Here is a 72,089-nt window from a genome sequence, read left to right as displayed (position 1 = left end):
TAAGGATTTTTGTTATTTTACACAAGTATATGACCTAATTCAATGATCTCAACAATTGACCTTTAGATTCATATGCAAGAATGATGTCTACAAAAAAACAATCAAATCCATAATCATTTGGCCAGTTACCCAAAGCAGTCTGCCCTATTGGACTGGGCTAAGTGGGCTTTGGGCTCTGGGCCCAAACTCCTTTTATTTTATGTTTTACTACTTTTTCTTGTTATTAGTTAATTGTGGCTATATGCCGGAAATAAGTCCCTACCATTCTAGGGTAGGGCAACGTGGGCGTTGTCCCGGTATGCACACTTAGTGTGCCTTGTCTGGCCTAGCGAGGCGGCACGCTATTTGTTTGATCAAATGGACGCAACCTCCTAATGGCAAGATGAAATTAGTCATTCAAAACTGTTTAAATAAATGTAATCCGTTAGATAAAATTAAAATGAACATTGTGCTAATCAAATGGTTAAACATTTTTTGATTTGGCTATTTTTTTTGTAGGATTCATATATGTGTGGGTAACTAAAGAATGAGTGGTTGTGATTATTAAAATACATCCTAAAAATAAAAACATCCTCACTTTAAGAGTTTAAGGATGTCCTCTCTTGATTCTCCATCTACACACACACACACATATTATATATACACACATATATAATACATATTAGTTTACGGGCTTTTACTAGCCGGGCTTAGCTGGCTTTTGGCGAGCAAACCCCTAAACAAAGCCTAACCCTCTACCCACCAGGGCGGGCCTATTGAGGGCTTTTATGAGGGCCGGGGCGGGCTTTTACCCTGCGGAGCTCCATCGGGCCACTTGATTTGCGGGCCAAATGATGAGGCCTAGTGATATATGAATATGAGTACAGCTGAAGGGCATTAGACGAAACCCCTTTTGTGCAAGGTTTTAAATTTCGGTTTCGGTATTTCAAATTTAAGGAAGTTTAGGAGAAAGTTTCGATTTCAGTGGAAATTTCGGTTAAAAATAAAAAAATTATATTAATTGCATTTATAAAACGATATTTTTGAATGAAATTTTTACATAGACTAAACTAACCTATAATAAACCTACTTAAAATGTAGCCTTTCTAAAATTATACATTTATAATAGAATTGTGATATTTAAGGGGGTGTATTCAATTCAAATTTTAAAAGACTTTGTTTGAGTTTTTAGAATCCATGGATTTACTTAATCCACGGATTGTTTAAATTCTATATGGACTCTGATTGATTTTAATGGATTGATTTACTAGTATTTGTTTAGATTTTACAAATGCTTATGATGTTTTTGGTAGGTTATTTTTTTTTTCTTCTTCTTCAATTAAGCAATGGATGTATGGATCCAACTCTAATGCTATATCAATGACAAGAAAGTATGACAATCTCCCATTCTTTATGTTGTGTATAATGATATATGAACAATACGAGAAAACTAACGAGTCAAAATGTTACACAAAAAATAAAGTAGTAAACTAATGACATAATTTTTTTCATATCTAATTTACAAAAGAATCATGTGTGTATGTATCATCTTAATAATACCATTGAAAGTCATGAGCTTCATTAGCTAGAGCTATAGTGATAAAAATAAAATAAAAAATTATTAGATGAGAGCAGAGGCAGAGGAAGATAGTGGGAAAATATGTCTAAAAAACAAAATGGATGAGTGTCACCTATTGAGACCTGCTTTTTATTTATTTATTTATTTTGGTGAAGAGGTTCTTCATTTTTTGAGTGAGAAAGAATCCATCAAAATCTTTTGGGAAGTGGTTGGATTGTTTTTGGGTTATGATATGTATAAAAAGCACTATAAAATCCTCCAAAATCCAGCATTTAATGAAATCCTTAAAAATCCATATACTTTTGAATATCAGCAGATTTGAATGGATAATTTTAAATTTTAATTGAATACATCAAGATTTTAAAGGACTATTTAAAATCTCAGTTGAATATCCATAGACTTCTAAAATACAAAAAAATCTTGTAGACTTTTAATTGAATACACCCCCCTTAATATGTACGAGTAATAAACTAGTACAGTAGTAGGTTGCTAAACTAATGTTTTTATTTATATGTAATTATAATTGTGCTGTATATTGATAATGTGAATGTGAATGTGAATTTTGTTTTTTTTTTTTTATAGCTGGAACCTAGTGGGAGGTTTGGTTATCACGCCTATTCCACTAATGATTAGAAAAATACAACTGGGGAGACGTAATACCAAAATTCCGTGAATGAAAATGAACAAGTACAACAAAAGCAATATAAAGTATTAAGAATAAGTGTTACTACGATCTGGTTCGATCCATATGGTTGAACTGCTTCCATTTAGTATCATACAATACTGCTCTCAAGTACATAAATTTTGGAAATGATTTTTGTAGCATATAAAAGCAAAAAGTTTTTTGTTGCATTCAACTTGATTGGAAAAAAAATCAAAATTTCATATTTTCTCTATGAAAATATGAGTAAAAAACTTCGTTATTGGTACGTAGCATACAAATTTTACATAAATTTTGGAGAAATTTAGGGCAAAATTTATGTATGAATTTTTAAATATATTTTGTGTGTGTAGATATTTCAGAAATTAAGAATTTCGCGGAAATGTATGGAAAATTTTGAAAAATTTTAAGAAACTCATAACGGAAATGATATAGCATATTAATTTCGTTTCAGTATTTCTAAATTACGGAAATTTTGATAATTTCAGAGAAATTTGAAACCTTGCTTTTGTGAAGAGGATGAGGACGAAGGCATGCGTAGTTTTCTAATAGTATATTTGCTGTCGTGTATGATATAATATTTGAAAATGATAATGTAACATGTAGCCCGCCATTTTAGAATACTGAGTGATGCCAGACCGAGCCAGTCAGCCACCACAGTAGACCACTTAAAACTTTAAATTAATTAAACACCAAAGAACTCGGTCCTTAATTAATTCTACTGCTCGATCAGTAATTCATAGCTAAATATAACCTGGTCCGCATGCGCAAATGAAATCCGTCGAGGTTGACAAGCTATTTGGCCAGTTATTCAGTTGCGTAAGGTACACTCAAATATTCTGGATCGCCCAAAGGAGGCAAGTCTGAAAGGTACTGAAGGCCAAACTTTACCGACGAGCCGGGCGGCCAAACTCTAGCTCCAGATTCTCCTCGATCATATATCAGAATTATTCAAGTGAATCCAATGGGCGGAATAAGTGAATAGAGTGACGTTGGTGGAAACTAAGATGCCATCCTATATATGGACGGGGTGCAGTCTGTAAATATTAAAATAAGATTTCATTTAATTAGTCCATCAAATATATGCTGCTATGTTTGACTTGATCAGTACTCATTACACGACTTCCACGAGCGATATGCTAAGCATATATCTGATATCTCCTTGATTATTTCCCAGCACCTTCCCTTCAATATAGTGTCTCTCTTGCATCCAAACTCACTGAAATACATTATATTATGTTTATATGGGACCTATGGATTTGGTTTAAAGGCATTCGAAAAAGAAAAAGAAATTAAACTTTCCTAATAATTGCTGCCAAGAAACAAACATTTTTTAATCAATCGTTAAAAAATTATATAAAAAGAAACTGTCAGATGCAATTGTTTTGTAATTCTATTATAATCTCGTTCGTAGTTACCCAAGCATGATGACTTATTGTAACAAGAAATCTTATACGTTGATTCTTTTACTTGTTTTGTATGAAAAAAGAATAAATTAATAAAGAAAGAAAAAACATGTAAAATAGGAAAGTAATCAAGTGATACAATCGATCTTATATCCGAGAGTCCTGTAAAACATAATAACATGTATTATTGATTGCATTTAATTGTAGAGATCGCTGTACAATTGACGAAAGAAAGAAAAAAAAAAATTTAATAGTCGTTTCAGAAAAAATAAAACACTCAAATGCGCAATCGACGTGGGACACTTTGTTGGATTTTGATAAAATAATAATGGGCAGTAGTGTGAGTTCACATGTTATACAGAGAAAGAAAGGGCTCACCAAAACAAAATTCAACAACAAAAAACAACAATTCAACAAAAGTAAGAGCGAGCTTATTTTGACTTTGATATTGCCACCCACTCACTCTTCACTGTCGCACCAAAAAGTCACCCTATTCAACAAGTTCTCGCTAACACAGAGAAAAGGCCTATATAAACATCCTCGAATCCGTTCCAACCAACCATCCAGAAAGTACTCAAAGCAACATTTCTCCCCCGCAACAAATTACGGAAGGAAGCTCAAGAAAGCTCAATCATGGAGCTTAACTTCTACCTCACCCTCCTGTTGGGCTTTGTTTCCTTCGTCACCTTTTCTCTCTTCTTCCTCTTCTACAGGCACAGATCTCAGTTCACCGGCAACAACCTCCCTCCGGGGAAGGTCGGCTACCCGGTGATAGGAGAGAGCTACGAGTTCCTAGCCACGGGATGGAAAGGCCACCCCGAGAAATTCATCTTTGACCGCATGACCAAGTACTCCTCCGAAGTCTTCAAGACCTCCATCTTCGGCGAGAAGGCTTGCATCTTTGCCGGCGCCGCCTGCAACAAGTTCTTGTTCTCCAACGAGAACAAGCTCGTCACTGCCTGGTGGCCTAGCTCCGTCAACAAGGTCTTCCCTTCTTCCATGGAGACTTCCGCCAAAGAGGAGGCCAAGAAGATGAGGAAGATGCTCCCCAACTTCATGAACCCTCAGGCTCTTCAACGCTACATCGGAATCATGGACACCATCGCTCAACGACACTTTGCTGATGGCTGGGAAAACAAGAAGGAAGTCGAGGTCTTCCCCCTTGCCAAGAAGTAAGTCCTATATTTCTATGATCATCTTGAGATATAATATATATATATATATATATATATATATATATATCCGCATCTGTCGAACTGGAATCGTTCGTGTTTATAATGGTAAATTGGAGTTTTGGATGTCTTAAAGATCACCAAATTGGCTGAAAATTTGCATAAGTGATCTATACATTAAGACCTAAAAACTGAACGGTTAAGATCTGTACGGATCTAAATATATTCTCGCTTAATCCTCTGTACGTCAATCCCTAGATTTCCAGCTACAAGCTATTGGAGAAGATTTTGGTTTTTAACTCTTAATTAACGACTTGAGTGCCTGTATGTTGTGGTGATTTGCAGCTACACATTTTGGCTGGCTGCACGACTGTTCGTTAGCCTTGAGGACCCAAAGGACGTAGACAAATTCGGCGACCCCTTCCAACTGTTGGCCTCCGGAATCATCTCGATGCCAATTGACTTCCCCGGAACACCGTTCTATAAAGCCATCAAGGCCTCCAACTGGATCAGGGAGGAGCTGTACAAGATCATCAAGCAGAGGAAGATCGACTTGGCCGAGGGCAAGGCGTCACCCACCCAAGACATATTGTCCCACATGCTCTTGACTTGCGACGAGGAAGGAACCTACATGAAGGAGATGGACATCGCCGATAAGATTCTCGGATTGTTGATCGGAGGCCACGACACAGCCAGCGCCACCTGCACTTTCATTGTCAAGTACCTTGGAGAGCTCCCTCATATCTATGATGCAGTCTACAAGGGTAATTACTAAATTTCATTCAACTTCAATTCTGCCTAGCTAGCTCGTCAAACTATTAAGACCCAGGTGAAAAGTAAAACTAGAGAATTTGACAGAGCTTTCGGATCAATTAATTTTATCAATATCGACATAAATTCGACCTCGTTAACCAGTCATTTTCATATCTCATTGATTTATACATGCCAATGCCACTCACAAAAATGATTTCAGTGACATGCATCACACACCAACCACTTTCCTATATTTTTGGTTTTTGTTTTACTATCTATCATCCAGTACTTCAGTTCATTATTTTCACATGGGGAATATACATACAGTTGATTAGAGATATAGTAGTTTTGGTGGACGGAGTAATAATACATACAAGATATTTGTTGATCACTATGTCTTGGCCATTTGCATAACCTAGAGGTCCCATATATTCTATTTTTTGTAGTTTTCCTAAAGTTGGTAGCTGAGAATAATAGTCAAATAAAGACAGCTGCTACATAGCTTCCTTCGCAATATATAAGTGTTTTTTTTCTTCTTCCATTTGACCTGTAATTACTAATATTAATTATATCTTAATCTATTTAATTACAGAGCAAATGGAGATTGCGAACTCAAAAGCACCAGGGGAGTTGTTGAACTGGGATGATCTTCAGAAGATGAAGTACTCATGGAACGTGGCACAGGAAGTGTTGAGAGTGGCACCACCACTTCAAGGAGCTTTTAGGGAAGCGTTGCAAGACTTCGTCTTCAATGGCTTCACCATCCCTAAAGGCTGGAAGTTGTATTGGAGCGCAAACTCGACCCACAAGAGTGCGGCTTACTTCCCCGAACCCCAGAAATTCGACCCTACCAGATTCGAAGGAAACGGACCTGCCCCATACACGTTTGTTCCCTTTGGAGGAGGCCCGAGAATGTGCCCCGGAAAAGAGTACGCCCGATTGGAAATTCTTGTTTTCATGCATAACCTAGTCAAGAGGTTCAAGTGGGAGGCGATTATTCCCGATGAGAAGATCGTGGTCGACCCGTTGCCCATGCCCGCCAAGGGACTTCCCATCCGCCTTTTCCCTCACAAAAAGGCTTAATTAATTACCGACCTGCTAGTTTACTTATACACCACACGATCGAAGTACCAGTTCACGTCAAGGCTTTGTTAATCTTCTTCTTTTTCGTTTTGGGTTAATTATTGTATTTGTTGTTCATGTTTCGTTTTAAATTTATGGCGTCTGCGTACTCGTGTAGCCAATTCAATCTGAACTTGTGTTAGTACGTGCCATGCACTTGATGTTTTAAAGACATAAAAATGTATAATAGATCAGAAATTACGAATAAATAACGCACCTGTATCTGTCATGTGATGCCTGAGTAAAATATGGGAGGAAATCTGCTGTCCCTAAACTCCCTGTCCCAACCCTGTTTCACCAATTAGAAACTGAAACCTATTCACTAACATAGCCCCCCGAATTTGGACAGTCAAAAGTAAACGTTGGGTTGCCAGGTGGAAAAAGACCTCTCCGTTGGAGATGGTCTAACTCTGTCAATTGTAGAAAAAAAACTACAAAAAATTTGTATTCTCCTTTTTGTTTTGGATCCAAATCAGCTTTTGCTTCCCGATACCCGAAAGACAGGAAAAAAGTTTCAGATCTAAAATGGTCGATCCCAACTCCGGCATAAACGTTGCGAAAGATGGTGCGGATGGAGGTGTGGCGGTCCTTGATGAATTGGGCCTTGTGGGGGACGGTCCAGAGCTTTAAGAGGTTGAAGCGTTCTCGAGCTTTTGTTCCAAGGGGACAATGGGATTGGTCTGAGAACTGACCCCATTGTTGGGGGATTTTAAATCTGGGTTTCTTTGGAGAGGTTGTGATTTGTGAAGATGGGGTTTATAGGATTACGGAGTGGCAGAGACGGGATGACCAAAGTGGTAAACCAGATTCCAAATTCTAAATTATCCCCTATCATCTGAACGGACTGTGAAATAGGGAAATAGTGAACGGTAATTTTTTTCAGTTCCATTGGTCAATTTCTTTCTCCCTCGATTCCCTTTAAATTATTAAACTTGATATCTTTCGAAGCCTAATTTAGCTTTTATTTAAATTCAAACGTTGAATCTGGGTTGGGTGAAATGGTAAAGCTTGAGAGTAGCAATGACAAGACTTTTGAATAGAAGATGATAATGCTTTTAGTTTGATCGATAGGAGGAATTGAACAGCAGAAGAAAAGAAGAGAAGGCTGGGCTGTTTTCCTTTTTTTGTTTTTTTCTTTCTTATAGACAGTTAACAGAGTTAGAGAGGTTTATGTTAGTGAGGTATCTGATCATTGTTGGTGGGACAGGGTTTTTTTTGGGTTTTTTTTTATGACAAAATGAAATTACAACGAAAAAGAAAAACTACGCCAAACACCCCTCTCAGCTGGTCCAACTAGACCGCTGGTTACACTGAAAGGGGTAAAGAGAAAAACCAAATTCTCGGATTATGCAGGTTATATGCTAAAGAAGCTAGATGATCGGCTACAAAATTGGCTTCCCTGTAGACATGTCGAAAGATAATGTTTTGGAACTTCACAGCCAAATCTTTAATATCTCGGACTAATATCTATAAAGTCCAAGGAATCGTAGCCCTTCCAGAGATGCAATTTATGAGTAACTTGGAGTCACCTTCCACAATAATTCGATTGAAACTTTGAAGATAAGTTGTATGAAGACCTTCTCTTCATGCAGTTAATGTACATGTAGAACCCAACACCCTGCATGCTGCAAGTACCAAGATTTCAAATTTCAGTTTTGGTTTCGATTTCGGTACTTCAAATTTAAGGAAATTTCGGAGAAAGTAAATTTTGGTTAAAAATAAGAGAAAATGTTATAAATAGAACCCGAACTGAGGCTCATTCTTAACTTCAGTACCCGACTATGAAAAACTATCACTTTGGTACCCCAAGTTTGAAGTCCGACCCAAGAATGGTACACACCGTCCATCATGGCGCTAACTAGCTAATCACGTGGCATATTTTGAGGGCCCTCATGGTTTGCCACGTAGCAAAAACTTAACGTTCTGATGGACGGAGTGTACCATTCTTGGGTCGAGCTTCAAACTTGGGGTACCAAAGTGATAGTTTTGCACAGTCGGGTACTGAAGTTAGGAGTCAGCCTTAGTTCGGGTACTGTTTGAAATATTTTCTCTAAAAATAAAGAAATCAAATTAATTGCATTTATAAAATGATATTTTTGAATGAAACTTTTACATAGACTAAACTAACATATAATAAACCTATTTATAATGTAACATCTCTAAAATTATACATTTATAATAGAATTATGATATTTTATATGGACGAGTAATTAACTAATACTATAGTAGGTTGCTAAACTAGTGTTTTTATTTATGTGTATTGATAATGTGTTGTATATTAATAATGTAAATATGATTTACTTTTTTTAATAATTAGAAAATTACAAGGGGGCGGGGCGGGGCACGTAAAATCAAAACCCTGTGAATGAAAATAAACAAGTACAACAAAAGGAATATAAAAACTACTATGATGTGGTTCGATATAGCTGGTTGAACTGCTTTCATTTAGTATCATACAATACTGCTCCCAAGTACATGAATTTTGAAAATGATTTTCATACTTTATCACATGGTTATTGTATATGTACGTGTTGTACCCTTTCCACATGCAATCCATATATTGGATATTGTGGGATTACCTAATATGATGTTACAGTGTATGAAGCATACAATATTTGAGACGAAGCAAAAAGGAAATCATGTTATGGTTGGAGCATTCAACTTTGTAGCAGATAAAAACAAAAAGGTTTTTTGTTGTATTCAACTTGATTGCAAAAAAAAAAAAAAAATCAAAATTTCATATTTTCTCTATAAAAATATGAAGTAAAAATTCATTGTAGGTGACATAAAAATTTGATAGGAGCATAAAATGCTATGAATTTATAGTTCAAACCTTTATACTTTTACTTAGTTTATTCCTTAAAAAGATCAATTTAATTTTGTTATTTTCTTAGGTACTTTGAGAAGCAGTTAAGGAGGGAAGAGAGCTATAATGGGCAATCAAGGCACTTCACATGAAGTAGTGATGCAAAGGATGGATTCTGATCATTCAGTTGGTCATAAAACTCAAGAGAAGATGGAGAAAGTTGTCGTGCAAAACAGTTGCAGAGAAGCAGAAAACAGAGTACTAGAGTCTGCCTTATTTTCTTCTGTCTTGGGAAGCTGTTTTGAAGAACTTTGGAGTGGAATTATGAAGAAAGGCCTAGCAAAATTTGAAGACCACATATTCTACTATAACTACAGGCAAAGAGTTGGTCCAGAATGATAAAGAGGAAGCCGGAGGCTGTGCTCAAATTTGGTACCTCGAGAAGACTGTTTTCATCAGCTTTTCAGGAAGCTTTTTCAAGGACTCTTCTACTAAAATAAAGGATGAAATTCATGAAATTCTCTAACCAGATATGAAGAATATATGTTTTAGAGAAGTTTAGAATCAAGAATCATCCAGAAAGGTGGTGTAATGCAGAAGTTATGATGCTACAAATATGAGCAGAGGATAAGGAAAATCTGGAATTTTTGACAAGTCTTTCTGCGAAGCATTTTCAAGACCTCTGTTGGGCCACATTTCAAGAAGATTTCTAGAAGTTTTTTGCAGTTTTTTGAAGAGTGACATCAGAAGTATTATGTGGCAGAATATCACCTTCGAATCTGCTAAGAACCCATGTCAAACATGGAGAGGAAAATAAATCCTGGTTGAGAAAGGAAAGTGAATTAAAGGCTATATTTTCTGAAGATATTCTTGGCAGATTTTGGGACGAATTTTATTGGATTTTTGCTGCGTTATACTTATCAAGAGACTATTAGAAAGACTTAAGGAATGTTCAGAAGATTGTGTGGCAGCCAAGCAAGTGGAATTGGAGAAGAATAAGGAGAACTCAACCCGGTTTTGAAGAGGAAAGTTAGGGGTTTGTAAACAATAAAATAGGAGGCTTCTTGGCGTCATTGGCAGACCCTATCATACAGATTTCACGCCTCCAAAAACCCCTAGCTCTCTGGTTTTCGAAGTTACACACAAGCATAAGGAAAAGAAGCCACCAAAGTTGCCATCTGCCACCACCGTGAACATCCATCTTCAAGCAACATCCACCGTGCGTCTTCACTCCCTTTTCTGCCACTTTGTCTTCCTATTTTCAATGTGTTACTATGTGTTTTCCTTAGAACAATGAGTAGCTAAATGCTTTTGTGTTAGGGGCTAGTTTGAAGCCCTAAACTATGGTTCAAGTTTCATAATAAATTTCTATGTTTTAGTTACTTTGTCAATGAGATTGTTCTTTGGTTCTGGATTAGATGAATCTTTTATATGTATGTTTTATGTGGTTGCAAACATATAGAATTTGCATGTAATTGGTGCTAGGTTAAATAGCAATTCACCTAATAGTTTTGTGATTTTAACCGAAGTAGTAAAACCTCTCGCTAAGGTGTGTACCAAAGATGAGGAATGCAACTAGACACGCTTGTTGTACTAGTTTGTACACTTAGATTCACATCCTTCCATATGTGCTTAATGCTTTAGAACTTGCTAAATGTTGGAGCCGCTTGTGATCTCTATGTTGCATGTTTTTAAAAGGTTCTAATAACGGAGCTTTTCTTGTTAGAACAGTATAGGGAAGTAATATAAGGTACTTAGCTTGCTTCTAGCTTGGTAAGTTGGTTAATCTCTTTCTCATGACTTAGTAATAAACATAGGAAGAAAAATTGAAACTTGGATTGTGTTTAGTGGTGGATAACGAACTCCTAACTGCTCATCATCATATTCACAAACCTTACTTTTAATTCATCTTTTGTTCTTACTTTATTTTCAGCAAAATTAATCAACAATTCCCCCCAATTGTGTTTTTCAATTTGTTTCATACAGTAGTTTAACATTCTAGTTTTCTTTGTTTTGTAGGTTACATAAATTGAAGGTGAACCCTTGATCCTTCGCGTAGAACAATCCGTTACTTTCACTACTACAACTTGACCAAAAAAAAAATCAAAAAAGGGTTTTAAATTGCGTGCTATTTTTAGCAGAGCAAAATTTAACATAAATTTTAGAGAAATTTCGGACAAAATTTTTGTGTGAATTTATATATATATATATATATATATATATTTTAGGGCAACGGAAGACTAATCCATTAATAGAAATCATGACGACCTCACTCGGTCAAGCATGAAGGGTACAAACACCCCTCATATTACAATGCATGCTCACTAAGAGAATAAATCCAAAAGGAAACTAAAGTCTCTACTCCAACAAGACTAAAAACCTAAAGGAACTGCAGAAAACAAAATACATAATCTGAAAAAACTCTCTAACCCTACCTTGCCCTAACATGGAGCCACTGTCTTGAACATCTTGACGCCTAAGACCCTCTTGGTGTACGTCGCAACAAACAACACAGCCACAGCAACACGCTAGAAACAAAAGTAGGACTAAGAGCAGGACAAAACCACCTCCCAAAAAGCCCAAACCAAACCAAACTGAAGCGAGAGAGAAAAGGGGAACTGGACAATAGGCCCAATTCACCGGATTGCATCCGCAGCCCAGAAAGTCAATGACCTAATGCCCACCGCCGAAACCCTACATCCCCATCACCCAGGTTATCCTGATTTGATCCTTCCGGGAGGCAACCCCCACTCATCACCGCTCCGATTGGTCTGATGGTTGAGAGTTTTAAATATATATTGTGTGTGTAGATATTTAGGAAATTAAGAATTTCGTGTAAATGTACTGAAAATTTCAGAAAATTTCAGGAAACTTCTGACGGAAATGATATAGCATATGAATTTCATTTTAGTACTTCAAAATTACGGAAATTTCGACGGAAATTTCGGCAGTTTCGGAGAAATTTAAAACCTTGGCTACAACTAAAGAATTACCATCAGTCTTACGGATAATGAAGCCAACAGATGCTTTTCTATTTTTAACCAAACCATCAAAATTTAATTTAACGAAATTGTTATTAAGAGGTATCCATCTGATATTACGATTTGACTAATGCTTTAATGGTGCTTTGGTCTATGTGGGACAGGGTTGAGACAGGGAGATTGGGGAACAGCAGATTTTCTCCCGTAAAATATTACACAAGTCGATCATGTTTATATGGTTTACTAGTTTAATGTCGAGAACTGGTCACAACTCACGAGAGTTGTTGGACTCATCAATATTCCTAGATCCCGCAGCTTCTCATGAAAATGATGCAGTTACTTAATTACCAATTAGTATAATTACTATAGGATCCACTATTGTAAAAATTAAAATTCATTAATCATTTTAGAATGGTCAAATCAATCGAAGTAAAATAGCTTTTTCTCCTTGGCGTTATCCAAAAAGAATGAAGGAATTGTTTGAAGGAAAATCAGTTTTATGTGTGCCTATTCAAACTAGGAGTAGTAATAGGAGAGAAGGTTCTAGAATTCCTAGTCCTACTCGGATTATTTTTCCTTGTAACATTAGAACATGTACTTTGTAATCCCTATATATAGGGCTCCTATTCTCAATAACGAAATACAATTCTCTATTCAATTTCTCTTGAATCCTCTTTTACCTAAACAGGAATTAAAAATAATTTTTGACAGATTGAAAAAGTAGTTATACGACTCTGCAACTATTTACGACTCTGCAACTATTTCATACGATTGAGAATAATATTCCGTCAGTTTTGGTATCTAGAATCCTCAGAACTTGAAGACAATCAATTTTCCTCTCCGTCGAATATCGAGTTTCAGAGGTTCAATAACATGAAACAATTAGGCTGCTGGATTCTGCGATCCAGTTCACGAGACTAAGATTGAAGTTCTTTGTATAATTCTGTACAGTCTATTTTCTTTAGGAAAAGACTCCGTGTCCAAGCAGTAAACCAGATTGCCTTCAACTAGTAGTCCGAGTCCAACTTGTAGTCCTGCTTCTTCACCATATATGAAGAGAAGAAACGTTATTGAGAGACAGAGAGAGATTAAGAATCCGCGTCCAATTCACTTGTGTGTCCGATCCAAAAACAGAGGAGATTGATAAGTTGTGTACTCTTTTGTTACATGCAATTGATTATATATATTGTTAGCTTGGCTCATATAAGCCTTGTAGCAAGTTAAATAAAAAATAACTTCTGTTTTGGTTAAGGAACCAGGATTTGCCAATAATTAAGCTAAATAAGTCGAACGAAAGAGGTGCGTCAGAAAGTGCGTGCCATTTGCTGTCCCCAGTTAGTTACAGTTATGTCATTCTCCAAGTCAAAGGTTACCATGTTCCGTTATTACAGAACCACAATGGGATGGTCTAATGTACAATGCAGCTCTGTCGATAAGTGGGCCGAGATTCCACAGACGATGACGCGCTTAAGATGAGATTTCTATTTTGCAAGGGAACCCAACATGCTTTTGGAACATGTGGAAATGTCTATGAAGGATTTGAAATCGTTCAAACTGAAAAGTTCATCACCATCCATCCTTCTGAGTTATGTAACGGGGATATCAATGCTATTAAGCAATCACATTCCATACGTAAGATCGAGGACTTTATTAATACTGAGCTTCCTCCATTACAAAGAGAAAAAAAGCGGTCTCATATTGTGGATCAAGCAATTGAATTAGTTCAGAACTCTATCGGCTCTCCTCTACCTCCTAATTATTATATTGATGTTCGTTTATCTGACGGGCTTATGATTGTGCACGAAACTAATGATAAGCTGGGAGAAAATAGAGTACTTGATTATATTGAAACCACGAGACATGGGACATGTGTTATTTGCATGGATGACTTCAACGTTGGACGTGATGCTAGTCGATTGCCTTGCTTGCACATTTTTCATCGAAATTGCATTGTTGATTGGCTGCGAAGAAATCATAATTGTCCCATTTGTCGGCATTCGATGCCACCTGCATTGATTACATGGCTTTAATATATATAGCTAGCTCTTTGCATGAATCTGGGTTTTGAGACCTAGTTTCCATTTTGTGCTGCTCGTACGCATTGTTATAGCTTATGTACTTGCGGAGCTCTCAGCACGAGTGTCCAGAACTTATCCGGGACGGTGTCAGCTTGGGTTCCCATCATAGAGAAAGGTCTAGTATTAGGAAACTTTTTGTGTTTTGTACTTCATTTTTATCGTTGGGGTTTTGGTTTCGGTACCATGCCAATTGTATTGTACTCTTTTTAAGTTTGAATAAAATTTCAAATGAAGGGGGTGGGTTCCATGGACCCTTCCTCTTTGAGCTTGAAGGTGAGACCTTATCTCTAAATTGTCTGCCTCCAATGAAAAAGAAAAAAAAACCAGCATTTTAGTTTGTTTGGTTGATAATTCCCCATAGTTCTCTATGTACGTGGCTTAGATTCATTGGGCATGCCCATGTATTGCTCACTATCTTCTATGTGAATAAAATGCTTAGTGAGGTTTATGATATATATATATATATATATATATATATATAACTGCAATTTACACGAACGGACCGAATCTGTCGAACCGGAACCGTTCGTGTTTATAATAGTAAATTGCAGTTTTGGATGCCTTAACGATCATCAAATTGGCTGAAAATTTGCAGAAGTGATCTATACATTAGGACCTAAAAACTGAACGATTGAGATGTGAAAATATGATCGAAAAGTTGGTCGAATTCCCTATCCCTAGAAATGACCAAAAAAAGGGATCCCTCATTAGAAGGGCCCTATATATATATATATATATATATATATATATATATATATATATATATATATACACATATATATATATATATATATATATTCCATAAATGGTCACTCAACTATGACTCATTCGACATTTTGGTCACTCAAGTTTCAAATATATCACTTTGGTCACTCAACTATTACACTCTCAATCACTTTAGTCACCCAAGGAGTATTTTTTTTAATGAAAAAAATTTACAAAGTGACTAAAATGATTGACAGTGTAATAGTTGAGTGACCAAAGTGATATATTTGAAACTTGAGTGACCAAAGTGTCGAATGAGTCATAGTTGAGTGACCATTTGTGGAATTCTCCCATATATATATATATATATATGTATGTATGTATGTATGTATCAATGTTTCGAAACGCGAAGGCAAGAGGCGAGGCAACTTGTTAGTGCCTCGCAAGGCATCTAACTCGAGGCGTTCAGGCATTCACCTTTCGTGCTTATATTATTTTAATCAATTACATATACTTCATTTTTTATGTTGCTGTGTATTTCCATACTTTGTCTCCTTTATGTTCTTTTCTCACTCATAGCTAATTTTGTTAAGAATCAAAAATATATATTGACTGTACGATACTTACAATACAAAGTTAATTAATATCATAAATAACTAAACATACCCCACTGCTTGGAGAATAAGATAAATCTATAATCAAGAGATAAAACTAAGGGAGAGATTGATAACATTAATGCTAATTGAATTCAATATTTAATTTTGCATCTAAAAATATTTAAAAGAATTATATATCTGTTAAAGAATACATAGAATATGTGTCTAGACCAAACTCTAATAATATGTTTCAAATGTAATAGGGCAGCTATCTACAAAATATTTCAATCATTGTGATAGGAGCATAATAATGCGACGTTTTAATAGTTAACTCCTTATATTTTACTAAGTTATTTTCTCTACTTAATCATTTTTAACTTAGTTTATATTTTCTAAGTACATTTGAGCACATGACAAGAAAATGAGCTTAAAAACACATGAGAAGCATGTAAGACATTGGAAATGACAAGTAGAAGGCACAAGAGACGCATAAATGAGCAGAAATGAAGTATTACTTATCCTACTAGCAGGAAAAGGAATCCCAGTCAAAGTAGGAATCATGATTCAACTATGAAACACACTCAGAGAAATGATGGGCAAAAAATTGCAGAGTCCTAGTTGGACTATGAAACCTACTCCGATCCTACCAAGAAAAGGAATCCTAATGAGACAAAGAGTCATGATGACACTAAGATACCTGAGTGGATTAGGAGAGCCTAAGAACATTCAAGAAGCATCTAGAAGAAGTCCAAAATGTCCTATACAGGAGTGATATGGATTAGAAGTCGTTTTTTACAAGAAAAAATGGATAAAGATCATATTTGGAGTCCGTGTTGAACATAAATTGATTTTGGACGAATTTCTAATTATTTATCTGGATAATGGTGTATATCTCAATTAAAGCTTAAATGCATCTAGACATGACATGATTGTTGCCAAACGGAGACTTCTAGAGATAATAAGTAGGAGGAAAGGAGAGTTTTAAGGATTTACAATAAAATAAGGACCAGATACATTCCTGATTACAGAAGTCCCTTATTATTTGCCAAAAAAGGTGATAAAATTAGAAAATATTATTAATATTGCAGCAAGAATATCTCCTTCCAAGATTCATGGTTCAATTCTACTTGCTTTTGGAGGCTTTTCATTTGGTTAGATGACGCAGAAGAAGTGACATAGTTTTATTTGATTGGTTTTAATTATGTGGACCAATTAAATAATCCTTAATTAACTAAATGAATTAGAGAAGGAGTGGAACTCAAGGCTTGCCGTCCTCTATGTAAACATGACATTCTAACATCAAGCATCATCATTCTTTCTACATACAAAAATCTGATTATATTCTCTTGTCTTCTAGTTCTACGTTTTCAAGTAAGGAGGAGGAGAAGCTATGCAATACATCAAATTTCTAGCCGCCATCCATCCTCGTGTCGTCCCTAAAAGGTTGCTTGCTTTTATATAAGGATCTTCAAGTTCAACATCTCAAGGCTTTGTTATTCATCTTTCATAGTGTATTTCATCTTTTTCTTTGTAAACTCTTTTGTTTTCTTTGTTTGATTGATAAAACTATAAATTCTAGTTAACATGACGTTAAGGGCAAAGTTTAAAGCCCATTTATATGTTTTTATAATAAAGTTGCGATTTCTATGTGTTGATTTCTATATATGTTGCTTATGTGAGGTTTCTTAATTGATTTTGTATTACAGAAAACTTTTATATGTTTGTTTGAGCCCAAAAGTAATCTTGGCTAGATCCTTAAGAGTGTTCATTATACCGGGTCGGTACATGCGGCCCAAAAATAAGTCTTCTATGATTTTGGGTTACAGCTTCACCCGTTCCAAGATTCATAAGGAAAATGAGCCCTTATGTGAGTCATGTAGCGAAGATCAATTAGAAATCTTTCATTCAATAATCCTTCTACAGCAAGGAACTGCCGAAACCCTAGGTATATATACAAGGTTTCCCAAGCAAATACAAGACACACAATCTCTCAACCAAATAATCACCGGGGTAACCTCAACGCAAGTTGAAACCAACGATAGTCTAGGTGACGCCTTGACACAGTGAAGCTAGGGTTACATCTTAGCAAACACCAATGAAGCTAAAGTGACACTTTAGCAACAACCTTGATTTCTCCTTCTTTCCAATAACTGCTCTACTTAATCTACAAAACTAAGTATCAATTCTGTGATGCAAGAAATCACACAAGAAGTCCTTATCCATAAGACATACAAAAGAATCTTGTGACGAGGTTGGTGCTCTCCTCGTCCACAAGCTTGAAGAGAAGTCAGGTACGGGACAACCAGCCCCAGAAAGCTTGCACCCCACGGTGCTGGCACGTTGCACAATCACAGGCAACAAAAACTGGCCAAACTAGGTCATAGCCAAAAATTTTGGCATGCCCAATGGGACTACACTAGAATCTTTTGCATCCATCATTGGGAAGCCAGGGGATAATTCTTACCAGAGAGTGTTCGAACTACCAAAAACACAAGACCTCTAGTTACATGCAGCATATTCGTGTTGCTTGTCGTGGTCTTTCTGAAGAAGTGTTGTTTACAAGATTTGCCCTAGATTCGCAGGCAGACACAATGTCGAACTCCGAACACAGAGAACGGTTCACTGAAGTCATCACTGATGACGTTAACTCTGCAGGCAAGCCCACTGCGAGTATTGATTTTGCTACCATAGTCAACCTTGCTGCTAGCGTTGACACTACTGCTACTGCTACTGATGGTACTGCTTCCAAAGGTAGCGTGAAGCCTGATTGGAACCTGCGGCTTGACCGCATGTTTACGGCCCTCTATTGGTAGAGTTGGTCAAGGGGATTGCGTTCAACAACAGTGTTCTAGCTTAAGGAGCATGTCGCAGCCATTAATGGAGAAATGGCATCCATGCGAAAGGATGGCACTGTCTTGGCTACATCAGTGGAGAGGGCATCAACTTAGTTGGGTTCGCAACATGCTGAGTTAGAGCACATGAAAGAACTGCTCAAGAAGATCCCCTCAGAAGTATGTACCCTCAATCGGAGAAAGGAGACTGCTAGTGTCACTGCTGTGATACCTTCTATTAGGCCGATTGCCTCTTCTTCGAAAGCCAATGAAGTGGCTTTAAGTCCTAGTAAGAAGAATGGGACACCGCCGGTTAGTAAGAAATTTGCGATCCATAGATCTCCTGAAGGCACAGCGGCGAACCATGTTAATTTCTATCAGTATGATAGTGATGGATCCAAGAACTGTTATCAGAAACTTCCTCTAGGCTATTACAGGGTGGATGAGGCTGGCAACCCGGTCCAAGTCAGAGCCTTGGTGAAGTACCAGAGTGTGCAGACTGCTACTACGTAAGCCATTCCTACTCAAGTCATCTTTTGAACTGTGCCAACTCCAGTCACTACACAGGTTGTGCCTACTCCGCTGATGACCAGCATACTGTGGTAGCAGCCACCCTTCTTGAGTGAAATTACACCAGGAGAGACGACGTGGAGGAAATCATCAGGGCCGCTACTCATATGCCCGACATTAATATGGTCTACCAGGGTCCTTTCCATGTGCATATTATGCTCGCTCACCTTCCCAAGGGTTCTAAGAACATCTTGTTTTCTACCTTTTCAGGGGAGGATACCGAGAGGGCAGCGACTTATCTGGCCAAGTTCAAAGTTCAATGTGACTAGTATGCGAATGATGATAACCTCAAGTGCAAAATCTTGGCCACACAATCAGGGGTTGCCTTCACTTGGTTCTCCAAGTTGAAACATGGTTCAGTGGCTGATTGGCCCGCTATGGAGAAACTCTTCAGGGAGAATTATAGGGCTACTGAAGCTCAACAACCCACTGAGTATGTTGTGGCTTACCTCAGTGCTTCCTGATCCAAAAGGCAAAACTGAATGTCGTATTGCCCGATAAGGAATTGGTTAATTTGGCAATCAAGGGTCTGGAGAGGCGCCAGCACAAGAAGCAAGATGGCAACATGTTTAATTCCATGGGTGAGTTGATCACAGAAGTTGGCAGCTTTGATGTGTGTGTGTGTGTGTTTGTAAGTTGGGAAATGTACATACAAACTAGGGGCGGTTCAATAGCCACCTAAATTATAGTTAAAATTATACTCTGATTCTAGACCATTAGATTAGATGACAACTAACGGTTGAGATTAGACAATAATTTTTTTTTTATATTTAAAAAAAATGCATATTCTAAAATACAAAAGAAGATGACTATTTGGTCTAGTGGCATAGTCTCCCCTTCATAAGTGGGAGGTTGTGAGTTCGACTCACGAAAGACTAGTTGTAGCATTTGAGTTGTTTATTGGATCAAAAAAAGAAAAAAGATGACTATCCTTTTTTCTTTTTTCTTGTTCCACTATCTAATTTAGAATCGATCAAGATTATCTATTTAGTTGCTTTCTTCTCTAACCTCATTCATTGCAAGTTATAATCTAGAAACTACTTTTAAAGTTTCATGTAACATAAAGTCAACTTTGTTTACATTTAAAGAAAAAAAATTCTTCATTCGTTGATTTTACTAGGTTTTGCCGGTCTATAAAAATGACATATTTCTATATTAATTCTTCATTTATTAATTATATCTTAATCTATTTAATAACAGAGCAAATGGAGATTGCGAACTCAAAAGCACCAGGTGAGTTGTTGAACTGGGATGATCTTTAGAAGATGAAGTACTCATGGAACGTGGCACAGGAAGTGTTGAGTGTGGCACCACCACTTCAAGGAGCTTTTAGGGAAGCGTTGCAAGACTTCGTCTTCAATGGCTTCACCATCCCTAAAGGCTGGAAATTGTATTGGAGCGCAAACTCGACCCACAAGAGTGCGGCTTACTTCCCCGAACCCCAGAAGTTCGACCCTACAAGATTCGAAGGAAACGGACCTGCCCCATACACGTTTGTTCCCTTTGGAGGAGGCCCGAGAATGTGCCCCAGAAAAGAGTACGCCCGATTGGAAATTCTTGTTTTCATGCATAACCTAGTCAAGAGGTTCAAGTGGGAGGCGATTATTCCCGATGAGAAGATCGTGGTCGACCCGTTGCCCATGCCCGCCAAGGGACTTCCCATCCGCCTTTTCCCTCACAAAAAGGCTTAATTAATTACCGACCTGCTAGTTTACTTATACACCAGACGATCGAAGTACCAGTTCACGTCAAGGCTTTGTTAATCTTCTTCTTTTTCGTTTTGGGTTAATTATTGTATTTGTTGTTCATGTTTTGTTTTAAATTTATGGCATCTGCGTGCTAGTGTAACCAATTCAATCTGAACTTGTGTTAGTACGTGCTATGCACTTGACGTTTTAAAGACATAAAAATGTATAATGGATCAGAAATTACGAATAAACATATATATTTATTGTTAACGCACCTATATATATGCATATCACTCTGTCTGTCATGTGATGCCTGTGTAAAATATTATACAAGTCAATCATGTTTATATTAGTTTGCTAGTTTAAGTTGATAGCTGGTCACGAGAGTAATGGGGACTCATCAGTCACCAATATTTCCAGATCCATCTGCTTCTCATGAAAATGATGCAGTGTTAATCAGGGGCGGACTTTTAAGGTCTGGAAGGGTCCAGACACCAAAGGGGTTCTAAAAAATATCTAATTAAGTTTCATTATTAATTCTGGAGAGTGAAATTTGCACTCTAACTATTTAAATTTATCATATTTTATGATTTTATGTGTTGCACTCCCTCTTTTTTTTTTTTTTTTTTTTTTTTTTTTGGATAAATGGGAGCCAAGAGGCCCAAAAAAAAAGAAAAACTAAACTTCGGAATTCACGATCCTAACTCTAGGAAATTCACACAAGTCATCAAGAAGAGAGTTAATGACTTGTGGAGGAGGATGCAACATGACATGCACCCCAGCTTCAGCCTGCAACCCATCCTTGGATAGGATATCTGCAACTACATTCACTTCTCTATAGGTGTGTCTAATATCAAAGCTCAGGAACTTTTGCTGCAAGAATGAGCAACAATTGAGGATGGTCTTTAGAGGATGCACTTCATCCACTCCATTCTTTACCATGTTAATAAGGGTTTCAGAATCACTTTCAACATACAAATGGTTGCACTCCCTCTTTTACCCTTACACGAAACACCAAATTATTCTCACCCATGTACCCACCCAGCCTCTTCATCTTCAACCCCAGTATGATATTTACCCCAGAAAGATAAGGGAAGAACATCAGCCTCAATCCTATCACCTAATTCATAAACTCAAATCCCATTTTCCTTTCTCTGTTTCTCACTCTCTTCCTCAAAGTTGAGTCTTTATCTTTTCTACGGTTTTCATTTCTCGCTATAGATCGTGTTCGTTACTTCGTCGGAGGTGGTGCCTACGGAAGTGGTGGTGGCGGCAGCGGAGGAGCGGCTGTGGAGGTGGTGGCTGGGATCGTGGATCTAATGGTGGGAGCTAGAGGAGTATTACCTCAGAAATGCAGCAAACTCTCATCTTTTCCTTTTGCTTCAATTTACTGGCTTTCTCCTCCAAAGTCCTTGGTGAAAAATTCAAGTGTGGGAAACATGGCCCAGTTATCAAATTTTCTTTTAGCTTCAGAGGTAGCCACCCAGAAAATTGTGGGTATCCTGGGTTTCTTGTATCCTGCAATGAAAGGAAGGAAACCATTCTTGAGCTGCCAATCCCAGTTAAATTCCCAATAAAAATCATACACTATAAGAATCAGAAAATCCAGCTATATGACCCAAAAAATTGCTCGCTGGTGAAGCTATTGAAAGTCCACAACATGCCAATCTCTCCCTTCAGCTACTCAAAAGACCAAATGACGAATATTATCTTTTTCAATTGTTCTTCAACTGAAAGGGAATCAACATGCCGAGGAGACCACCATTGTTGGAGCATGAAGTTAGCTTTGACTTATCAAGTCATTGTTTGCTTTGCTGGCTAAAGTTTTGATCGTCTTTTCAGATAGATGCAGACTTGATCTGCTTAGTAGTCGAGTTTTTGAGCAACTACAATTGATGTTCACATTTCTTTTAATTTAACTAGATAGAAAATTTATTTAACTTTTGGTAAAAAAATAAAATAAAAGGGCAAAACAGATAATGAGTTTATAAAAAGCATAAAAATATATTAAATGTAGATAGTGGAAGTGCAGATTACAATTGGAGGTGTGCAAATTTCACTCTCCTTAATTATTTACCTTAATGGAGCCTAGCCTATTTCTTGCTCGAGTTTATTAATGGACCCCATAATTTTTGTTCATTTATCTCAATTCTAGGGATTTTTTTTCTCACTATCCCATTAAGTTTTTTTTAATTCTCTCTTACCCAAAACATTCTAAGGAAATATTCCCTAATACTTCATTAAGATTTTTTTTTTTAAAATTTTTTTTAATACCATTTTACCCTCACCCCTTTGTTATTTAGAGAGAGAGAGAGAGAGAGAATGGAAGAGAGATAAACTATATGAGACTTCGCTGGAGCCGGTCGCCGGAGTCCATCACTGGTCACCGGATTCCAATTACTGGTCACCGGAATCCGGTCACCGACCACTGCCCACCGGAATTTTCTAACAACATCTATTGCCCCAAATAAACGTCTATCACCCCGCAATAAAGAGTCTATTGCCCCCAATAGAAGTTTATTGTCCCCCAATAGAGGGGTAATAGAGGTATATTGCCCCCCAATAGATGTCTATTGGCCCCAATAGTCTATTGCTCCCTATTAGATGTCTATTGCCCCCCAATAGAAGGGCAATAGATGTCTATTGCTCTCCAATAGACGTTTCGATTACCGACATGAGAACTAATTTTCCTAAAATTACACAAATAAAACTTTGATTAAAGAAAAAATGATTAATTTCAGCTTACCCCCCTGAGGTTTGGGGGTGTCATCATTTCACCTTCTTTACTTTCAATTTTGAATTTTTACCCCCTAAACTTTCCAATTTCAATCAGCCGTGTCCAATTTCTACTATTCCGTCTAAATTGGACGTTAAGTTTGACCCTTGAGAGCTAAAATTGTCATTTCAACAAAATAAAATAAAAAAATAAAAAAAATTCTTCTGTTTTTTAGTTTTATTTTTTTATTTTTTTCTCTTTCTTGGTTTTTTATTATTTTTTATTTATTTTGCCTTCAACCTATACACCACAAGTTATAATAGGTTTATAAAAACAAAAAAATAATCTAGGTGGTTGAAAACCGCTCGCTGGTCTACGATATTTGTGATATATCTCTGATAAAGTGAAGAATTTTAGGATATGTCCCTAATAAAGTGAAGAAATATCTGTGTAAAATCATTTTTGGTCTACTATATTTGTGATATATCTCCAATAAATTGAAGAATTTTAGGATATATCCCCAATAAAGTGAAAAAAAATATCTGTAAAAAATTATTTTATACTTTATCTGTAAATGTCTGTATATCCCCAATAAAGTGAAGAAATATATGTGTAAAATCATTTTTTACAGATATTTATTTACATATAAAGTGTAAAATTATTTTTTACAGATATTTCTTCACTTTATTAAGGATATATCCTAAATTCTTCACTTTATCGGAGATATGTCACAAATATCGTAGACCAGCGAGCGACTTTCAACCACCTAGAGTATTTTTTTTGTTTTTATAAACCTATTATAGCTTGTGGTGTATAGGTTGAAGACAAAAAAAAAAAAAAAAAAAAAAAAAACTAAAAAACTAAAAAACAGGAAAAAATATATATATTTTTGTTTTATTTTTTTTTATGTTGAAATGACCATTTTAGCCATCAAGGGTCAAACTTAACGTCCAATTTGAACGGAATAGTAGAAATTGGACACGGCTGATTGAAATTGAAAAGTTTAGGAGGTAAAAATTTAAAATTGAAAGTAGAGGGGGTGAAATGATGACAACCCCAAACCTTAGGGGGGTAAACTGAAATAAAAAAAAAACTTGAGATTACATCAATTTAAAACGTCTAATGTCCCCTAATAGATGTCTATTGCATCCTAATAGATGTCTGCTCTCATTTTACCAAAAATAGAAGAAGAAAATAACATATTGTATAATTTATTCTAAAAAAAAAGAACAGATTGTATAAAAAAACCAAGTCCAAATTAGATGATGGAATTCTTTTCAAAGCTGTGTATGCATAGAATAAGACCAAATTGTATAAAACTTTTTTTTACTTTTTTGTTCTTCGTAAAAAAAATGGCTTTTTTGTTGAAATATCAAACCTGAAATATTTGAAAAAAAAAATTGATTAGGGCACCCAGAAAATGCTCTAGGCACTCATCTCTTCCCGCATGACAGTCACCGGCAGAGATCCCCTTCCATTGCCTATTCGTGCACATGTTCTCCGGTGGCACCTGCTTCTTCCTCAAGAACGACGGTAACCAGAGCAAGCTAGGCTCAAGCGACATCGCGAAAGCTGGCGTCAAATTCGTGCCATGGATTTCCAGCGTTTCCCCTCCACCGTCTACAGAACGGAGGAGATATGAGAGAGAGAGAGAGAGAGAGAGAGAGAGAGAGAGAGAGATCCGGCGTGAGAAAGGAGAGAGAGGGGAGAGAGAGGTAAGAGATGAGTGGCATAAATTATAATTTATTAATTAGGCTGAGGGTAAACTTGTCTTTTTATGTTAAATTGGGTAGATGAGAATAAAAATATGTTGCTGAGGTAAGTGAGATAATTTTGTCTGATTTTGGGGCTTTGGGTCGAGAACCCTAACAAAAACGCATCTCTTTCCAAATTTAATAAATAATTATCTATCTTTTTTTTTTGTTACAATCATTTTTTTTTCTCATATACAATAACTAGTCTATTATCACGACCTCCCATTTACAAAGAAGAGACTTATGCCACTAGACCAAATGGTACTGGGCGTCAATTTTTTCTTTTTGTATCGTATTATGTTAATTATATGCCTGTGAGCTGTGACTTGTTGGTAAGTTGTGATTCCAACATTATTAAGGTCATGAGTTCAATTCTCACTGACATATATAAGAGTGGAGTGGGCTAAGGGTTTTTTTTTTATTTTTTTTTTTTATAAATGTTAATTATATCAAATTTGAAATGTTATTATTATTATTACTATTTTAGTAAAAATGATGAATATCATTAATTCAAATGGTTACAATCAAAGATGAGTACATCAACAATGATTGTTGGAGCATCACATTGCCAAGTAGTGTTCAAAGAGTCCTCATAAGCTATACCAGCTAATCTGTGATCAACCCAATTGGTTGTTCTTGGACTTGGAGCATAAGCAAACTACAGCCTCGGAATAGTCTTCAAACTCTCTTAGATATCAAAAACCAAGTTTCTGTGTTCGAAAAGATCTATTTCATGGGTTGAAATTGCTTGTACAGCTACCATACAATCACTCTCCGAATCAACACAATAATCTGCATTCTTTAGAGCATGTCAACTCCATGCTTGATAGCTAATAGCTCCACCTATTTTACTGAAGCTACATGACTTATGTGTTTTGAGAAACCAGAAATAAACTTACTGTTTGAGCCCAAAAGCGCAGCCAAACACTTACCATTGGCATCTCGTAGGACTCCTCCAACTCCACCAGAAATTTGAGATGGCAAAAAAGCACCATCACTATCGAGCTTCAGTTTGTTTGGTGTAGGTGCTTTCCAATACTTAAGCTTCTGAGATGGTTTTGTACTTGGCTTGCTGGCATGAGCAGCTTTATATTCATCATACCAGGTCATGCACTTTAAAATAGTGGTTTGTGCTGGTAGTGATGTATCTGACCATAGCTTGGCATTTCTTTTTGTACTCCTTAATGAGCATAGTAAAATTTATCTTTTTTTTTTTTTTCATAGGGAGAGTTTGTAATAAGGATAATTAAAATGAAGACTTCATGAGAACTTTCTAATCATTGGTTTGGGAGAACCACTTTTCAATTACATCACTGCAAATCAATCATTAGATGTTTATGAACGTATGAGTAGATCAAATCAATGGACGAGCCAAATTTGTTAAAACTGAACCGTTTATGTTCATAAATGATAAATTAAGATTATGAATGACTTAACGATTTTCACTTTAGTTGAAATATTGCATAAATGATCTACTCATGAATATCTAAATATCTAACGGATGATTTGCGAAAATGTGATTGAAAAATGGGTCTCACAAGAAATTTCTCATTAAGTCCTCATTTTAGTTGTCCTCATTAGAAGCTCTCTCATTCTTCATATAGTGTCTTCTCTTTAGAGAGAGAGAGAGAGAGAGAGAGAGAGAGAGAGAGAGAGAGAGAAGGACAAAAAGAAGAAGAGAGGTTTACTGTTAAACAAAAAAAATTTGATTTGGACCCCCCAACCCTAGAATCCTAGTTCCACCCCTAATGTTACTTAATTGCCCATTAGTTTAATTACTTTAGGATCCACTTAATTGATAGTTGACACGTAGGTGATACCCTCCACCTTCTAGCCAAACCATATATCATTAATAGTCCATAGGGTTGGGCGCGGTTCGGTTCGGTCTTGAATTTGTATGGACTCGAGACCAAACCTGACTAATCGGTCGCAGTTTGGGCCTCAATATTTTTCATACTAAAACCGACTGCAACCTGAACCAGTTATATTCGGTCCGGGCTTCCCGGCTTTCGATCCTGTAACACAAATTACACCATATTGAAGCATGTCTAGATTTCCAGCCACTACCTTCTAGGAAATAGCCTTTTCCTGTTTTTCAACATCTTCTTGTGACAATGCAACACAATCACAATGAGATACATAACATAACAAAACTCATAATTACATTATTAGTTTATTACACAACACATTAATGATTACAAATACAATGCAACTGACTGAACTGAGCAATTGAACTCAAACACATGAATACTAGAAGTCCAGAATAGCAGAAGTGCATAACATCATAATAAGCACAACTTGACTCACATAGTCACATCATTCTATAATCCAAAGTTCCAAACTCACAAATTGAGGAGGCAAATTACTACAACTCTACAAGTTTCAACTAAAAACAAAAAAGAACAAAATGAAATTGTCCAATAGAATTAATGGCCAGGAAGAATTGAGAAGCAATAGGCACAAAGGATTGGTACATAACAGCAGCATTACTATCTTCACCAGCAACAGCAAACACTCAAACAAGTAATGCAGCAATGCAGCAAGCACATTCACATTGCTCCAAGCCTCCAGCCTGCAAAATTGAAAATAGTAACACATGACACAATAAAAGTAAATATGCTGCTGAACCATGTAATCTTAAGTAATGAACTATGTTGCTGTTCATAACACATCTCAATCATGAATTCCCTTAACACTGCAGTTCCACAACATTACACACTTCACAATTAAAAAGTAACACATTGTCATAGAATTGATTGTCTTTTAACACAATTCGCAACACATTGTCTTTTAACACAGTTCACAATAAAAAAGTAACACACACAAGTTGAGAATTTGTCTTTTAACACAGTTCACAAAAACTCAAACAAGTAATGTATTGAAAGTTTGAACACATTGCAATTCCATAGCAAAACACATTGCAGTTCAATAGCAAAACACATTGCATCAAAAAACAAAAAATAAAAATAAAAACAAAAATAAACACAGTAAGTAACCTGCAATCTTGCATCAAGCATTCAAGATGATGTATTTGAAGCCCCTGCTGCATCACAATCGATTGTTATCTTTGCAGGCTTTGAGAGCTTTCTCGCACGAGCCTTTTCACTTGAGCCAGTATCCTCAAGTTGATGTTCTACACCAAAAGTACTCACAATTAGTTCACTTTAATGCATAACAAAAAAAAAAAAAAAAACTTCACAAGTAATGTACTGAAAGTTTGAAACAATCACGCACATTTTTCCATTTTTCATAGAATTCGAACTCTTCGGTAGTGGGAAAGTACTCGATCTCGGATATGCTGGTAGAATTGATCCAATTTTGCATGCATATAAGGGCTTCCACAGTTCTTGGAGTCATTAAACTTCTATAGGGATCAATTACCCTACCTCCAGTACTAAAGGCATTTTCAGAAGCCATTGTACTAACTAAGACAACAAGCACAACTTTGGCCACAAGTTGCAAATTTGGGTACTTCACTCCATTAAGCCTCCACCACATCAAAATGTCCCAATCCTCTTCTTCAGGTGGATCTTCAATTGGATCAAGACAATATCTGTCCACTTCATGTTGCGCAGCAACCACCTCTTCTGATTCCCTCAACTCTGTTTTACATTTCTTCAACATGTCAGCCTTCTTGCCACTCAAGGTCCTTGTACTAAAGTTGCTGCTTCCAGTCCTTCCACTAGTAATGCCACTCCCTGAACTGGTTTTTGTTTTTCTGAGGTCCATTTGAAGATGCATATAGGTTAGTAAGATGCACAACTAACACCTTCAGTTCCTTCGATGCCTTCTTAACTTACGAACCATCATATCCAAGCATATCCCGACAAGTACTGCCAAAATTCCTAAGCTTATACCTAGGATCCAGCACAAGAGCTACCAAAAGAAGCTGGTTCATGTCCTCCAGCTTGGCAAAGTAATTCGTAAACTTGGCTTTCATCTTCACAACCATCTAGTAAAGGGTTTTATGTGCTTCATGCTCAAAATCTTCTTCATCTCTATCAAACAAGCCTTATATCTCAGCTTGAATGCTTACAATGTCATGGAATGCTCGATGTGAGGTAGGCTTGTTCGATGCACTAACCCTCAAGGTTACCTTATAGAAGACCTTCAAGAACTACACAAATATTGCTGCTTTCTCCCAATCATGTTCATTTGGTGGTCCAATCCTCTTTCTGGTCTTCGGATCGACCACTACAAAACCATCTTCAAGCTCCCCATCATTGTGTTCAGGTTTAGGTTCATCAAAATAGCTCTTGTACTTGCTGTCCTCTTCGTCAGCCATCCTGTAGAAGGTTTTCTTCAGCTCTAGGGCAGCCTCCAACATAATAAATGTTGAATTCCACCTAGTTGGGACATCTAAGACATAGATTTTCTTAGATTCCAACTTCTCTTTCTCAACATACTTCTTGAACACCTCAAGCCTGGATGAACTGCTCCTAAAATACTTAACTGCATTCCTAATCGAACCCACTTACCTATCTAACATTGTGAGTCCTGATCTCGCAATGAGATTGAGGATGTGAGCCAAACACCTCCCATGCAGAAACTTCCCTCCTAAAATCAGCTTCTTCGACCAATTCACCATTTTCTTCCTCACATAATCAATTGCATGCTTATTAGCCACGGCATTATCGACACTAATTGTCAAAACCCCCTCAATACCCCATTGAATCAAGCATGATTCGATAAGCTTCCATATGCTATTGCCCGAATGATTACTAATTTACACAAAAGTTGAGAATTCTTGTGTGCATCTTCCATCTATAATCTATAAAATGTGCAGTTAGGACCATGTAGTTTATGCTTTGCACTGATTTCCATGTATCAGTGGTTAAACACACACTATGACTCTACAATTCCTTCCTTAGTTCCACCTTTTTTGCATCATACATCTTCGAAAACAGTTTCACTATTGTTCTCCTACATGGAATCTCCCACTTTGGGACAACCACTAAACAAAAATGACTAAAACCCTTCCTTTCAATTGCGCTAAATGGCAATTAATCCATCACAGTCTTCTCAACTGCAGCTATCCTACACCGATCTTGCGACCATAGTTTAACAGCTAGACTAGTTTCACCACTAACACTTACACTCCCATCACCACTCAATAGCGTCAGCCTTTTCTCTATGTCAGCCCTACCCGGATACTTCTTATAGACATCTTGAATGTGTCTCCTAAGAGAACTAGTCCCATTTTCATGTGGATCACAAGCCAAATCGGTTGAATAATACTTACATTGGGCGTGAGTGACAGTTCGGACTTGCTGCATCTTCCCATCAACTGTTTCGAACATAGGCTTTTCAATCTTCTCAAAGTGCAGCCAAACATCAGATCGAAACTTTCCAGGCTTGTCACCCTTTTTCCTCTTCCCCTTCCCTTTCGGGTCAACAGGTGGTAGAGCTGTTGAACTTGCTGGATTGGACTGACTTGCTTCTGCTGTTGATGTTGCCAAAATTATAGCATTTTTGGCGCCCCTTGAAGCCATACTGGTTGCTGACTTTGCTGTTGTCTTAAGTGAGGCCATGCTTGGCAGCGAACTAAGACATGAAGCTTGTTTTTGTCGATTGAGGGAAAGAATGGGAGTCGAACAAATTGGGAGAATCAGAGAATGAGAGTCAATTGAGGGAAGAAATTGGGGTCAATAGCTTGTTTTGGTTGATTGACTAATTGAGGTAGAATTTGGGGAAGAAATTTAGGAACTAGGGTTATGATCGAACAAATGAGGCAAAGTGAGGCTGAGGTCGTGTTTTGACACAGGATTTAGGTTTTAGGGACGACCAATAACACACTACCACGTATACAAGTCAGTACAGTCAGGCCGGTTCAAGTTACTCAAACTTAGAGAAGTTATAAACCGAGACCGGCCCGTAGTTGATGTTCACGGTTTGATCTTTAGCCTGGATCGTAAAAAATGACTTCAAAGACCGACCCAAACTATCGGTTTCTCGGGTTTCCAGATTGGTCCCTCAGGTTTTTGGCCTCAAACGCCCACCCTACGTCCCTTAACATGTACACAATAATACAAGATCCTAAACCCGAAAGATATAGGAAGACTTTAATTCTTGTATTTGCATGTCAGTGTTACTTTGGTCAAGCCTGTAGTTTCTGAAATTCTCCCTCTGTAAATACAAAAATGAGTCGCTGCAGAGTCTTCTTTTATGCAGCACACACGTCAAACCATCGAGTAAGGTTCATTAATTCGTTTTAGAGTAGAGAGTATGCCCAAAAGCCCAACACATGGTAAAGAAATTGACAAGACGGGATTAAATAATAGTTTGGTGGTTTTGAAAACCAGTTCACACACTCGGGCCAAAACAAACCTCGCACACGATAGGCTACATGGAAATAACAATTCATTTATAAAAAAAATATATAGGATGCTAGTTGACGGGATGTAATACAGGGTGATGCCATTCTTGTTTGAACTAAAAGCGAGCATCTCACACTCCATCATTATAACCGACCAATTACGTAACGAAAACGAGCAATCTATTGCCTGGACATTCAATAAAATAGGGTCTACACCTTTTGTGGTAACAAAATCAAAAGCACAATGGAAGTATAGCAACGTGAACATATAAAACAACCAAGAACACTATAAACAAATGTCAACATATAATGCAACCAAGAACTATGAACAATGACCAACATCCTGGCTGATTCTCACGGAACTCCCACTGCTCAAAAAATGTGGATGTACCAGGAGATTCACTAATGTGGCACCAAACTGGAGACTTAAACTTCCAGGTACCGCAAGCAAGCCCACTGCCTTACATAAGACGGTGCAGAACCAAGAATAGCAGGTCAATCTGCAATTCAAGACTGACTAACATAGAGGACAGGGACCAGACCAGCCATTTTCCCATCCCTCCCAGGGCGTTTCTTCTTTACCTGTAAAAATGTCAGGTATGGTCCAATACATTAGGACCAAATGTTGCCTCACTTGAAAGGAGCACTATGTAGAAAACGAGTCAAAATGGTAATTAACAAAATAAATAATTAAATGAAAAATTTAGAGAAATTAAGATCCCAGCAAAACTAAACAGATGCAATTCAGGGTGAAACTTTTACTACCCCGGGGGTCCAGGTGAAACCCTTAATTTTGGGACAGAACTTTTGGTTAGGTTGTTTCTTTCCTTGTCCAATAGAAAACCACATACATATACTGAATACAATACAAGCTTCATGTTTCTGAACCTATTTCACATAATCAAATCAAATAGAGGAGCAAATTGATGAAATCTTGCTTTCTAGAAAATGAAGCACGGACAAGCCACAAATATTGTTTAAACCTATGCACCCTGTATACTTAGTTACTTACATAAAACCAGCCATCCACTTCGTACTCGATATCAACCTCCTCTCCAGCTGTTAAATTTAACTGCATGGACAGAAAACCATATTAGCCACCTCCATGTTTGCACTCAAAATGGCCTACTAATTTGACTGAGAAAAGACAGCAATATTTCTGGCATATGAGAAGGCAGAGGGTCATCCAATAAGCTTTTGTATCATAGGATCATTGATCTATACAAATATATATGTGCTGACAGGCTAAAAATGAGACACCCTTGGATCCTAAAACAATACTTTAAGGCCAGACTGGATCATTAGGAGTTCATTACCTCATCATCTCCACCAGCAGTGAAGTCATAAAGTGCTGTTCCATGTTGAGGATTTCCAGAAGAAACGCGTTCGTCATCTTGGGATCCAAAACTCTGGGATCCATGCCCAGCTAAGGGATTCTCAAACGACTCAAATCTTTGCGTTGCAGGTGATGAGTATGGCGGAGGCTCTTCTCTAATCTGGTAAGAGTTGGAAGAATCAGAATTTTGACAGTCAGAGGATACAAAACTAGATACATGAGAGACAATGAGAACTAACTGGAGATCCTAAACCCTCATTGAATGAGGGACCCCCCATAGATGGATTGCTATATCTGCTTCCTCCAGACCTCTCCTGTTACAAGTAATTAATTAACCAAACATTAAATTCTATATTGCAGATGCTGTAGTTTATGTCAAGGAAGAGTCCATTAGTAACCAGTACTATTCAGGGATCAATTAGGCAACAAGTATCAGAACTGTTAATTGACCCTTTGCGAGACAGGCTATGCTTAGAGAATGTTCCAACAAGATGAACTTTAACCCTAAAGCTTTGACCCTTGTTATACTCTTTGAACAAAAAATACACATTCATCGCACAGGCTGCTTTTTTTGTTTTTTGTTTTCCCTTACAAAACCAAAAGCAAAATTTTTCTCAGATTATTAAGTGGTACATTTCTTCTACTTCAAAGAAAGGCCATAAGCAAAAGCCCATCCAGGCTGGGCCATTTTAATGCACACATGAAAATAGACTATAGCTCAGAATATAAAGCACGCGGCTCTTGAATCGTTCACTCTGATATGCTTTGTTTTGCCTATATGAGCAACTACAATTATAGAGCGCTAGTTGTTAAAGTAACTGTTGAGAATATATACATCCCACATGGGAAAAATGAGACCTTGCCTATGGGTTTAGAAGGGTTTGGGCCACTCCATCCATTGCCAATTGGTTTTGGATGTGAACCCCCGATTACTTTATCATGGTATCAAAGCGGGTTACCCATGTGTGCATGCCTCGCGGCCACACGGGCTCCACGTCACCCAAAGTTGTCCAGGCGTATGGCTTGAAAATTCGCCACACGTGCGGGGGCGTGTTGAGAATATATACATCCCATATGGGAAAAATGGGACCTTGCCTATGGGTTTATAAGGGTTTGGGCCACTCCATCCATCGCCAATTGGTTTTGGATGTGAACCCCCGATTACTTTATTAGTAACACCACCCAAGGACTACTTACTGTATTAAATTTCTAGAGCCAAAATAATCTACTTTATTAGTAACACCACCCAAGGACTACTTACTGTATTAAATTTCTAGAGCCAAAATAATCAAGCCTGGTACTAGACCCTTAGCACATCCAAAGCATGTGAACAGAAAAATCAGGAGCATGAATAATACAATGTAGAAGAAAAACAGAGCAAGAAAATAATGAATGCATCCCATACTGGCCGTGAACTGAAAAGTGAAGGGTAATTCATTCCCCCAAAATGCGATGATATGGAAGTTTCGACCGAGCCTGTTGATTCAGGTGAAGATGTCCCGGATGACCTCGCGTCTTCTTCCTGCAATTCAAGTGATTATAGTTGGTTACAACCTCCTCAGATACATTGCTACTCCAGCTCTATTGCATACAGTGCAAATTGAAGAATGCTAAAAGCATACCTCCAGTTCTGAAGTCTCTAAAAGGGTCTTTGCCCACATATCATCGTAACCAACCGACGGCCTAGAGATGATGTTTTCCTCATCAACATCAGGAGCATCAGTTCCAGCACCAGCTAGAAATTCATTAACCTAACAGGAAATGGACGTGAAATAATTATCCACTCAAGGTGGATCAAGACATTCTACTGTAAGCTGAAAGTGCTATGCAAAGTACAAAATAAGAAGTGTAACAATAGAATCTAAATTTCGCTTTTTAAGAACAGACCTTTAATCAATCATCTATGCAAAATATCATCCACAACATTAAATCAAGGAAGTTATTTTCTGAACTTTAAACTTGGAAACCGTGATAACAGATATCCTAAGCCTAGGTTGTCATACATACCGCCAGCCAGCCGGTGTTGGGGAACCAAAACAGGAGGTATCCTCCCCAACCCTGTAACACTTAAATATCAAACTGCTAAAAACTAGATGCTCTATTTCTTTTAGGTTTTGTGAGTAAACAGTTAAATTACCAAACAACAACCGATGCAGGAGTCAAGTTTAAAGTATAATAAATTAGCATGCTAGCATCTAATAGAATCGTTCTACATTTTCTGTAATTAAAGCAATTTAGAAATGATTTTCAGGTCTACTTTTTAAATTTTTTGAAAAAGAAACAGCTATTTATTGATTAACTAAAAGCATAATACAAAGAAGTGATCAAGAAGTTTGCAAAAGAAAGAGAGACAGATTGAGCAACAAAATAAGACACTCAACTGACACAACAACATACCATGCAGAGAGTCCTAAACTACAACAGTCTACCAACATAGAATAATAGATGAAAGAGGGTAATATTTAAACTCCCAATATATAGAGGCCCAAAGAGATGCCCAGACATAACTCACCAAAGAAATGATTTTCAGGTCTCCTTTCTAGCGGCCTTATTCTTTTGTTCTTGTGTCTCTAGGACACATGATTAATGTCTTAGATTTCTAACCTATGCGAGTTAAATTCCCAAAACCCATAGTTAGTTTTCCTTTCCATTATCATTACTCTATCGACATTTCGAAATTGCAACAACATTCATCTGAGCTAGGTCCGAGAAAATCCTTGCAACTTTATGGCCCACTAAGCCTTCTTTCCCTAGCTTCTAGTCACCCCTCAAACTTTTTGTTGTCTTCTGCAGAATGTGACTGAAGTTTGACCCACTATTACCTACACGGTGAGATTCCTGGATAGTCAGTGACATGGACACTACCCCTTTATTCTTCTGGCATTTGGGATGCCTACCATTTGTTGGACCTCAGTGAGTACATTATAAGGATAACCCTTTATGTGCCACCTCCCCTGCTTTGAATTTAATCACCCCTTGATAGCATGCAAATAAGACACTATCCTCCTATGCGTGCCATGTGTGGCACACCACCTCTTCCACTCATCTTCAGACTTGCTTCTGGAGGACTGGAATTCTATGCTGCCCACTACATGCAAGTAGAGTTTGATCCTAATTTCAAAATTTTGAACATCGGTGTACTTCCAAGAAGCATGAGATAAAGCCTGAAACCATTTCACACGGTCAGTCCTGGCTGGTCCTAGTCATATGGGGGTCATCCACGTTTTTTCTTACATTTCATTTTATCGTTGTAGCAACCAGTTGAATATTGGCCACTAAGTGGCAATCCTAGAATTACACTGAACATGTGACCTCAGGTTCAGTTCTGGTTAAGCTTTCCACCTTGAATTTCAACACAAGTTCATTTACCATACTATTTTCAATGTAAAGGACAAAGTATAAACAAAGAGTAAGGTATTTACTTTCTGACATCTCAAGTATATCTAAAGAAACTTATAATAATGTGCTAAAAGATCTTTCATATCTGAATTATATAGTATATTTATAGAGACAGGAGATAAGAGATATATAAATGTCTCACTCAGAATCAGGATTTGATGTATTTGACTATTAATTTGAGAAGTACTATTCTAGGAAGGTGAAATTGGCATCCCTTTTTTACAAACCACACCCCCCTCCATGCACGTCCGTTAAAAAATTACTCTTGGAGGGGGGTTTGGTTTGTCAGAAAGGGGGTGCCAATTTCAATCCCTTTATTCTATCCTTCAGCTACATAATTTTCAAAGAAATCAAAAGTTCAGACTACAATAATATATTAAAAGTATTTGTTACCCTGCTCATTGCTGGTGCATTATTTCCTAACAGTCCGTCATCACCAAGGTTTGCTGCCCAAGCATTTACAAGGTCATCATCAAGCACATCAGGCTCTACAGCTGCTGGTTTAGATTCATACATAAGATCAGAAATTCCAGTAGCAACAGCTGGATCACTCAAACCAGTTGATGCACTAATATTATGCCTGGTGCGATAGATGTCGATAAGTTTCGCACTGTCATAAGATTAAGCAGGTGAATGAACAAAAGAGGATAAGAAATGCAGATATAGAAAAAAGTGAAAACCCAAAATGAGAAACCACTTGCACTATTCAAACCAAATTAGATTTAACCCGTCTCATCACCTTCTCACAGCTGATCATTTCACAAGGTTAATACTTCATAAGAAGTGATTTCTTTTTTCTTTTTTAGAGAGAAACGGAATTTAGTGAACAAAAAGAATGAAACAAACGAAGGTGGACTAGTAGTCCACAAAAGAGCAGAGCTACAAATCAAATCACTAAACAAATAATATCGGCATCAGGACTAGGAATCACACAAATCACCCTACAAGAATAAGGAAACAGCAGGCTTAACATAATGGACAAAAGGTTCTAATCTTTGACAACATTTTTTTTGGCCAAAAGTCTTTGACAACCATCAAAACTGAGACCCAATGGGCTTGGCCAGTATCTTAAGCTATCCAGAGCTCCCAAAGACAAGTAATAAGTTGGAAGGCAACTAAGGACACCTTGAACCAAAGTCAATCTGCCACCTCTTGAAAAAAAACATGTTCTTGCATAACAGTATTTGTAAAAAGAAATTAGTTGTAAGTGGGAATCTATGTGGCTCTGAAATATCAAGAATATCGAGATATTTGTCGCAATTCTTTTTGGCTAATAATAAATATAAAATGGAGATCTTTGTAGCTAAATATCAAGAATATCTACATGTTTGCTACAGTTCTTTTGGGTTAATGCTAAATATGAAATGGAGATCCGTGTGGTTTTGTTGCTAATTTCTCTAAGGGTAATATTTAACAGTTTTCACTCTTGATACTTGGTATAGTGGCCACATCACCAATACAAAGCTTCTTCGAACTCGTTCTTTCAAATTTGACCATAAATAATAACAATAAAAGAAATAAAGCAGTTAAATTGAATCTGTACCTTATTGGCCCCAAAGGCAGATATTTTGCCCTTGGAACATAACAAAAAAGAGAAACAAGATCAAGCAACCTTTCATGGGTTTCATAGAGTTTCTTAAGCTCTTCATCTGTCCATTCCTTATTAGCATTATCATGGTTGCGCATTTCCCTATTTACCCACAGAACAAATTAGTACGAATACTTACAAAAAGAATCGACTCAATTGAAGAAAGAAACTACTTACTTGATCAAATCATCTTGTGCCCTATACATTTCATCAAGAACCTCTATCATGGGACTTATTAGAACTCCAAGGCCTGTGCCACTAGCTCCTTGGTCTTCTCCATTACTGGGATGCATGTCAGAAAACTGAGACTGCACTCCGCCCTGTGCTATAGTGTGTAAAAATTCATAGATTTGTAGCCTAAAAGGCTCACCAGATCTTATTGCCATAGTTGTGAGAGCTTGAGCAGCAATGATCCGAACCTGGAGAACCCAAAGAACCAACAGGTTAAAAATAAAAAAATAAAAACTTAAAGAGTAACAAATCTAAAGTGAATGGAATATATTTTATGCAAACTGATGTGACTATATGATGCAAGTAATTAAGATGTAGTTCTTGGTAGTTTCTGTATACTTGTTTAGAGTCTAAGGGGGTAGTCTGATAGCTGTCTTAGCATTTAATGTAATCTGGGAATTAGGAGTCTTTAATGTTGTTTGTGGGCTCTAGAAAGGAGCAGGGAATGTCTGGAAAGGTCTAGCGAATGTCTGGTAGTATTTTAAAAGGGGGTTTAGCCCAGACCTGTACGAATTCAGTTCTTAAGTTTTATTCAAAGTATTCCCATATTGAAATACTTCAAGGTTTCCCAGATTTCCCTTAGAAATCTAGGCTCCAACGGTGTTTGGAGTAATCTTACCTAGCTCTAAGTGTTCAATTCCACACTTAGTTGCTGTGTTTCTGTTTTCATTTACATCACTATATTTAATCCATCACTTGGATGTTTGTCTCTATCCTTGTGGTCAGTTTGATGTATTTTCATCCATCTTTATCTGGGGAATGTTACTGTCTATCTCAGAAGAATTCTCACGTTTATCACCTCAGCTAAAGAGCTCAGTTTATCTAGGTCATTGACTTACTGTTTAGGACCTCAGTTTATTATTGCTTCTTCACCTGTCCTGTCTCCTCCCCTCCTATTCCGCTTATACTCCTGAAATTCTTTTATTAATGCCTACTGCTACTGCAACTTCTTCTTTTTTTTGCTAAGAAGAAGAAGTTGCTACTGCAACTCCAGACTTTATTGCTAAGATAAAGAGAGAACTCCTGTTGATAATTCATTACACAAAAACAATGTGTGCATGCATGCACCACAGTGCAAGGCTCTGAGCACAAGAGCAGAGGGGGAGTTCAATGGTTGACGATTTTTTTTATACAGGAAAATCATTGTTGTTGGGGACTGTAGATTCCAAGCCTTGCATAATAATCTATAAATTCTTGGGCATCTCTGCCAATTTGTCTCTACCATGCAATTAGATATTCGGTCCAACCACATGCAGGGCTGGACATGCAGTCACGCCGTGGGAGATCTACATACATGTTCCGAAATAACCACATCAATGTGTAGTCGGACCTAAGGGGACAAGTTGGAGAATGTAGAAGCCTACATCAGGAATTCTAAGCCATCCATGATAATATATAAGAACTTGGTCCTCTCTACCCATTACCAATTGCTTTTCGGTAGCAAGCACTAATTCTAATACACAGGACCAGAAACATGGTAGGGGGAAGAAAAAAAGATTCAAAGAAAAATCGGTTAATGGAAGTTCCAATTATTCCTGCATGTGCACTAAGGGGCCACCAAATATAACTACCATAACAATGTACCAATGCTTTAGAAATATGCACTCAACTAATCATTACAACCCTTACCCACGATATTCAGACCCATACACAAGGGGGCGAAACTCGTATTTAACTCTTACTATTGATAGAGGTAGTAAATTTTCAGCTTTTTTCCACACAAAGCAAAAAAGAATAAAAAGAAAGTGACACTGAGGTAGAAGCTAATACCTCCCAGCTGCCACTGAATGCACACCTCTGTAGCCTAGTCAATGCACCAGCTAGAGTAGGGTTGCGGGAACTGGCAGCAGCAACCATTTTATCTGCATCTAGCATCATCAATGCGGTACCAGGAGGGGTTGCGGATTCCCAAGCATATTCAGAAGCAGCATAGTTTGCATTTTCTCCAAGAAACCATACCTAACAGTACACTTATTCAGAAGTCAATAGAAACAGAAATCATGCATGTTATTTAATGAATAAAATTGAAGAGAAGCAAATAAAGCATCCACTGGTCATTAAGATGCTTACTGCTGCTTGTACTAATCTCTGTAAAGCCAGGGCTGCCTTTGGATCAGATGCGGATACCCTGTCAACTGATGTAAGCCCCAACATTGACCCAGGTTGTGGTGGTGGTAAATCGAGAACTATGGTAACCGCTTCTAATGCAGTGTGTTTCCCATCAGGACCAGCTCCAACAAGACAAGTCTACAATTGAATGAGTCAATAATAGCAATTGATCAGACCAAAATGTATACCAGTTGCGATCAACAAATGAACAATGTTTCCATGAGAGTACCAAGGAAACTCTACGTGACACGTAGACATTTATAAAATAAAAAACAATAAAAAAAGAGAGAAATTAACGATCGACTCTTTGAATGAACGAGCAGAGCATTAAATCTCAAAGTTGAGTGGAAACGGCAATGCTGAAGACAAGAAGAAACTGAAAAAGAGAAAAGGAAGACAAGTTCTGTGCTGAAATGACCAAAAGGTGAAAAGTACTATACAATGACCGTTTAAAACTAATCCTTCCACATGGAAAGACATTTATTCACACATATCAACCCTTATCTCAAGTCTAAATCCACAGGTCCACAACTCAGACCCATGCAAAAAGGTTTTAATTTAATTGTCTCTCTATGCTAAAATGGCTTAGCATTACAAGTTTTGAAAAATGGGCCATTTGTGCAGTGTTTTTCATTTGGGTAATTTCACCATTGAACTTGAAATGAAACCAAAACATTGAGGTTTAACAAATGAAAAAATCTCAAGGTTTCAGCTCCATTTTAAGTTATTGGACCCAGCTATTGATAAGTATACTCTGCATGCTATCTGCGCACTGTAACTTTTGTAAACTATGAACCACTGACACAAGATCGATATACTGGACCCTAGCTCATCTAAGTGAGGCAAGGCACCTTATCATCCTAAGTGAGTCAATTGTATAGAAGTGAAAAAACAAATCCAAGTCAAGAAACAGTAACAGCTGTAGCCCCAAAAAAAACTATGCAAAACAGACTGAAATTCGAATGGAACAAAACTTGCTCAAGAAAATAAAAATAAAACTTGAAGAAAAACATATGATGGACTTGGAATCAATAAGAGCTGCCTGAGGTGATGATTGAAGGAAAAAAATAAAAAAAAAATTACCTTCCACAGTAGTTGTAGTACATCAGCATCGATCTTCCCCGGGGCTTTAGTTGCAAAGATCCTTGCAATTTCAAGAAGAGTGACGGCCATATCTGGAGTTGCCTAATCAAACAAATTTAAATTTCTTTTAAATTGATAAGAATTGTAAACGAAGTTTTAACTACTCATGAAATAAGATAAATATAGGTTATTTTTAGACAAAAGACATGGATGCACACTAATGAAGAGTTTATTAAGTAGAGATTTAGTATTAGAGTTAGCTTAGACATATCCTTGCGCACCATCGATTTCTAGCACTAATAGAAAGATCAGTTGCACATAGCGATGCTGATCTCCCCTCCTTTCAAAGACTAGTGCTTCACTATTTCTATACTCATTTATGTGATGGGGGAATTTGATTCAGTCCCATACCTAATGGAGCAAACTACTGATGTTTGCCCCCCTGTACGCACACAACACATGCTTATATGTGAATTCACTCATTATAATTTTAAATGTTAAAACAAAATGCCACAACCTAATGTACTTTATCTCTTTTACTTCCTCCACAAGAATCTAATTTCAAAATTTAATGCAGGAAAATAGAATTCTCAAATTTACAACAAAAACATCAAAAATGGCAGCTGGCTTTGACATTAGACAAGTGACAGTAGGAGAAATCCTCAGGCATGTCCTTGGTATTTACCAATGTGATTTCAATAATGGAAGCAAAAAGTTAATAATTGACATGAGATGGTGCTAGACCACCTTACCCATCTCAATCTCCTCTTTTGTAGACTAACCATACTAAATTATATTTCTACAAAACACTCTACTGCTGCTACGGGTTTCATTATGAGAGACCATAATGGTAATCCTTTTCCTGCTGCTGCCAAAAATGTGGGAAGGACTTCTATTATCATTACTGAAGCTTTAGCCCTTACAGATGGTCTTCAAAGTGCTCTATACAAAGGTTTTTAAAACATTGTTGTTGAAGGTGACTCCAAGTTTATTGCTGATAGCATGATTAAATCTCTTGTTCGGGATATCAAGTATTTGGCTGCCCAATTTACAGCTGTTTATTTCCATCATGTCTACCATGAAGCGAATTTCGTGGCCGACTCATTAGCAAATTCTGGTCATTCTGTGCCACCAGCACTTCTTGGGAGCACTCCTTACCTTTATCTGCTAGTAATACTTTTCATTTTGACCAGCAGGGTGCTGGCTGTGTAAGGATTTTGTTTTATAACGGCTGGGATGTTTGTCTGTACTATTTCTGCATCGGGAAAAAAAAATGTCTTCCTAGAATCTAATTTCAGAGGCACCCCTTACCACCTTTTAAAAAAAAAAAATATATATATATATATATATATATGTATAGAATCATTCTCAGGTGCGGATATCCGCACCTAAGAAAAAAGGTGCGGATTTCCATTTTTTCCCCACTTTCCGATCACATTTTCACATCTTAGCCGTTCAGTTTTTAGGTCCTAATGTATAGATCATCTCTACAAAATTTCAGCCAAATTGGTGATCGTTAAGGCATCCAAAACTGCAATTTACACGAACGGACCGAATCTGCCGAACCGGAACCGTTCGTGTACATTGTTGTAAATTGCAGTTTTGGATGCCTTAACGATCACCAATTTGGCTGAAATTTTGCAAAGGTGATCTATACATTAGGACCTAAAAACTGAACGGTTAAGATGTGAAAATATGATCGGAAAGTGGGTCAAAACTGGAAATCCGCACCAATGAAAAACTGCGGACGTCCGCAGTGGAGAAGGCCTGTATATATATATATATTAAAAATATATTTTTTAAAATTTGAAAATAAAAATTAAATAAAATATAAAAAAAGAAACAAATTTCATTAAAAAGAAGATGAAATCATTCAAAGTGGACAAGAAGTCCACAAAACAGGTATGCAGCGAAAATTCAAAAGAGAAGCAACACAATCCAAAACCCCTAATGGAACTCCCAGAAGAGAAACAAAAAGTACTCCTAAACTATTGGTGGTCTACAATCCCTTAAAATACAAGAGGAACTATAATCTTTAAAAACCTCCAAAACTGAAGCCTAAAGAACCACCCAAAATCTCACTCTCCCAAAGAACCCCTACCCCTTCTCGAAAGCATTCCCTACTCATTAAAGCATTTGACCAATCCACTCCTGTTTAGGGAGGCAATTTTTCCATATGATGCTAGAAATAAGCTAAAACTAAAATAAATCCACATCCTCCCCCATATCTTCGAAAAATCTATCCTCCCACTCCAATAATACATCTTGTCTTTTTGGATTACAGGAAGCCTGTCATTTGACAGTTTAGTAGTCTAGAATAGCCTGAAACCTTGATTGTAAAGAACACAAAGTTGTTCTGGTCTCCTTTGATCTGAACTTTAGGTATTGTTGGCATTTTCATGATTAATTCCTACTCAGTAAACTTTCATAGGCTAACCCCTGTTTCTTTTATTATAGATGAAAGCTCCTAACTTTAAGTGGTACCCACTCGTCACAAAGCTTTTACTTCTCATTATTTTAAGACCAGATTTAGTCATGTATAACCAAAACAGACTACAAGTGGAAGTCAAAAAACATAAACCAATTCTCATTATTTTAAGACAAGATTTAGTCATGTATAATCAAAAGAGACTACAAGTGGAAATCAAAAAACATAAACCAATTTCAACAGAAACAACAACAGTAGCATGGAAAGCAGAAGGGAACAAGTTAGTTAAGTTGGCTAAAACTAATTCATGTAAAATGTGAAGAATTCTGTACATATGAAGTTCTTAATAAATGGCACACCATGAGATACTTTCATCTCTACCACATACCTTAAACCGAGCATGCAAAGTGAGTAAAATATCATTCAAGAGCGTGGCTGGCCAAGCCGGATCAGAAAGCTCTGATGCAATTATAGATTCTAGTTGATCAAACGAATCATGTGGACTTTGCATCCAGATCAATGCCTTAATAACCATTGCTCGAACATAAACACACTCGCATGCCACAGTTGTCCGCACAACTTCCATTAATGAAGCTAACAAACTAGCTATTGTATCCTTGCCACCTACCCCAGTAGGTAAGGAAGAGGTTCTTCGGATACCTACGTGAACAATAAAAAAATAAAAAAATAAGTAAAAAGAAGGTAGGAAATCAAGGAACACAATCAGATTACAATCCCCTATACCAATTATTCACCCCTTTAAAATATAAATTACTAGATAAGTAAACTGAAAGCAAATTATATAAAGCCTATATTTATCCAAGGACTTTAGCTGAAAGTACAGGCCGTTTATATCCTTATTTCCTATAATCTTTTTAAACAATTCAGTAAAATTCCAATTTATAAAATGAGCCATGAAGTGAATTCTTCTTTGGCATGTACGTTACTGGCATTCTGTTTGGGTTATATGAACAGAGCCAACTAGAGGCACCATTCGGATTTGGGATCAAGTTCTTTTGGTCTGGTCTTTGGGCGTCGGACATGAACTATTCTGTACATTATAATTGTTGGATGGAAAGCAGCTGTGAATTGAGGCACTATGGTTGACGATTAGAAGTCTCGGCTTTTTTAATTATTCTGCTTCTGAGACTGAGTAGAGTGTCCTGTACTTCCTGCACTTGCAGACTTCCTTAACAAATTTTCTACTTTGTTATCTTTTCTCTTCTTTTTTCTTCATTAAACAAAAATCATCTCTTCAGAAAAAGTCTACACACTCTCAATGAATTAAACCCCACAATCTCTCCAAAGGCCATTCAATTTAACTGATAATTTCAGAATTTGTGATAAAGAATCGAGGAACATACATGAAAGATGCTATGCGAGATATATGGAGTAGTAAATGAAAAGTTAGAGGAATTTCTATTAAAACAAAAAAGTTAGAAGAATTACTCTCAGGATGTGAGGCTTCACTACTATCTATCTCGCGTGAATCAGAAGCCTCAGAAAATGTGTTAACATGCACTGATTCGTCGATATCTTGTATGCCTAGAGCAAATGCGGCAGCCCGACTCTTTCCCATCTCCTGCACAACTCTTGATGCTGCATGGAGTACTGGCCTAGAAAAACTTCTGAAAGAACTCTCCAATCTGAAACAAAATCAGGAAGTTAAAATAATTGAATTAATATCAAGAGTATTAGAAAAGACAAGTCATTGAGAAACTATCAAGTTCAACCAGAATCCTATACATGAAAACAAGCTTCATAGACAACCTCTCAACATCAATTATCAACAGCTTCCTCAACAGAGAAGACCAAGCAGTTGTTTCAGGTGTGGTATGTGCAAGTCAGAGGGGACTGTTGATCATATTTTTGTGCATTGTAAAGTCGCTTTATTTTATGGAAAAAGTAGTTTAAGGAGGCCGGGGTGATTGATCTGTTTAAGTTACCGGCATCTTAGTGGGCCTGAGTTTTTTGAGGGAATAAAAGATTACACTCTTGCACCTTTTTTTTTTTTATATATTGGAAAGAAGTTATAGTTTCGGAGTTATGCTTTGATTAAGCTGGTTTGTTGGAAGTTGATCTTTTTGTTTGTTGCTCTCTGTCTTCCGCAGCTCTAACTCAGTCTTGTTCTATGATGCTTCTATAATTTTTCATTAAAAGCTGTTTCTTTTTCAACAAATAAAAAGGTAAATAAAAAATTAAGTTCCTACAGCTTCTGATACCAAAACAAACAAGCAACTGAGAGAGAGAGGGAGGGAGGGAGGGAGGGAGAGAGAGAGGGAGAGAGAGAGAGAGAGAGAGAGATCCTAAAACCTTCTCATTACAAGCTTAATAAGGGGTTGTGGACGCCTTGTCTTTTGAACTTTATCTTTGGAGGAATCCTTCACAGAAGGTGCTTCTGGCAACTTGAGAATCTCTCTAGTTAATCGATACCATCCAGCAGCTCGATCATCAGTCCTACATTAGAAGAAGAAGAAAAAAAAAAAAAGAGCCTATTATAAACAAGCACATGTATTACAAACTATATCTGGGTGAATAAGTAGGTGGATAGAACTAGGGAAGACGGTTATATTTTCCATCCAATTAAAACCTTTTGGTGTGAGAAAGGGATTCAGTATCAAAACCTAAGAGACACACCTTTCTGTGTTATCGTGTTTTCCCAATATACATAAGATTGCCTCAAAACAGACTCTTTCGCTGGGATCCAGGAGGAGTTGATAGAGTACAGAGTTGAACTGAGATCTAATATCAGGCCTGTCTGCAGATGTAGCACATTCAAGAAATTAAGGATATAAATCATATAGTTTACACCAAAACAAACACAATAAATGAAACTATATATGTACGCTGTATGTGTGTGTGTGTGTAGAAGAGAGAGAGAGAGGGAGATCTTCAATTAGAGTTACCATCCAATGCTCGTGCTCTTGATATTGTATAACACAACCTAGCTAGAGCAACTCTAGCAAGAACATCATGCAAATGGAGAACATCCTGCAAAGCCCCTGGTATCATAAGAGGCAGTGAGAAGGAATGTTCAAGGCATATTGATACAAGAACAAGCAAGATATCATAAGATGCAGTGAGAAGGAATGTTCAGCATATTGATACAAACAACTTACTTTATAATTTGAACTCCTAGATGAAAAGGCAATCTAAATTGGTACTAAAACAAAAAAATTTAAGACCATAGATACAACACAGGACCTGAAATCATTCCATAATTTTCACAGTAAAACAGACCCTGGAACAAAACAAAACTTTTCTCTCCTTTCATTTTTTTTTTTTTTTTGGTTCTTTGTTTTGAGAAGTAAACCAGAATAAAGAATATATTCAGCAAGTTGGATGAGTATTCTGATAAACAAAGATTTGTTTTAATCAATGGTTCATAAGGATATTGGCTAGAAGCTGTATTTCAAACTACAGCCCATACATGTTCCACTGTCATAATTAAATCACATGTGAATTCTTTCTTCTTCTTCCTGGCAATAAATAAACCTTTATAAAAGTAGAGCAAAGTTACAAAGTAAATCTGTCATTAAATCACTGATTTCTATTGAAAACATAAAAACATAATTCTTTTGGTTTTTTTTCATTTTTTTTATAAGAAACAAGTTACTTAGAACAACAGACACAATTGTTAAATACAGTAAGAGGATAAAACAACAGAGATTCGAAAATTACCTCCAGGCTCTGCATGTTTCCCTGCAATAATAAAGTCAAAACCATTAGAAGCATGAACACCACAAAAGCTCCGTTTCATATTGAATCATGATAAAAAGTACACAGAAATTTGAAAGTCAATATCACCTAAGCCCATCGCAACTGCATACGGGTCTTTTGTGGCTAGCTCAGACAGAATTTCCAAAGCATGCCTTACAGCAACAGGATCAGCAAATGACACCCTGAATTGAAACACAACGATTGTTGATTTGGATAACTGATTTCACAATACAGGTATAATTTCTAATAATACCAGGGCTAATAGCTAGAAAAAGTTAAAATCAATTTCAGAGTAATAGAGAACCTAAAAACAGATCCAAGGCACAAAAAGGACATGAAATAAATATTATAATAGAACTATTCAATCAAAACAAGGTGCTCCAAGTAATCAAATCACACATAGTGAAAATGCATACATGACAAAAGCATCAGAAACAGAGAGATGTGCCACATGAAGTGATACAAGGAAATCAAAATAGTCAAAATTATGCAATCATAAACTGACTACCAGAATGAAGAAATACAAACCCTTGAACAGCACGGTACAAAAAAGCTGGGTTTCCTGGATCCAATGGAAGTCTTCTAAGAGCACTTAGGGCAGCATATTGCAAGTTACTTCGGATGATAAACTGAAATCGGAAATAAAACGAAACAAGTAAATAAAACAAAGATTAGCTCAAAGACAGGAAGACTTCAGCTCATTGAAGAAATTCATATGACCATAAGCTAAGGAACAAGAACAATGGATATGCATGCACGACTTGAACCTCAAGTACCACCTATAAGCTCAAATTTTGAGGCCAATTGGTTTATTCTTTCGATAGGAAACAAAATTCAATAATGAGATGGGAAAAAAAGGCCTAGAAGATAGTGAGAAGTCACTAAAACTCGGGCAGGGGGGGTGTCACCCCAGTTCTTTCAAAACAATAAATTACTAGAAACTCTAGAATGGTTATCCATTATCCATAGTAGAATACACACACACACACAGCTTTACCCCTAAGAAAAGTTCACGACTGACTGATGATTCATAACTCATAAATGCTGGCAAGTAGATATGTATGCAGTTCTCAATCATCAGGAAAATCACCAATTTCACACCATCTAGTTTGACAGTACAGGACAAGTAGACAATTCCACCATTCCAAGCCTTCAAGCAGAAAATAAAGTATTCGAAACAGATAAATTTTACCTCTTTATCGCCACCTTTAGTCCCAAACACACCTTTCTTGCGTTTTTGCGGGCCATCAGCAACCTACAAATTAATAAGAATATAGAAACATATATTATTAAAAATAGAAACTTAAATGCAGTATAGATCCCTAACGTAATAAGAATATCTTCAGGGAAACCAGAAAATCAAAAATGCATTACAGATCAGCCAATTACATGCTAATGCAATGATGATATTTTCTTGTCCTTTTTATTGAACTTTCTTCGTATTCCTCAAGACTCAAAATCAAATATCAAGCTTCTGCACAGGCAGAGGTGACTTTCAACAGGCCTGTGCACACCTAGAACTCATCTTTAAATGACACATGTTCTCAAGTTTCTTAATTTAACATAGAAAAGACGACATTATTAATGAGAATGGATAAACTCTAGATACACAGTCCTACCTACATTGCCCCCTAAATTGTATAATCCTTTCCTACCAAAAAAGAGTTGAGTGGTACATTGATACCAAGGAGAGAAATTTATAGCAAGTGTCGGAGAATGTACAATTCCGCATCGGGAACTCTATGCCTTGCAGTTATATGAGGTCATTGGGCATCTCCATCGATTCCTATTGGTTTTGTGTTGGATGCTCCAACAATAGCAGGATATTCATTACAACCATGCGTTGGGCCCAAGCCCCGGTGGAGATGCAGATAAGCAATAACTTATAAAAAGCAGTAGACCGTAACCACTCCATTTTTGTAAGATAAACCGACAACATACCTTCTCAAGAATGCCAAACACAATTTCATACAATTTGGACAAAATTTCAGAATTTGTTGATGGAGCATATGTAAGAGCCTTCAAAGCTTGCAGTCTTCGTGCATGAACTTCAGCAACAACCAGAACAACATAAATTAAGTCAAAACTTTGATTACATAAATAAACATAACTACAAAAAGAACAGGCACTAATATCGAAGAAAGGATACACAGAGAGATAATGCAATTACTTTTTCCCTTTTTAAGCTAATGTTCCCAAATTCTCTAGCTCATATAAGAATGAGTTGATAATGAAAGAGAAATATAATAAGATTGTCCACGCAAAAGCATGCATTTAAAGAGTTTTGTTAAACAAGTTTACTTAACACCCTTTGTCTGTTTCAAAGACCATGTATAGTTGAGATAGATCAACTGTGTCCTTAGTATGTGCTATGAAGTAGAACTTTATGCAGTGATCTTTCTTATAGACACATATTACTAGAACCTTCTCTAACAATCATGATATTTACGAAATAAAAAGAAGCCGAAAAGAGTACTAGTAATCTTAAAAATGACAGTACATTCTGCATCAGCATTTGAAGCTTCTATAGTGAGCTGATTTACTATTCTTGGTACAACATCAGCTCTAGTTACCCCTCCAATAGCATCAATGTCAGCTAGAGCATCCCAGTTTGGAGTTGGGATCCCACCGCCTGTGGTTACACCTTGTGCACCAGTATCTGATAAAATCCTGGCCAAGTAATAATAGACATATCGCAGAACACTCTTATCCTCACACTGCTGATTGAGCTGCAGATAAAATGAAATAAAACCTATAAACAAATTGTCTTAAACCATGCAATGCATTTATCAATTATCATTTATTACATGACCACAAGCATTAGAGAAGCCAGGAGGAGAATGGATTGGGAGTTGGAAATCTAGCAGAAAGAAATAAATCCTTACTTGGGAAACAGCTGGCTGTTAAAATAGTTTTAACTGCCTTACTCTGTTTTGAACCTCTTGTCCACATCTATTGTATCACTCTATTTGAACAATAAAAGTTGTGCTTTTCAAAAAAAAAATAAAAAAATGGCAGAGATAAGAGCATGAACAAGATAGATGATGGTAAAAGAAGACAATTGAAGAAGTATAGTTACCATGAGAAGAGAAGGGGCGACAGAGGGGTCAACAGAATTGTAGACGGCGAGCTTGGGAAAGACGTGATTCACCAACTGCTTCTGGGAGCTTTTCTATTGACAAAGATGAATAAGAAATAAGCACACAAGTTGCATGAGAGAGAAGAAGCTAATAAGTAAGGAGATTTGAAGAGGATGGTACCTGATCGGAGGAAGCAGCTAGTTCGTGAATGCTCCTTGCAAGTTGAGCATATGAAACAGGCTGCAATTACACACACACAGACTCAGAGAGACACTAATTAGAACTGCGATGCATGCGATCCAAATCGAATCAAATCAAAAGCAAAAGCAGAAAGAGAGGGACCTTTTTCTGCTTGTGCCTGTGCTTCTGTGGCATGATGATGTTGGTGCGAACGGGATTGAGAGCAGCTTTGGCGGCAGAGATGGTGTCGTTCTGGATCTGCATAAGCGCAGCCCTCTTGGACCTCTTCTCGACAGCAGGCTTTCCGAGAGCGGAGCCGGGGCTGGTGCCTCTGGGCGGTGGGGGTGAAGCCGCATAAGGAGGAGGAGGAGGAGGCGCGGAAGACGAAGACGAAGACGACGTCGTTGAGGAGGTGGAAGCTGATACTGTGGAAGGGTCCGCCGTTATCAGATCCATCAGGGTCGTCCCTGACGAGTCCTACACAACAAAAATAGTTTTGAATTAAAGAATCGGAAAAGTAGAAATGTGGAAGCGAATCGGAGAGAGTGGAATGGATCATTTACCGCCATGGCTAAGCCTGAGCTTAAGCTGGGGGAGAGAGACTCAGAATCAGAATTTAAGTTTTTAGTAATCTTGAGATATGCAGCAGCACTGCTCGGCAAAAAACAGTCCCAAATTCTCAACAGCTATGGTCCGGTCAATTCTTTTCTTTTTTTTTTTTTTTTTTTTTGGTTGTTGGGGGCAAAGTTGGTTGCTCTTGATTTATTTTACCATGTGGGGCCCATGGGTCCACAGACGTTGAGATTTCAAGGGAGCTAATGGGCCAAAAGTCGGCCCTAGAACGAATGCATGCGGTAATGTGGGCTTCACTCAGGGCCTCTGTTCTGTACATAGGGCCTGGGCGTGGAGACTGCCTCTCCCCTTGACCTTTATTGTTCCAAAAAAGAAAAAAACCAAGTTAGTCGCCGCTTTGACAACTCCCTGCTCCAAAGTCCAAAACAAACTGGATGGAAAAAGTCCACGAGTCATTAGATGAGTGGGCACCCCCAGAGAACATCTCTCACAACACAGCCGCATATACTCCTTATGCTGATATAATACTGCCAATTTTGCAATGCAAAGTTGCAAACAAACATACAAATTAGGGGTGGGTTCGGTTCCGAGCCTAAATTGAAAACCGCACCGAATGTGGGTGGGTTCGGTTCCGAGCCTAAACCGAAAACCGAACCGAAATGACATTCGGTGCGGTTTTTACGTTTTGGAGTTCGGTTCGGGTCGGTTTTTTTTTTTTTTTTTTTTTTTTTTTTTTTGAAAAACAGTTTTTTACCTAATATACTCCTTTGGTATTGTAACTCAAGAAGTTTTTGTTTCTACAAACCTGTAATTATAATCTATAACAAGAAGTTTACAAGTTTACTAATGCATGTTTTGTACTTCACTAGACAATAATCTCTAATTCGATACTCCATAGTCCATATAATTCAATTCATATAGTCCATCAAATTCTAACATCAATATATGAAATTGTCAAAAAATATAGAGTCCAAAGTTTATAAAAGTCCATCATTACATGAATGAGGGCTATAGCATAATCTCAAGCTCGGAAAGATGAAGTCTTCGATTTTGAAAGCTTCGACTTTGGAGGTAACATTCCGCTCCGACTACTCCCCACTGCAGCTCCACATGACATCTTAAGCATCTCTACATTAGTATAAGAGAATAATAAAAATAACATTAGAAAATAAATACATACAATCATATATAACATAAATATTACAACTTCATTAACCCAAAAAACTATAACTAAGAAAATAGAAACTAAATTACCTCTTTCCGCTTCTTCACACAACTCCATCTCCTCAACAGTAGGCATATGATGTAGATACACATTTTCACTCCTAAGCCAATTTTGTGTACATATCAAAGCCTCCACCATTCTAGGACTTAGGGAGCTACGGTATGGATCAATAATCCTCCCACTCGTGCTAAAGGAAGATTCCGAAGCTATGGTTGACACCGGAATAGCTAGAACATCCCTTGCAATGCGGGCCAATATAGGATATTTACAAACTCCATTCACCCTCCACCAATTCAACAAATCAAAGTCTTCACCATCTCCTTCAATAGGATCTCCAAGATACCTATCCACATCATTGTTTACGATCCCGGCTTTCATTGCTCTTCTCCTTTGCTCCTTCTCTTTCAATCTCTTTTCTAACTCCGTTAGACCCTTACTTGAACTAGATGTCCCCTCACTTGATACTTGAGAACCCACAACCTCACCAACACCACTTTCCATTCCCTCTTCCTCATACACCTTGTAAAGGTCATACAAGAGATCCTTCACAGTCTTTGTGTTAGCTTCCACATTTTCATTCATATCCCCATCATCAAGAATCTCAAAATAGTCAACAACTTTCTCAAGTTTATGACGCGGATCAAGAACAATAGCAATGAATAGATAGTGATTCAACTTATCAAAGCTACCCCAATACTTGACAAACTTGTCTTGCATAGGTGATGCAATCTCAGACAAACATGGGTTCTTTTGTTCTTGCAAGAGACCATAAATAAATAGTATATCACCAAAAGTACTATGAACGGTAGGAGAATTAGAACAACATACCTTCAAAGTGATTTCATAAAATGGTCTCAAGAAATCCATAAATTGCTCCTCATATTGCCAATCAACACTTGCCGGTGGCCCTTCTTTTGGCTTTTCACCCTTGGCACCTTCAAGCCATGCACAAAAATTGCACGCATCTTCTTCCACCATTCTATCAAAAGCTTTTTGGAATTTCAAAGCTCGTTCCAACATCAAGAATATGGAATTCCACCTAGTAGGGATATCTAAAATCACAAGCCCTTTGCACTCTTGTTTTACCCTTTCAACACATTCCTTAAAAAAATCAAGCCTTTGTGGGGAGGATCTAACATACCTCACCGCATTCCGAATGGCACCAATGAATATCTTCATCACACTCAACCCATCATTGACAATCAAGTTCAGAATATGGGCTACACACCTCATTTGCAAATTCTTCCCTTCATGCAAAACTGCATTAGGGACACCTCAATCACCCATCCTCCTACTCAACTCCTTCAATGCAACATCATTTGACGAAGCATTATCAACGGTGACCGTGAGAATCTTCTCTATACCCCATTCCAACAAACAATCCTCCAATAGCTTAGCTATAGCCTCTCCCTTATGACTAGGAATCACACAAAAATTTAAAATTCTCTTATGCAACACCCAATTATCATCAATAAAATATGCAGTGAGGACCATATAATTAATGTTTTGAATAGAAGTCCAAGTATCGGTTGTAAGAGACAATCTATATCTACTCAATTGATCCATCAATTTTTCCTTTTCCCCCAAATAAAGCTGAAGGACATCCTTTGCTATTGTCTTACGGGAATGAATTCTCCAATAAGGAAGAGCTCTACCCATAAAACGCCTAAACCCCTCTCCCTCAACATGAGAAAATGGTAGCTCATCTAATATAATGTACTCCACACATAACATAGATAGCTCTTCTTGAGTGCATTCTACAGTACACAACTCAGTAGTTGGTTTTTTAAAAGAGAAAATCTTTTGCCTTTTAGCTTTCATCATCTCAATATTAGGAGGATACTTTGGACACCTGTCCATATGATTATTAAGGGAGGTTGTACCATTCTTCCTAGGATCGGCATAGTAAATTTTTCCACAATAATTACATTTACCCTTAATTCTACCCTCCACCATATCCCTCTCAAAATGATTCTAAATATCTGACATTTCTTTCCGTTTCAACGCCTCAAGGATGCTTTCCACACTTCCATCATCTTCAAGCTCGGTTGCTTGAGTTCCTTGAACTTCCGGAGTTGCAGTAGAAGTTCCTTCATGGGGAGTTATTGGTGTTGTAGATTCACCAACACTAGTGGTGATCTGCAAAACAGAACAGAAACTGCAATAAGAAACAAAACAGAACAGAAAAACAGAAAGCAGAAAACAAAAAAGAAAGCAGAAAACAAAACAGAAATTGCACAAACAGAAATTGCACAAACATCAGCAGAAAACAAAAGGCAGAAAACAAAATGCAGAAACTGCAATAATGCCAGCACAAAACAAAAAAACAAACTGCAGAGTGCAAACAGAAAAATAGTATTACTTTATGAGTTTAACAGCTATGGATCATGCATAGATCAAAGTCAATGATTAGATGAAGGTCAAATTAACTCAATGTCGGGTATGCATCATGCAGAAACACATATTAACATCAGTTTTTTACTTCAACACACAAGCCAACACACATATTAAAACCTTTTAAGAGTTGAGCTAGAACCCAAAGGCCACAGTGAATAAAGACAACAAAACCCAGGAATCTCAATACCTGATTTCTAACAGTAACCAAAAACCAATTCACCAAATACCCATTTCCCATAATCAAAAGCAATGAATCAGAGATAGACAGAAGAATCATGGTATACACTTACAAAAAGGAAAATCTTTTTTTAATTTTTTTATCTCACAACCCAAGAGATTTTCAATTAAAAGTTCAAGTTCCAGGCCAAAGAGAAAAGGTGCACACAAAAATTCATAAAATACAAATGAGTAGCATTGCGATCTGTGTTTGTAAAAACAATCAGCAGGTTGTGAATGGAGAATGCTATTCAAATAGAACTCATGCAACTAAAATTGAGACTCTAGAGCTGTTCAAATAGATTAATATACTTGAATTTTGGACCATGAAACAGCAACAGAGAAGTCATGTTTGGTAAGCAGTTATTTTAAGTATAAACATAAACAGAATAAGAGGAACTAGTCACAGGTTCAAGAAAACGCAAAAGGGTCATGGTTATTTGTTATTGGAGTTGTCATAGATTCGAAGTACCATTGCAAATCAAAGTACCTGAAACCAAGACCGCACCCAATAGCTTTGTGCAGAGCTCTGCTATTCATATATATATATATATAGATACACACACATATGTATATATAACATAGTAGTTGCAACTGCGCACATGCAAAAGGGGAAAAAAAATAGAAGAGAGGTTCTGTTCAAAAGTGAAATTAAAAGAGTGGAAGATAAACATAGTTGATAGTTACAGAAAAACAAACTGTAGAGATTTAGATTGGTACCTGAGATGAAGAAGTTGATTTCGGATTAGCACCGGAACTAGTAGCAGCAGATTTTGATTGCCTCTTCATAATGTTTGCTACTGATCACTCCTATTCAAATTCAAGGAGTTGCAAACTGCAATTAGCTTACTGCATATATAAACAGTAATATATAGTCTAGTATAAAAATTGCAAAATCACATCAGAACATCATTACACAATATTTAGCAACTCATTAACAAAACCTGACAATGCTTTTAATACCAAACCTATATCCCAACCTCTACAAGCAAACAGATCGTAATAAAAGATAATACATTTGAGTTCAGTAGCAACTCATTAACAAAACCTGACTGAGAGAGAGACATTTTGGAATCCCCTAGTACTGAAAACCCTAATAAATACTCCAAATCATCGATTCTATACACAAATGAGCAAAAATGAATCACACCCATCGATTCAAGATTATGCAATCCAACCCTTACCGGCGTAAAGATTCGGATAAGTGTACTGAGGTGGAGGTGGCTTGCTCGCTTGCTGCTGTGGAGGACTTGAGAAGGCGAGATGGTGACTTGGTAAGGAGAGAAACTGGGGGCTGAGAGATGAGATAGAGACTCAATCAGATCGATGAGAGAAACGCAGAAACTAGCCCTAAATATCAGATCAATGAGAGATACACAGTGCTTACCGGCGAGATCGATGAGAGCTTCGATTTCCGAAACGTGATCGGCAGAGAACTCGGTCTGAGAGAGAGGTCGTTAGTCGCCGAGTCGGGAGAGCTTCGATTTCCGGAAGGTGATCGAGAGAGAGGTTGGTCTGAGAGAGAGAGGTCACCGATCTGAGAGAGTTAGAGGCTTAGAGGAGGCGATCTGAGAGAGTTAGGCTTAGAGAATAGAGAGTTAGAGGAGGCTGAGGAGCGAGAGGGTGGGTTCGACAGAGATCGCTGAGGAGACTGAGAGTGCGAGGCTGAGGAGCCAGAGGGTGGGTTAGAGGAGACTGAGAGTGCGAGACTGCGAGGGTTAGGCGAGAGTGCGAGACAGCGAGACCGAGTGGATTAGGTCATTAGGGTAAGTTAAACCCTATTCAAAAACGACGTCGTTTTGCGGTTTTGCGGTGCGGTTCGGTTTCTGCCCTGCCGAAACCGAAAACCGAACTGAACAGATTGGTGCGGTGCGGTTTTTTCCAGTTCGGTGCGGTTTTTTTCGGCTGCGGTTCGGGTATCGGTGCGGTTTTTTTCGGTTTTCGGTTTCAAAGATTCGATAGAAGAAAAAAATCTGAAGTAACAATTTCAGATTTACAGCAAGAAATAAACCAAGTTAAGAAAGAAATAATTCTTTTAAAAACAGATATTACAGAACTCAAGAGTAAATCTACAAATGAGGAACCATCCAAAATTGAAGAAAAAGGAGAAAATAGCCAAAACGATCAAAATATTCAAGAAAATGTGACTAATGAACAATTTATTGGACTTATTACTAGAGTAACCTACCAAAAATGGAAAACATTAATAACTCTTGCAATTTCAGATTCTTATACTATCCAAATAGTTGCCTTGATTGATACAGGAGCAGATATGAATTGTATTCAACAAGGAATAATACCTACCAAATATTGTGAAAAATCAAAAGAGAAACTTACTGGAGCAGAAGGTTCAAAATTAAAAATACGATACAAATTACCAAAAGTTCATGTATGGGTAGATAATATCTGCATCCAAACATTTCTCACAGTTGTCACCAATTTAGACACTGAATTGATTCTAGGAACCCCTTTTATCAGTTTAATCCATCCATTTTTAACAACTGATGAAGGTCTAGAAACAACAATTTTAGGTCAAACAATTCGTTTTCCTTTTATTGAAAAGGCAAAAACTAGAAACTTAAACCTAATTCGAAATGTTGCAATCACCAAAAGGGTCAATTTAATTCAAAACAAAGAAAATCACATAAACTACCTCAAAGAAGATCTACAAATTAAAAGAATTGAACATCAACTTCAACAGCCTTATTTACAGCTCCACCCAATACATAAAAAGCTAGCATGTCTTGAACTTTTGATGTTTACAACAAATACAAATCGTTTCGTTTAATCTAATCTAGATTGCATGACATGAAGCCTCTACACTCGCAACGCGCGCCTTTTCCAACACTAAAACTGTCAATGTTTACAGCAAAAGGTTTCAGAAGAGGGGTGGGTAGCAATCCTCTGATAAAATGAGATACAATGACCAATTCAAATGAACAATGAATTATTAGAATATTGCAAAAAAGAAATTCAAGATCTCTTAGACAAAAGGTTGATAAGACCTAGCAAATCTCCATGGAGTTGCTCAGCTTTTTATGTCCAGAAAGCTTCTGAACTGGAAAGAGGAGCTCCAAGACTTGTAATTAATTACAAACCTTTAAACAAAGTCCTTCAGTGGATAAGATACCCAATTCCAAACAAAAGAGATTTACTCAAAAGACTAGTTCAAGCAAATGTTTTCTCGAAATTTGATATGAAATCTGGTTTTTGGCAAATCCAAATCGCAGAAAAAGACAAGTACAAAACAGCATTTAATGTTCCCTTCAGACACTACGAATGGAATGTTATGCCCTTTGGACTCAAAAATGCGCCTTCAGAATTTCAAAATATGATGAATGATATTTTTAATCCTTATTCAAATTTTTCAATTGTTTACATAGATGATGTTTTAGTCTTTTCAGAAAATATTGATCAACATTGGAAACATCTCTACAAATTCTTTCAAATTATTAAAACCAATGGATTAGTGTTGTCAGCACCAAAAATCAAATTATTCCAAACAGAAATTAGATTCTTAGGACACAATATCAAACAAGGTACTATAGTCCCAATTTCTTTTTTTTTTTTTGAATTGGGGTTTGGAACCCAGCCTAACTGGGAGGCTCAGCCCCACGCCCGTTATTTATATTATTAAATAAATTTTGCTGCATCGGGGGGGACGTAATACCTGAACCCCGAGCCAGCATAGTTGCAATTTCTAGAGCAATTGAGTTTGCTAACAAATTTCTTGATGAAATTAAGGATAAAACTCAATTACAAAGATTTTTAGGATGTCTCAATTACATCTCTGACCTCTATGAAAAACTAACGGTTGTGTGCAAACCCCTTTATCAAAGACTAAAGAAAACCCCTCCAACATGGACGGATGCTCATACTCAAATAGTTAGAGAAGTCAAAGCTTATGTCAAAACCCTACCATGTCTAGGGCTACCAGACCCAGAATCCTTTAAAATTGTCGAGACCGATGCGTCCGACAACGGATATGGTGGAATTTTAAAACAAAAATTAGCAGACGACCAACCTGAACAATTGGTTAGATTTATCTCAGGTTTATGGAACCAAGCTTAGCAAAATTATAGCATTATCAAAAAAGAAATTTTAGCTATAGTGCTATGTATCACAAAGTTTCAAGATGATCTTTTAAACAAAAGGTTTTTACTTCGCATTGATTGCAAAGCAGCAAAGTCAGTTTTAGAAAAAGATGTTCAAAACCTTGCCTCTAAACAGATTTTTGCAAGATGGCAAGCAATACTTTCAGTATTTGATTTTGACATTGCATTCATCAAAGGAGAGAGCAATTCCCTTCTAGATTTTCTTACAAGAGAATTTTTACAGGGAAGATGAGTGAAAAAATCCATCCAACTTCAAAAGAATCATATGCAATGACTCCCGCAAAGCCACAGCAAAGCAGACTGGTTTCCAGTCCAAATACTATGAATGTTCTAGGACAATTAGTTCCTATCAGGAACTCTTTCACTCCCTTAGTGGAGCAATCTCAAACTTTTGCTCAAAAATTTACTCAGCCAAAATCTCCTGCTTTACCTTCTTCAAGTCAAACAAAATCTTCAAACCTGCAAAAACCTTTTAAAAGCCCATATTTTATCAAACCTGAAACCAAAACCATTCTTGTTATTGATCCAGAAATTTATGATACTGAGCCCTATCAAATTCTTAGGAAAACAACCTACCCCCATTATTTTGTTACCAATGATCCAAACAAAGGCCAAAGATTTTACGAATTTATCTTTGTTGATACAAACTCAATTACAATAACCCACAACCAAGACAAGGAAAGTGGCTAAATTTCTCATTCCAAAATTCAAATTCGCTAAATTTTAACATTCGATGATTGGAATCAACACTCAATGACTCCCAAACGGTTTTCTCAAGATTTTATTCCTCAACACTATACTTACTGGGATTATGTGGATGCCTGATCAAATGTTTTTTATCTTCAAAATAAAAACAGGCAACATTCCTGGTTTGTTTTCTTTTGCAAAAACTTTCGTCCAAAATTCCCTTCATGGTTCAAATCATGGTGGCAGTTTTTCGGCGCAACCTAAATCATCTTGCCCCCACAAATGAAAAGTTTATTCAAATTTTTCCAAGAGAATTGTGAACTCTCTATCATCAAACCCTTTGATGCAATTTTTACTTTTTATGCCTTTCAAAATATTGCATGGATCCTCTCGTGGGATATAATTGTATCTCCACTAAATCAAGACAAATCAATGACACTGGTCAGAAGATTCAAACAAAAGTGGTGGGATGGCTTCACAGTTGACAAGTTCTCTGAAGAGTCCCGCCTCCAATGGTTCAAAACCCATCCTCAATATTGGAAGCAAGGATCAATAGTCCAAAGTCAAGAGCAAAGCCAATTCTTGTTACAAAAGTCCAAGATTCAAAGTCAGCTAGCAGGCATCTCTTCTCCTCACGAGTATGCCCTAAAGCTCAAAGAAGTGTTATCTCAAATATCACAAAGTGACAATGGAGATGATGACAATGACATCACGGATGAGGTCCAATCTCATTTCGCAAATCATGATCCGGACGCTTTTATATTCGGCTAGTTTTAATCGCACAGCTGTCTCTCAAAATAGTAAGAATATCTCAAAAGATCTCAAATCAGACAAAACCCAAATCAGATCTGCAAACGGACAAGACCCAATTTTTAAAGGTGTCCTAATCCTGATAATTGGGACATATGTGAATAGTGCCACCTCCCTCAAAATTCACCATTTGATGACACGTTCCATGCTAGGAACACTCAGAAGCAAAAGTAAAGATTTCAAACAAGACTTTCTTTTCAAAAGCAAGTGATGGTGACATGACCAAGATTTTCAATGATGGTGACTTTACTCTCCAGTATAAATAAATTCATGCATGGCAAGAAACACGTCAAAAGTTGATGCACCAAAGTCTTTAAAGCCTGTCAAGTTTGGCAGAATCACGACAAAAGTCTTCAAAGCCTGACAAGTTCGGCAAGATCTTATCTTGACGAATCTCTTCAAATCCAAAGAAGATCATTTTACTTTCCAGCTGTAATATTGTAACAGTATTGTAACCGGCTATAAAAAGTCATCCAATGTACCAATGTAGGCAGAGTTGGTTTTAAGAGTTAAATCCAAAGTTCAAAAGAACTGAAAAGAGAGTTAGTCTGAGATTTGCATAGTAGCCTGCATACTTGCTCTCATCAAGATCTTGTATTCAAATACTTTCATCAATCAAAGTTGTTCTTCAAGTTTCAACTATTTCAAGGTATCTTTATTCTGACATTATTTTATACAATCATGTCTTTATATTTCCAATTAAAATTAGATATTGCTGAATATCAATTTCAACTTCGAAAAGTGCGTTTACAACAAAGATTTGTTGAAGGAAGATATCCTGTTGTTCTTCTTCATGCAGATCCAGAATCTTTTGATTATGACTGTTATAACTTATATAATATTCCTTTTGAAAATTTTCAAATTATTATTTCAATGATTAAGAAAAGACTAGATAGGTGCAAACAAGTTCTTGAATTATTAGCAGTCTAAGAATTCCAAATCCTGTCAACTTATTTTCAAATACTGTGAAGCTACTTCAAATCTAGTTAAGCCTCTCAATTCCAGTTTAGCTTAGCATAAGCCCCAAATCCAGCTTAGCACCTGTACCCTAGGATACGTCTCTGGTATCAGAGCCAAAAGGCCGACAGGGATAGTTAGTGAGAGAGAGACCCAAACCTTAGGAGGACTATAGTACCTTGTTTGATATTGTGTCCTAAGAATCTAATTTCTGTTTGGAATAATTTGAAAGAATTTGTAGAGATGTTTCCAATGTTGATCAATATTTTTTGAAAAGACTAAAACATCATCTATGTAAACAATTGAAAATTTTGAATAAGGATTAAAAATATCATTCATCATATTTTGAAATTCTGAAGGCGCATTTTTGAGTCCAAAGGGCATAACATTCCATTCGTAGTGTCCAAAGGGAACATTAAATGTTGTTTTGTACTTGTCTTTTTCTGCGATTTGGATTTGCCAAAAACCAGATTTCATATCAAATTTCGAGAAAACATTTGCTTGAACTAGTCTTTTGAGTAAATCTCTTTTATTTGGAATTGGGTATCTTATCCACTGAAGGACTTTGTTTAAAGGTTTGTAATTAATTACAAGTCTTAGAGCTCCTCTTTCCAGTTCAAAAGCTTTCTGAATATAAAAAGCCGAACAACTCCATGGAGATTTGCTAGGTCTTATCAACCTTTTGTCTAAGACATCTTGAATTTCTTTTTTGCAATATTCTAATAATTCATTTCATTTGAATTGGTCTTGCCTTTGTTGGTATTTTTCTTTCGTCAAAGTCTTTTTCGTATGGAAGTTCAACCATGTGGGTTTTCCTATTCCAAAAAGCATTTGGGATATTTGAGCTCACTTCTTTTTCTAATTTTTCTTTAAATTCTTTAATTCTATTTTGTAAATAAGGCTGTTGAAGTTGATGTTCAATTCTTTTAATTTGTAGATCTTCTTTGAGGTAGTTTATGTGATTTTCTTTGTTTTGAATTAAATTGACCCTTTTGGTGATTGCAGCATTTCGAATTAGGTTTAAGTTTCTAGTTTTTGCCTTTTCAATAAAAGGAAAACGAATTGTTTGACCTAAAATTGTTGTTTCTAGACTTTCATCAGTTGTTAAAAATGGATGGATTAAACTGATAAAAGGTCTTAGAATCAATTCAGTGTCTAAATTGGTGACAACTGTGAGAAATGTTTGGATGCAGATATTATCTACCCATACATGAACTTTTGGTAATTTGTATCGTATTTTTAATTTTGAACCTTCTGCTCCAGTATGTTTCTCTTTTGATTTTTCACAATATTTGGTAGGTATTATTCCTTGTTGAATACAGTTCATATATGCTCCTGTATCAATCAAGGCAACTATTTGGATAGTATAAGAATCTGAAATTGCAAGAGTTATTAATGTTTTCCATTTTTGGTAGGTTACTCTAGTAATAAGTCCAATAAATTGTTCATTAGTCACATTTTCTTGAATATTTTGATCGTTTTGGCTATTTTCTCCTTTTTCTTCAATTTTGGATGGTTCCTCATTTGTAGATTTACTCTTGAGTTCCATAATTTCTGTTTTTAAAAGAATTATTTCTTTCTTAACTTGGTTTCTTTCTTGCTGTAAATATGAAATTGTTACTTCAGATTTTTGTCTTTTATCGAATCTTTGAAAAATATCTTTTATGTTATAAAGGTCATTTGACTGATTATCTTTTCCTATATCTTCTTTAATTAAATCTTTGAAGATAGTAAGAAATTGAGCTTGAAGTTCTGTATCTACCATTTTTGCAGCTATTTCTAAAAACTCATTTTTTGTTTTTCGGTAAATCATTTGAATTTTTAATTTGTTTTTGCAGTTACAAATTTTTATACCTTCTTTTGAGATTTTACATTCTGTTTCTTCTTCATCAGAACTTGAAGTTTCTGAGAAGTCAATTTCCTCTATTTGCAAAACTTCTTCTGAATCAGAGTCGTCATAGTCTGAGCTATCTGATTCTGAATCAAGCATGATTTTGAGAAGTTTGTTTTTTGTTTCTTCATCAAGATTTAAAGCATTGATTTTTTGTTTGACTCGACAATCTTTTTTGTAATGTCCTGCTTTGCCACATTTGTAGCAAATAGGAAGTTTTGAGTTTTGCCCTGAGTCTTTCTTGACAAATTTTTCTTTTGTATTTTTTATAAGGTTTTGAGCTTGTATAGGGTTTAGATGTGACTTTTCTGCCTAGGTTTTATCTACGTTTTTTATAATATTTTGAATATTTTTTATGATGCTTTGGCTTTTTCCCAGAAGGAGATTTGAGAGATTGGTATCCAAATTGTTCACAAAAAGATCCTAGTTCTTTCTTTGTTGTGATTTGATTCTTTTTCATTTGGGCTTTTAACCTAATATCATTGCAGAGTTCTAAACCTGTGGTGTTAATCGTACTAATTAACTGCCCATAGGTTAAATCTCCATAAGGGATTTCATTGCCATAAGTTTGTTTTAACTTTTGTCTAATTTTTTCAGCAAAAAGATTTGGTAATCCTGATATGAATTTTTCTTTCCATACAGGTTGGTTTGAGTCAGTTCTAAGCATGACTTTTCAGAGGAAAACATCTTTGTACCAACGAAAATCTTGAAGCTTTTTACATCTTAGATTTGTAAGGGTTTCGGCTATTCTATCTTTGATTGCTTTGTGATCACCTATAAAGTGAGTCATGATGGAGTAACAAAGCGTTGCTACTACATCGGTTACAGACAGATTTTGCTGGTCAATAATCATTGCACCAGTTGTTTGTTCTATTTTGACACTGCTTAAAATTTGATTGCGTTGATCAGATGTGAGATAATTATCCCACCATCCTTTCAATTGGCCAGTAAATCCTGCTACGAGGATATTATTGATTTCTCTATCCGTTTTTGTATTTTTATAAACATTGCTAACCATTAGCATTTCATTGATGTGTTGTATGATTCTATATTCAGTCATGCCATCTATATTCCACTCATACAAAGTACCAGCAGAATATCCAGCATGTTTTTCAAGTTTTGCTTCTTCAAATTGTAAATCTATTGGAGTTGGTCTTGGATAATAATTTCTTGAAGGGGGAAATTTTAGTTTTTCTATTTTGAAGTTTTCTTCAATTTGACTAACGTCAGAGTCACTATCCGAATCTTCTCTAAGGTCAGAAAGGGTATTGATTCTCAATGAGTTTGAAGGATTTGAACTAGTGGGTTCACTTAAGTTTAATCTTTTTAAATGTTGTTCAATTTCTTCTAGTAGTTGACTATCATTTTTTAGAGAAAGGTTTTCATCTGGTTGAAAGGGTTTGAGTATAGGCTCATTTATTTCTTTATTTTTTCCTTTTGGGTCTGGTCTAGGTTCAGACCTAACTAATGTTTCTATACGATCCAATTGGGTTCCTACCGTATCTAAATACTGGTTTGTAAAATTGTTTTGTTCCATAAGTTTTTGAATATCTTCTTTTGATGCTTCTTTTTGTCTATCTAGCGCAATTTGCATTTTGTACGGAGAAGCAATAATTGTTTCTTTTCTTACTGGAATTTTTATTTCTTCCATTGGTGGTCTCTTAGCTTCTAGGGTTTTCCTATCTGCTAGAGTCCAAGTTTTTGTGACTTTATTTGTTACATTTATTTCTTGTTAGAATCATGTTCAGTTTTGGACAAGTCAAAGTACCAATTAAAGAAATAAATATTTAATTTGTGCTTATTTAAAAAGGCATAGTATTCTCCTTGAATTTGGTCTCTTTCTTGTTTGTCAAAGATTACAAAGAAGGCTTTACGTTTGGAACTATTTTGGTCAGAATAAAAGTCTTTCCTTAGGTATTCTTTGCCAATTTCAAAGGGTTTTAATATTGTAAAAATTTGAGGATCTCTTATTTCTTCTACAGCCATTGAGGATTGAGTTGGAGAAGGTTGTCTGGTTTCTTGTTCTTCTACGGTATAGAAGGGTCTTTGACAGGACCCGCCCTCGGATTTCACCCTGAAATCCAAAGTGGCCCTGCGGGGTCCACCTTAGAAGAAATTCTTCCAAAAATTGGCAGAACTTCCCCTAAAATGGACTGCCCAAAACCTGGAAAAATGAAATTTACACTTCTAAATTACTCATCCTTATTCTCCTGGAGCCACTCTGCTCCCCAAAACACAACATCTTCCAATTCACATATAATTGTCTCAACCCCAATACAATATTGATCCCACAGATTATCAGAGCAATACTAACCCACTAGATAATAACGAAAACAGAAATAGGATTGAGTACGCGGAAGCAATGCTGTTGGCTATGCCTCGACTCCATGTACGCCCGACCTCAATTAACCTAGCCTGCAAACTGGACATTTGAAACCGAAGGGCCCAGGGAAAAGTACGTAAAAACGTTAGCGTGAGTGGATAAAAATAAATAAATTAAAAAGAAAAAGATTTCATACTTTCCCACGTTTATTTCTTTAAAAACCCGATGCATGCAGCAATAAGAAAACACATTTAGCTTTAAAACCAAGAATTTCAAAACGATACACTGACTACCCTCGCTAGTCACAATATTCGAAAATTATAATGAAAAACGGAAATCTCGTTTCTCAAGAAAAGAAATAAGACCAGCCCCGCTGGCTACAGTGAAAATCGGACTAGACCCCGCTAGCCCAGCAATAATACAATGAGTAGGGGAAGATGATAGCCATACGAATGAGCCTTCCAGGCTCGGGTGATAGCCTCCCAGGCTAAAGTACTCCCATATACTCCCGTTATATACCCACACGCCACTAAGTGTAGCGATTAGGATACTGGGCTTCAGCATTACTGTCACAAAGACAGTAACCTGCGCCACAAAGGCGGACGGGCTTCGGTGATCCCATCACCTCGCCACAAAGGCGGACGATCAATGCTAGCAATGATAATAGTCACCCAAAGTATGGCAAAAGGGTAATCCATAACCATATAAATCCATAAATACATAAGGCTTCCCCAACTCTCGTACAAGAATTTCCAATGACGTGTCCCACACGCCAAGATAATCTCAAGTTCAAAAATAAATAGGAGAGAATAATAATAAAACATAATCTCCATAAATCGAAACAAAACCAATTCCAAGATCATCATCAAGGCATTCCCAATGCCAAATCCGAAAGTCGATAAATAAATAAGAAAATATAAATAAACCAACGGCGTGTCCCACACGCCAAAAATATTCTCGGGTCAATGATGAATAAGCAAGGAAGTTCAATAATGAACTAATATTTCATTTTGGAAAATACCATGGAAAATACTTTGTTGAAAAACAACATAATTCAAAGTTTCGAATCCGGGCATAACAAAATTAATAACCAAAAATCACAACCGGAATAATTCATAATCACTTCATGAAACTCATCAATGAAAGTAATTCCTCGTGATAAATCGAAATCAGAAATCCGAAAACAATTATATGCTCAAAATGTAATATGATAAATAACTAGACCATTACTTTAAGAAATAAATGCATGCATCATTATTTAAAAACAAAAGTCCACTCACGGTACTATTCCGACGATCACACATTCGAGTTCCGTCATCGAGCAATAGCTCGGTACGTCGTCCTGTACACAATTATATTCCATGAATAACAATTCGGTAATTAAATACGAATCCCAAAATCAATCCTCTCAAGCCAATATCTCTATTTCCTTCTCCGATCCAACCCACACTTCACCACTAAGAACATTCCATCAATTTACAAGTTCTAGGGCAATTTCGAGAGAAATCCGACGGTCGGTTTCTCGTAAATTGATAATCGAAATTCTAAATTTCAGAAATTTATAATTGATTCAAAACTCCTCCAATCTTCACCAAAATCACATATACAAACTCTACCTCAATTATGTGATTTAATTAGCTAAACACAGAATTTAAGTCACTATTCACGCGTTGCACTATTCACGCGGCGCCACTGTTCACGAGGCGGCCAACTTCTCCGATGGTCACCAAATTTTGGCAGCAGCTTCATCTCAACCTTTCTAGCATTTTTCTCAACTACACCAAGTTCAGAAAACAACTAGAATTACCTCAACAATTAAGAAAACAGTAAACCCCAATTTGTGAATAGTGCCGGATTTTCAATCTCTAAAATCCTCCAATATATATGCAAAATTATACTCAAAAGAAAGATCATGAGGTAAAGAACAACTTTATACCTTGAGGTTTCTCCAAAATGTCGACGGTTTGGACGGATCTCCTTTCTCTTTCTCTCCTTCTTTCTTTCTCTTTCTCTTTCTCTCCTTCTTTCTTTCTCTCTTCCTTCCTTTCTGGTTCTGAACGTGAATACATGAATAGTAGAAGAAGATGGCTGATTTAATGAAGTTAGGGACAAGGTGAAATGACTAAAATGCCATCAAAACGAAAATACCCAAAACTTTCGCATACAAACTCCGATTTTAACGTGCCACAAGTCTACGAACTCGGTTTAACGTCATCTACAACTTTCATGGAGAAAATTTTCTCAAATTTTGATCCAAACAAAAAGTCATATTTTAGGGCCCCCTAAAAGTACCGAAACGACAATAAAAGTGAAAGTAAAGGTCGTTTACCATCCAAATGAGTAGTAAATCGGTAAATTCAGGTTCAGGACGTTATAGTCTTGGTATTGTAGAGGATTCATCTAAATTTCTTAAATTAAGGTTTCTGAGATTTCTTTCATTTTCATGTGGAATTGGGATTGATCGGGTAGATCTATTTGAGCTTGAAAATTGTCTGCAGAGCAGATTGTTTCCTGAACTACTTGATGCAAAGCGTATATTTACACTTCCATCAGAATTTTGGGAAATATAATCTACTTGATGGCTTTCTATGGGTTTTGGAGGAACTGCCTCATCAAGCTTCCACTCAGAGGGTAGCTCAATGTCAGTCCACTTTATCATTTTGGGTATAACAATATTTGACTTTCTCATATCTGTTTCTAATAAAAGAGTTTGACCTTTGGGATCTGTAGATTTTGCTTTTGCACTTAACAGAGTATTCATTACTCTGTAGTGAATTCGGTAAATGACAGCCAAGGGTTGTTCACCTGGAGACATGTCATAACCATGTGTTTTGACATTTAAGGTTAAAGCTTTTAATAGTCCTGGATCATTAAGTGACACAGGAAAATTTGGAAAACATTCAAAGTGAATGGGTCCATTGCATAGACTTGATTCAACTAGTCCTAAAACTGAGTCTTCAAAGTTTCTGTGTCTACAATCACATAGAGCAACAAAAATAGAGGCTTTGAGACCATTTCTGGTCAAGGGTTGAATTCCTACTTGTACTGCACCTATATGCAAATACTTGTAGTCTTTCTTTTTGTGTTCTGCTAAAGTTTTTTAAGTAAACATTTGAATAATTTGATGGTCAGAACCTACTTCAATGGTTTGTTCTTGTGTCTTAATTGAATATAATGTTTTGAAGTCAAAGGTTCCTATTTTGTATATTTCATTGTAGCTTTTCTTGGGTAATTTCCAGTTTCCTACAATTTCAGTTAAGCTATGAGAAGACCACTCCTCACAGTTCAGCATAGTATCTGAAATACTACTCGATTCAGAAGTCATCGGGATTTAAGAGATTTTAGAGGGAAAAAGAAAGTGCTTTTCAAAAGCAAGTGATGGTGACATGACCAAGATTTTCAATGATGGTGACTGTTTGGGTCTCTCTCTCACTAACTATCCCTCTCGGCCTTTTGGCTCTGATACCGGAGACGTATCCCAGGGTACAGGTGCTAAGCTGGATTTGGGGCTTAAGCTAAGCTAAACTAGAATTGAGTCCATCTCCCTCTAAAATCTCTTAAATCCCGATGACTTCTGAGGATGAGGAAACCCTAAACCCAACGCCGTCCAAGCCAACGCCGTCCGCCTCCACTCCATGGCGGCCGGCAGCCCCAAAACTCCAAAACCCTCGTATTCAGCAACCTTAGCGGCTGACTCCCCTCTTCCTTTCGCCATTGCTGATCTGCCATCACCATTCACCTAAGATGGTATGGTTTCAATTCGCATATCAGAAGAACCCTTTCTTCGGGGACTCGATCGCTGCAAGACCAATTTAATTGGTCGTGTAACTGTGCCAACAAAGACTCCAGAACTTGTTCAACACTTACGGTCGCTCTGGTCTGGCCTTGCTCCTTGGATCGTGGAGCCACTTGGAAGAGGTTTTTTCATGCTTCAGTTTAATAGCTTGGTTGACATGCAACGCGTCTGGTCATTAGGTTCTGTACGACTCAACTCTGGGATGCTTCGTCTAATCAAGTGGTCACCTGAGTTCTCGCCATTAACCTACAAGAATACCTTTGCACAAGTCTGGGTGAGACTCTGGGATCTAGGGTTTGCTTACTGGGATCAGCAAACCTTGTTTGAAATAGCCGCAGGTGTGGGAACGCCCCTCAAGCTTGATCCGAGGACAAAGAATCGCACAGTGGGCTTGTATGCCAGAGTCTTAATTGATGTCGACTTCTCACACCTTCTTCCAGATAAACTCAGGATAACCAGGGCAAATGGAGAAGTGGTGGTGATCGGAGTGGAATATGAAACAGAGCCAGAAATTTGCAGCATCTGTGGCGGCATCATTGGTCATTTGGATGCTTCATGCCGTTCTGCAGTGCTCCATAATGACGACAATGTGAGTCAAGGCAGGTCATTGGAACGATCAACCTTGAAGAAAAGAAAGTCGGCCAAGTCGCGTAGGAGACGGAATCTTTCAAAGCAAGTGTCTTGTGCACCTGATAAGCATCTGACTGTAATTAAAGAGGTTAGACTCATTCCACCTTCTGACCAGATGGAGGCAGGTCCACTAACTATCATCCCATCCGAATCTTGTGACAGTGTACCGCCCGGTTTTCCTCGAGTCACCCCAGTAGTAGAAGTCCAAGCTTCTAGTTCTACGTCAACTCTAGTAGCCTCACATATTAACCCTTCTACTCTGGTCACAGATTGTAATCATGCACTGGTCATTGAACAGACTGATGAGATAGCTAGGGAAGAGGGTGAATTTACCCCGGTCCTCTCAAAAAAATCAAATAAGGTCTTGAAGCAGGTTGAAAAGTCCAAGAAAAAAGTTTCCCGTAAACCCACTGGACAGGCTCTCATTAGCATGGGAGCTGGTCTTAGGCATCTATGATGAAGTTCCTCTACTAGAATGCCCGCGGAATGGCAAATTCTGATACGCAGCGGGCATTAAGAAAAATGGTGCGTACTCACAAACCGGTTATTGTATGCTTGTCCGAACCTTTTGTTTTACTTGACTCAATTCCTGTTTCTTATTGGAGATCGATGGGACTAGTTCCCATTGCTACTAATAACAGGGGAATGCAACACCCAAATATTTGGCTCTTTTGTCACAGGGATATCAATCCGGTGGTGGTTTCTATGACCGCTCAACAGATCTCAATTTCGGTTTCACTCGATGGGATCCAATGCTTGATGACAGTAGTCTACGCCAAAACAACTATTTTGGGTAGGAGATTGCTTTGGCAAGAGCTTAATTATGTTCATACCACTTTGGTGTCTGGACCTTGGCTAGTATTTGGAGACTTTAATTGTGTTATGGGGGCTCATGAGAAGAAGGGTGGCAGGCCTCCTAATGCGGTCTCTTGTAATGAGTTCCAACAGATGTGTTCTAATTGCCAGCTCCTTGATGTGAAAACACGAGGACTTGCTTACACTTGGACAAATAGAAGAATTTATGAGAGACTTGACAGGGCACTTTGCAATTTGACTTGGATGGAAGCCTGGAGCTCTTTTGATTGTCGGACGTTAACCAAAGTTGCTTTTGATCATTGTCCATTGTTATTAAGTTGCAATAGGTTGCCAGTTATTTCTAAACCACAATTTAGGTTTCAGCGAATGTGGTTGCTTCACAATGACCTTCAAAGCCTGATCAAAGCCTTTTGGTCAGATTTTCATTATGTGGGAAACCCGATGTTTGTTTTACGTACAATCCAAGCTTCGTTCTTTGAAGTCAAGATTAAAAGACTGGAATGCAAACACTTTTGGGAATGTCCATCAACTAGTAAATACTTCTGAAGCTGCTCTTGACTTGATTCAATTGGAATTTTCAGATTATGGCCCTTCTGAGGATAGACTACGTAGAGAAGACTTCGCTCATGCCAATCTCCAACAAGCACTCACAACGCAAGACACTTTTCTCAGAGATAAAGCGAGAATAAGGTGGTTGAGTGAGGGGACAGAAATACATCATTCTTGCATAATATGGTGAAAGTCCGGCACCTTTATCGATCTCTTCCATCCCTGCGTAATGGAAAT

General features: G+C 37.1%; 4 protein-coding genes and 2 long non-coding RNA genes across 7 annotated transcripts; 3 read left to right on the top strand and 3 right to left on the bottom strand.

Annotated features, from left to right (window-relative positions):
- Positions 1-4,258: 4,258 nt before the first annotated feature.
- LOC112197476 (beta-amyrin 28-monooxygenase) lies at positions 4,259-6,881 on the top strand. The gene is made up of 3 exons (XM_024338171.2): positions 4,259-4,797; positions 5,143-5,561; positions 6,143-6,881. Exons 1-3 carry the CDS (start codon positions 4,259-4,261, stop codon positions 6,631-6,633), a joined length of 1,449 nt encoding a protein of 482 aa, XP_024193939.1. The 3' UTR covers positions 6,634-6,881.
- Positions 6,882-20,472: 13,591 nt separating this feature from the next.
- LOC112201019 (beta-amyrin 28-monooxygenase) lies at positions 20,473-21,205 on the top strand. The gene has a single exon (XM_024342031.2). The coding sequence runs from the start codon at positions 20,505-20,507 to the stop codon at positions 20,928-20,930; it is 426 nt and encodes a 141-aa protein (XP_024197799.1). The 5' UTR covers positions 20,473-20,504; the 3' UTR covers positions 20,931-21,205.
- Positions 21,206-31,871: 10,666 nt separating this feature from the next.
- LOC112195872 lies at positions 31,872-51,587 on the bottom strand. Of its 2 annotated transcripts, XM_024336098.2 has the most exons (27): positions 51,431-51,587; positions 51,030-51,344; positions 50,868-50,927; positions 50,687-50,779; positions 50,108-50,336; positions 49,549-49,655; positions 48,800-48,862; positions 48,136-48,236; positions 47,695-47,789; positions 47,569-47,589; positions 46,794-46,889; positions 46,525-46,645; positions 46,201-46,344; positions 45,337-45,533; positions 44,276-44,547; positions 41,460-41,561; positions 40,338-40,514; positions 40,038-40,226; positions 38,214-38,455; positions 37,992-38,138; positions 36,842-37,058; positions 34,672-34,800; positions 34,455-34,571; positions 33,289-33,363; positions 33,030-33,209; positions 32,726-32,785; positions 31,872-32,295 (listed from the first exon to the last, which is right to left on the bottom strand). In XM_024336098.2, the coding sequence occupies exons 1-27, from the start codon at positions 51,434-51,436 to the stop codon at positions 32,221-32,223; spliced, it is 3,630 nt and encodes a 1,209-aa protein (XP_024191866.1). In that variant the 5' UTR covers positions 51,437-51,587; the 3' UTR covers positions 31,872-32,220. The 2 variants fall into 2 exon arrangements, with proteins under 2 accessions (XP_024191866.1, XP_040373346.1); XM_040517412.1 differs by lacking the exon at positions 33,289-33,363.
- Positions 51,588-55,953: 4,366 nt separating this feature from the next.
- Positions 55,954-56,679, bottom strand: LOC121052932. Its single transcript, XR_005810294.1, has 3 exons — positions 56,666-56,679; positions 56,463-56,572; positions 55,954-56,088 (listed from the first exon to the last, which is right to left on the bottom strand). It is a non-coding gene; the product is annotated as an uncharacterized LOC121052932 (long non-coding RNA).
- A 10,663-nt stretch (positions 56,680-67,342) lies between these two features.
- Positions 67,343-68,126, bottom strand: LOC121052999. The gene is made up of 3 exons (XR_005810491.1): positions 67,998-68,126; positions 67,678-67,836; positions 67,343-67,403 (listed from the first exon to the last, which is right to left on the bottom strand). It is a non-coding gene; the product is annotated as an uncharacterized LOC121052999 (long non-coding RNA).
- Positions 68,127-69,810: 1,684 nt separating this feature from the next.
- On the top strand, positions 69,811-70,944 carry LOC112197121. The gene has a single exon (XM_024337692.1). It carries the CDS (start codon positions 69,811-69,813, stop codon positions 70,942-70,944), a length of 1,134 nt encoding a protein of 377 aa, XP_024193460.1.
- Positions 70,945-72,089: the final 1,145 nt, after the last annotated feature.

Source organism: Rosa chinensis, chromosome 4 (genome assembly GCF_002994745.2).
Source record: "Rosa chinensis cultivar Old Blush chromosome 4, RchiOBHm-V2, whole genome shotgun sequence".
Classification (NCBI taxonomy): Eukaryota; Viridiplantae; Streptophyta; class Magnoliopsida; order Rosales; family Rosaceae; genus Rosa; species Rosa chinensis.
Note: the sequence above shows the minus strand (reverse complement) of the source record. Positions and strands in the feature narration are given on the sequence as shown.

What these genes read in the sequence shown, in the direction of transcription:
- LOC112197121 (XM_024337692.1), top strand. Translation starts at nt 69,811, where the DNA reads ATGGTTTCAATTCGCATATCAGAAGAACCCTTTCTTCGGGGACTCGAT.
- LOC112201019 (XM_024342031.2), top strand. Translation starts at nt 20,505, where the DNA reads ATGAAGTACTCATGGAACGTGGCACAGGAAGTGTTGAGTGTGGCACCA.
- LOC112197476 (XM_024338171.2), top strand. Translation starts at nt 4,259, where the DNA reads ATGGAGCTTAACTTCTACCTCACCCTCCTGTTGGGCTTTGTTTCCTTC. An exon ending in GTCTTCCCCCTTGCCAAGAA is followed by an intron (nt 4,798 to 5,142) that starts GTAAGTCCTATA and finishes GGTGATTTGCAG; the next exon opens with CTACACATTTTGGCTGGCTG. An exon ending in CTATGATGCAGTCTACAAGG is followed by an intron (nt 5,562 to 6,142) that starts GTAATTACTAAA and finishes ATTTAATTACAG; the next exon opens with AGCAAATGGAGATTGCGAAC.
- LOC112195872 (XM_024336098.2), bottom strand. An exon ending in TTGTACCGTGCTGTTCAAGG is followed by an intron (nt 47,790 to 48,135) that starts GTTTGTATTTCT and finishes GTTTCAATTCAG; the next exon opens with GGTGTCATTTGCTGATCCTG. An exon ending in AAGAGCACGAGCATTGGATG is followed by an intron (nt 46,646 to 46,793) that starts GTAACTCTAATT and finishes CTACATCTGCAG; the next exon opens with ACAGGCCTGATATTAGATCT.